Consider the following 72089-nt stretch of genomic DNA (forward strand, 5'->3'; position numbering starts at 1 on the left):
ATAGGAGTAAGAAATAAAGGAGAAAGGCACATCGCCTTAGTCGTCTGGAAAGGTTCAGATTCCAATCAGAAGTCAATGTCAGATATATTTTATAAATGAGATGCCAAACTGCTACATTTGAACTGTGTGAGTGACTATTCAGCCCTTGCCTATTCTAACACTGTATAAAATATATGTTTAGCAAGTAAAAGCCAACCACAAAAAGGAAGAAAAAAAGAGAGAGATGGGAATAAAGAGGGTGGAACAGAATTTGTCTTATGTGACTAAGAAAACCTTACATCCTAAATCGGCTCTTTTTTTTAACCTGGAAGAAAACAGTTGAGAAAATTCCTATAGGAGATTTTACCATGTGCCCTCCTGAACTTTCCTATTTGGGTGTTGCTGAACATTTGCCAAAAGATAGTGCTCATTTATGTTTGGCTCCTAAACTAGTTCCAGCAACTAATTTCCCTCGTTGTGTTGAATTCTGTTAGTTATTTTTTCAACAAAGTTAGCAATCAGTGTATCATGGGAGATGTGTCCCTAGGCAAACACACACGTACACACACACATGAAGTCTATTTTTGTCTGGGTTGCCATCTCTGTGACTGGTATGTAATAGTTCCTCTCTAGATGGCTCACAGTTCACTAAGGGGTTGCTCAATTTATTAGGAACCAATCATGCATTTATACATTCTTTTATCTGAAGTGCACTTTTAAATGTTAGACCATACACTAATCAAGTTGAACATGATAATGAGAGCACATTCACATTGTTAAGGTAAATGACCCAATGCACTTAGAGCGAAGACGTATTTGAACTACAATTTGCACTTTTCATCGCAATATTGAAGATTCCCAGCAAGGGTCAGGATGCTGTTGGCAACCGCCTTGGGAGGATTCGATTAGCTTCACAGATAGAACCAGACCCTCCTCACTTCACTGTCACTTTGTTTTACATTATCCTGTGAAAATACAGCAGGAAGAGGAGGCAGAATTGGGAACAAACAAGAGAATTTTGTGGAATTACAAAGAGTCAAGTCTTGATCATTTCTAATAGTGGAGAAGGGAACAGATGTATGGAGAGTCTCAAATGGTTGAGAGTCTGAAAATAATGCATAGTTACGTTTGGAACACATTTGGGTGTGTGGTTTTAAATTGGGTGAGATGGGCTTTAAAAAAATAATGAAGCTACACTGTAGAGACATCACCCAGGAGAAGCGAGAAGAGTGTCTTTGTCCACCATGTTGGCTCCCCTCCCCCTCATCTTCCGTTGCATGCTGGGATGGAACCGGTGGACTCTCAGGTCCAAGCAGAAGAGGAATTTGAACCAATCTGCCACAAAATATGGAAGGGGTATTTAAGGACTTGATTTTCTCTTCTGTTTTATAAACAACATGCTAGGCAAGTATTTTAGAGTAGGTAGGTAGTCTGTAAATCTGAAATAATGTGTCCTGGTGCCACAACCCCCCAGTTCAGGCAGAGCTGAATGCAGAGACACTCTGGGTCAAACAAGGTCCCACTGTCACATTGTCACTTGGCAGATGGATATACAGAAATCCGTAACGAGTGACATATGTGCTGAAGAGTGAGTGAGGGCACTGTGATTAAGCCTTGGAGAAAATAGATAAAGGCATTCCGAAGCCAGGTAAAGGCAATCCAGAAGAAGCCATGCCATGCCTCACTCTTTGCCAAGCATTCCACCCATATAAATATTCAGGTTTCTGACACTCTCTTCTGATGTTGCTCTAGAACAGAAAGATAGAATTTGCCCCCTCCCTTCACACCATTTTGCTTACTTGTTTGTAGTACGGACGAGCAATTAGACAACCTTACATGGAAGTGAATTTTAAAGATAAATTATATTGCAGGACATTCCAGTTTGAGAACAAGATGGGTTTGCCGCGTAAATGCTCATTGAGCCAGGCAAAGTAGACAAAGACTGTGTGTGTGTGTGTGTGTGTGTGTGTGTGTGTGTGTGAGTGCATGCATCTGTGTGCGTGCGTGCGTGTGTGTGAAAGAGAAAAGAGTGAGGGAGAACGGGATTCATTTTCACACTAGGGAGCTTCTGGAACTAGTCTCTTGCCTTGTCTCTATGCCGTCATGTAATTGCCATCACCAGGTAATACTTATTGAGCACCCTGGTGAGCTCAGCTCTGCTGACCATTTTGTACTTACTTAAAACATCCTAATCATTGCCCAGCAGAAGCTTTTGAGCTGATGAAGAACTTACAGTGAATCTCAATGAGCCAGGCCAAGCCACTGTGCAGTGGCAGGGGACACGCTTGATATAGGGACAGTGTCACTCCCCCAGCCCCCAGCTTGCCAAACTGACCCTGGGGTGGAAGGGCTCTTCCACTCTAACATTCTATTATTTTGGTTTCTTACCGTAGTTTTCATTTATGAATGAACCAAAACATTCTACAATTTATCAAGGATATCATCCTAAGTATGCCATTTTGAACGTAAGTTCCTTTCATGTACTATTTCGTCTCCATACCATCCCATAACTAACTGTTGGAATTCTTAGCCGGCTGATGAGAAAAATAATGGTGGGGCTGGGATCTTGTCTTGTGTTTGTCTGGCTCCCAAAACTGTGGACATGACTGCTGAGCTATACTGCCCTCCCCCCTGCCCCTCACAGTCAACATTGTCTTTGTGTGTTTTACAAACAGCAGACAGTTGTGCTCGCTTTGGCAGCACATATACAAACAGCAGACAGTTGAAATATCCCGTTTTGGAGGGCAGCTCTGTCTTAGAGCATGGGGACTTTGGAAAACATTTGGTCTTCTAATATCGCCTTTCACCGGCCATCAGCTCTAACTCAACAATGGCATTTGCACAATCCTTTTGATTCCAGAAAATTATCTAGGTCACTAACTATGTCAGCTGTAATAATGCAGCAGCTAGTTCTTCCCAAAACAGAAGACTTTATCGGAATTGCCACTGGCAGTAAATCTGACATAGACTATCCATCCTCTCTTAGTTGGAAACTCATCAGAAGGTAGGAAATGATTATGTTCTTTCCAAACTTTTGGCCCCCCATTGGGCTTGACTTCTACTTCTACATGTTGCACTGAAGTTGCTGCTTGGGGAAAAAACAGACCGTCCTTATTTGTTCTTGTTTCTCCATATCATCATCAACCCTTGGTATGGCCAGTCTTTAACATTTTAGCTATTCTTTTTTTTTTTTTTTAAGATTTTATTTACTTATTTGTCAGACAGAGATCACAAGTAGGCAGAGAGGCAGACGGAGTGGGGAGGAGCAGGCTCCCCGATGAGCAGAGAGCCTGATGTGGGGCTTGATCCCAGGACCCTAAGATCATGACCTGAGCCGAAGGCAGATGCTTAACCCCCTGAGCCACCCAGGCGCCCCCATTTTAGCTATTCTAATAGGTGTATAAAGACATCTCATTATGGTTTTAATTTGTATTTCCTAATGATTCGTCATGTTGAGCATCTTCTTGTGTGCCTCTCTGCCGCCGTACATCCTCTTCACTCATTTTCTTAAACCGAGTTCATTTTCTTATTATTGAGTTTGGAGAATTCTTAATATTTTCCAAATGCAAGTCCTTTACCAGATATATGAATGGCAACATTTTCTCCAAGTCCATGGCCTATCTTTTCATTCTCTTTAGTATCTTTTGTAGCACAGAAATTTTTCTTTTGGGTGAAGTCAATTTATTAACATTTTTAAGCACTCTTGGTGTCATATATAAGAAACCTTTTCCTCACCCAAAGTCATAAAGTCTTCCTATGATTTTTTTTCTAGAAGTTTTATTGTTTAGAATTTTATCTTTTGGGTCTATGATCCAATTTAAATTAATTTTTATATGGTGCAAGGTGTGCATCAAAGTTCTTCTCTCTTATTCATTAATTAATTTATTTTTATTTTTGCTTATGGTATTAAATTGTTCCAGCATCACTTGTTGAAAATACTATCTTTTCTTTATTTTACATCTTTGTAAAAATCAGTTGTCTGGGGGCACCTGGGTGGCTCAGTGGATTAAGGCCTCTGCTTTCGGCTCAGGTCATGATCTCAGGGTCCTGGGATGGAGCCCCACATTGGGCTCTCTGCTCAGTGGGGAGCCTGCTTCCTCCCCTCTCTCTGCCTACTTGTGATCTCTGTCTGTCAAGTAAATAAATAAAATCTTTGTGAAAAATCAGTTGTCTGTAAACGCATGGGTCTATTATTGTCATTTCTACTCTGTTATATTTGTCTGTCTTTATACCAATACCACACTGTCGTTATTACTGTTTCTTTATAATAAATTTTGAAATCAGGCAATGTTATTTGTTCAACTTTGTTCTTCTTTTTCAGAGTTGTTTTGACTATTCTGGGACCTTTGCAATTTATTCCATATGAACTTTATAATCAGCATGTCAAATTCTATTAAAATGCCTGCTGGGATTTTGACTGTGATTACTTTGAATCTTTAGATAAATTTGGGGGGAACTAACATTTTAATAATATTGAGTCTTCTGACCCATGAGCATGGTATTTGGCTCAATTTATTTAGGTCATTTAAAATATCCCTCAGCAGTGTTTTGCAATTTTTAGTGCACAAGTCTTTTGTATTTTTGATCCGATTTACTTCTCAGCTACTATAAATGCTGTACTTTAAAAAATTTTTTCAATTCCTAATTGTTCTTTGCTAATGTATAGAAGTACTGATTTTTACATATACTGATCTTGTATTCTGCAACCATACTAAACTCACTTTTTAATTCTACTAGTTGCCTTGTAAATTTAATTTCTTTATATGCAAAAACAGCCCTACTTTCATCTTTCTAATCTGGATGACTTTTGTTTCTTTTTCTTGCCATACTGCACGGGCTAGAATCTCCAACACACTGTTGGATAGAAGTAGTAAGGGTAGATATCCTTGTCTTGTTTCTGATCTTAGGAGGAAAGCATTCAGTCTTTTACTAATAAATATGATATTAGTTGTAGGTTCTTCACGGATGCCCTTAATCAGATCAAGGAAGTTCACTTTTGTTCCTAGTTTACTGAGAGTTTTCCTTAGTATTGGATGTTAGATTTTTGTCATATGTTTTGTCTATCTTATTGAGATGATCTTATGGTTTTCTTTTATAGTTTGTTTATATTGGGAATTACATTGGGAATTACATAAATCAATTACATTGATTTTTTATGACTGGGTCATAATATATCATATTTATATATTATTGAATTTGACTTGCTCAAATTCTGTTTAGAATTTTTATACCTATGTTAAAGAACTATTTGTCTATAGTTTTCTTGTAATAGTTTAGTCAGACTTTGGTATTAGAGTAATGCTGGTCTCATGGGATGTGTTTGGAAGTCTATCTTCTTTTTCAGTTATCTGGAAATTTGCATAGAATTGGTAGAATTCGCCAGGAAAGTAATTTGGGTCTAGCAAGTCTTCTTTGTTGGAAGATTTTAAACACCAGATTCTATGTCTTTAATAGATATCGGGCTCAGGTTATGTATTTCTTCTTGAGTGAGCTTTGGTTACTTGTGTCTTCCAAGGCATCTGTCCAATTCTGGATAGTTGAATTTATTCACATGAAATTATTCATAATATTCCTTTATTATCTTTTTAATAGGATCTATCATAAAGTCACCACTCTCATGTCTGACTTTGGTAATGTATGTCTTTATTCTTTTTTTTTTTTTTTTTTCCTGATCAGTCTGGCTAAAGGTTACTGATCTTTTCGAAAAAACAGCTTTTGTACATTGTTATTGTTTTTCTGTTTTCTGGGTTTTTGTTTTATTTTGTTTTCTGCTCTGATCTTTATTATTTATTTTCTTCTTCTTCTTTGGATTTACTTTGCTTTTCTTTTGTAGTTGTTGTTTACATGTAGGTAGCTTTTTTAATTTTAATTTTTTTGTTGAAGTAGATTTGACACATGATGTTACATTAGTTTCAGGTATACAACATAGTGATTCTACAAGTCTATACATTATGCTATGCTCATCACAAGTGTAATTACCATCTGTCACCATACAACACTATTATAATATCATTGTACTTTTTATTCCCATGACTTATTCATTCCATAACTGGAAGCCTCTATCTCCTACTCCCCTTCATCTATTTTGCCCATCCCTTCACCCCCACTTTCCTCTGTCAACCATCAGTTTGTTCTCTGTATTTATAGGTCTGATTTTGCTTTGTTCATTCATTTGTTTCATTTTTTCATTCCACATATGAGTGAAATCATATAGTATTTGTCTTTTTCAGTCTGACTTATTTCAGTCAGCATAATACCCATTAGATCCATCCGTGTTGTTGTAAATGGTAAGACCTCATCCTTTTGTGTAGCTGTGTATCCTTTCATAGTTCCTTAAGCCAAAGCTGTAATCATTAATTTGATGCCTCTTTTCTTTCCTAAAATTGGCATTTAGTTCTTACTTTATAAATCTTTGTAAATGTTCCATATATACCTGAAAAGAATGTGTATTCTGATGCTGTTGGGTGGAAAGTTCTCTAAATGTCACTTAGGTCAAGTTGGCTGATAATGTTCAATTAATCTATATCCTTTCTTATTTCCTATCTATTTGTTCTATCAATTTTTGAGAGAAAGCAGTTGAAATCTCTATAGTTGCAGATTGATGCATTTCTCTGAAAGTTCTTTCAGTTTTTATTTCATGTATTTTGCAGATATGTGACTAAGGGCATAAACATTTAGAATTATTATGTCCTTTTAATGAATCCTTTATCATTATGAAATATCCTTTTCTACCCTTGGTAATATTTCTTGCTCTGAAATCTACAATATTTGATATTTGAAATACAGCCACTTCCGCTTTAATTTGAATGGTGTTAGCATGATATATCTTTTCCACTCATTTGTCTTTTTATATTTAAAACGCATTTCCTATAGATAACATATAGTTGATTTTGGTCTTTCAATACATTCTGACAATCTCTGCCTTTTAATTGGAGAATTAAGACCATTTGCATTTCATGTGATTATTGTTAAGATTAGGTTCAAAACTATCATTATCTTGCTACTTGTATTCTAGTTAGTCCATGCGTTCTTTCCTCCTCCTTTCCTCTTTTTCTGCCTTGTGGATTGATTTCTATTTTTCATGATTACATTTTGTCACCATTGGTGGCTTAGACTCTCTAATTTTTTGCCTTTTAAATTTTAGTGTTTGCATTAGTGTTTATAGTATACACTTTAACCTATCATAGTCCTTCTTCAAATCACAATAAACCATTTCACACACAGGATAAATACCTTAACAATTGTGTACTTCTATTTCTCCCTTCCTGACCTTTGTCAGGATGTATATTGTATAATAATGTATATTGTTGGTATACATTTTACATGTGTTATATCTACCCCCAATACATTGTTATTATTCTCATCTAAACAGTCAGTTATCTTTCAAAGTCCTTTTAAAGAAATTTAAATATTAATAAAAATATTTTAAATACCTTATGTATTCTAGTTGCCATTTCTGGGGCTCTTCATTGCTTTCTGTAGGTGCATATTTCCACTTGGAATCATTTTCCTTTTACCCGAAGAAGTTTTTCTTTTTTTTAAGATCGTAATGTGAGTCTACTAGTAATGAATTGTTTTAGCTTTTGTATGTCCGAAAATGTCTTTATTTTGTTTCGCTTTTGAAAGATATTAACACAGCACACATGATATAAATTGACTGTCTTTTTCCTTCCATCACTTGACAGATCCTGTACTCTAGCTCCTTGTTTCCACTGCTTCTGCAGGAAATTGGATGTCCTCTCTGTCTTTGTTCCTCTGCATCTACCATGATTTTTTTTTAATTCCTTTAAGATTTTCTTTTTTAATTTTCTTTTAAATTCCTTTAAGATTTTGATTTTGAGCAATTTGATTATGATGTGACTTAATGTAGTTTTCTTCTTGTTTCTGTGAGTGCTTGCAGTTTGTTCAGTTTCTGGCACCTCTATTGCATAGTTTTCAGCAAACTTGAACAGTTTTTGGCCATTATTTCCTTAAACATTTTTGTACTTACATGTCTATCCTCTCCTTAGGGACTCCACAACTGCAAGTACATTGGGCTACTTGGAATTGTCCCATAGCTCACCAATGCTCTGTTCAGATTTTTCAAATTCCCTTTCACTCTGTTTTATTTATTTATTTATTTTAGTTGAGGTATAGTTGACACACTCTGGGTTTTATTGTGGAAAGTTTCTAGTGCTGTTTTCAAGGTCACTTTTCCTTTTTTCTGTAATGTGTAATCTGCCATTAATCTCTTACAATTTTTTTTTAAGATTTTGTTTATTTATTTGACAGAGAGAGAGATCACAAGTAGGCAGAGAGGCAGGCAGAGAGAGAGAGAGGAAGGGAAGCAGGCTCCCTGCTGAGCAGAGAGCCCAATGTGGGGCTCGATCCCAAGACCCTGGGATCATGACCCGAGCTGAAGGCAGGGGCTTTAACCCACTGAGCCACCCAGGGCCCTTACAATTTTTTTTTAAAATCTTAGACATTGTATATTTAATCCCCAAAAGCTTGATTGAGGCCCTTTTTTTTTTAGATCTTGCATGTCTTTATTAACTTTTTTGAACATACGGAACACAACTATAACGACTCTTTTAGTGTCCTTGCTACCAAATCTAACATCTGTGCCAGTTTTGGACCATTTTTAGTTGACTGATTTTTCTCCTCATTATGAGTAGTATTTTCTTTCTTCTTTGCATGCCTGGTGATTTTGATTGGATGCCAGATATTGTGGATTTTACCTACTATGTGCTGGATATTGTTGTATTCCTATAAATTTTATTGAGCTTTGTGACATAGTTAACTTGCTTGGGACAGTTTGATCAGTTCAGATCTTGCTTTTAAAGTTTATCAGGCAGAATTGGAGCAGTGCTCAATTTAGGGTTAATTATTCTCCATTATTGCAACAAAGCCACTTTGTATACACCATCCAAGGCCCTGTGAATCACGTTTTCCAGCCTATCTTATTTCAGCAGAAACAAGCACATTCCTAGCCCTGTTTGTGTGTCAGGCACTGTTCTCTCTAATCTTTTTGAGCGATTCTTTTCCTGGTTGCATGAAGCTTCCTCACATGCCAGCATTGATCAGTATTCAGGTGAAAAGTCAAGAGTGATCCTCTGCACGTTCCCAGAGTTCTCCTTCTGTGAAGCTTTCTCCATTCAGGCGCTCTTCCCTGCAGACTCTAGCCATCGTCGCATCCCTGTACTCTTTCTTCCATCTCTGCAACTAAGGAATCCACTGGCCCCTACCTGGGTTTGTCCTCCTTGAGTTGTGGTCCAGAAACTCGCGGCAGTAAGCTCAAATGGTAGTAGGTCCCCCTTTATTTATTTCCCATTTTTGGGAAATCACTCTTCTTTGTTAACTGATATATACTATCTTGAAGCTCACTGTTCATATATTTTGTTTATTTTTTGGTTGTTTCTGGCAGCAGGATAAATCTGGTTCCTATTATCCTTTTTCGGCCATAAGCAGAATTTCTCTCTTAATTTTTTCATAATCTGTTTTTTTTCACTTTAAAATATTTGAAGAATTTATTTTGACTTCAATAAATAACTTCCATAGTATTATTTTAAAAGGCCGCATAGTATTCCACCAGTTGGACAGACTAGAACTTTCTAAACCAGTCTTCTGCTATTGAATGTTTACATTGTTTCCAGTTTTCTTTCATTACAAAAAAAGTTAAGATAAACATTTCTGAAGCTACATATTTACAGACTTCCCTAATTTCTTAAGAGAAATTCTTAGAATTGGATATCATGGGTCAAAGTTATCCACAACTTTGATGGATTTTGTATATTTTGTCAAACAGCCCTCAAGAAAGTTTGTGTATTTTCGTTTGTTTTACTCCTTTCCTCACTCATTTGTTAATATATCTAGTTTTTTCTCTCTTTTCTTTCATTTAGTCTTTTCCTTGATTTTTTTTGTTGTTGTTCATGGCATTTTCTTACAAAATCTTGCGATTTGTGTTTTTTCAGAAAAGGAAGGGAAAGGCATGTAGATTGAAAATATGACTTTATTCTGCCTGCTTTCAAGACCCGCAGAACTGTAGCAAACTTGCTTCAAGATCCTGCTGTCCCCAGCTGGTGTTTGCTCACTGGTGTCTACTTTCCCACGGTTCTCTTTTCCAAGTTCAAGCTTTATGGCTCGGCTAATGAAAAGTGTCACCACTATGGGAAAACAGCAGGGTGACTGATAATTCTAGAGTAAGCAAGACACTCGCATAGGACAGAGACTGTATTTGGTGCTTCAGAAGCAGACTGGTTTGGAGTGATGGGTTTTTTCTGTGACTACTTCCTGTCTCTAAAATGTGCTACAACTAAACTTCATATTACAACTCTCTGAGTGAGACAGAGAAACCTGCGAGAGGGTCACACCTCCCTCCCAGCTGGGGGAAAGATGGAATTCTTAACAGCTGTTACAAAAAGAGGAGATCAAGAGTCACCAAGGGAAGAAACATGTGGCCCTAGAATGAAGGGTTGATGATGCGGCTTCACTCAGCGGCAATTCTGATTGAAACTGAATTTTGGTGTACACAAGCAAATGACAATGTGGCAATACAAGGCTAATTGATGCTTTCTTTTTCAAAATTACAAAAATATGCTATACTTATGGGAGATATTTTGTAAGATTTTAAACTGCTTTGGTGATTGTAATTAAAAGAAGGTGGGTCCTCATTTTGTTTACTTCTATGACAATTGTGGGAAAAACATCCAAAGTGTTTTCCTTCATCTTAATTGCCAGGCTTGTGTACCTTCTGGAACAATCGGTACAGGATGCAGTGGGGCTGCAGCATGGAGTGGGCTGGGAGTCAAGGAGGGCAGGTAAGAGTTGCCACATGTAGTTCTGAATCCTAGCTCTACCTGTAGAGCTGTGCGACCCGGCACAAGCTGCTTAACCTGTTTAAACCTCAGTTTCCTTATCTGTAACACAGACATAATAGTCCCATCACAGGTTGTTGTGAGGGGTAAGAGAGCTAATGCAGAGCATCAAAAGGGCAGAAACATAGATGATATTTTCTGGGGATTGAAGATGTCCTTGATGATATCATTTGCCCAAGATAATGGCCACACTGGAATCTGTGAGCACTTATCACTAGGCACAGAGCAAGACCTTGTTAAAATGCTACCTACTCTGCAAGTCAGGTGGCAAAAGTGATGCACTGACACTGTCTCCTTTTTAGTAATGGACGTAATTTATTTTGGGGGAGACCTCTGACAGAATTATCAGTGGGTCATTCACATGTTAATTTCAGAGAGGGGAAAGTGTGATGTAAACATCAACAGTGTGCTGGGAGGGTGAATGCCCCTCGTGGTCCTTGCTACTGATGGACAGTTAGCCCTTTTGTCTAATTTATTCTCATGATGGGTCTGGAGTTGAGTTCAAGGGTAGCACTAGAGAGAGCTGAAGTCCTCTTGATGATGAAGGACGAAGTGCCCTTGTGGGGAAGGGAGGGTGGTGGGAAGAAAGGGGGCAGGGTAGGGAGCAGAGGGGAGTCAGCACAGGGTGCCCAGCTCTGCCTTCTGTATGGTGGGGCAGCCTGTAGTAAATCCAGATAGCAAGTGGCCAAAAGGTGCTTTGAGAATGGAGGTACCTGGGGCACCTGAGTGGCTCAGTGAGTTAAAGCCTCTGCCTTCGGCTCACGTCATGATCCCAGGGTCCTGGGATGGAGCCCCACATGGGGCTCTCTGCTCAGCAGGGAGCCTGCTTCCCTTCCTCTCTCTTGCCTGCTTCTCTGCCTACTTGTGACCTCCATCAAATAAATAAATAAATAAATCTTAAAAAAAAAAAAAAAAAGAATGGAGGTACCTGACATCCCATGTCTAATTGTTGTATGGCTCCTCCATTACCCAACACCTTTCAGGAAATTCTGCCCTACGCACCGGTCTGTGACACGTCCCTGCTCCAAACCTTCCGTGGACTCCCATCTGAGCCCATCTCCACTCTGTCCCCTCCCGCTCAACTTCTCCTGTGTGTTCCTGGAACATGGCAAGCAAGCTGCCTGACAGCAAGCCTTTGCAGAGGCTGTTCCACCTGTCCGGATGCCCACAGAGCTCACCCCTCACTTGCTTCAGCTCTAGGTTCAAGACACTTTCTAAGAACTTCTTTGATTGCTCTATATAAAATAGCGACTACCTCCCTGCTCTACCTTCTCTCCATGGTGCCTTGGGGCTGGCTCATGTGAGTGTGTAAGAACTGGTTGCTCAGTTTTCAGAAATTTTGCAAACTGGTTATTAAACACAAGATTAATAAAAATTAAATTATACAATGAATTAATTTGTTTAATTATATGAAATTACACTAACAAATATGTCAAATAAATTATATTAAAAGCAATGGCAGTATATTCTCAAAATGCATCACTTCCTAATATTTTGTTATATTTCACTATTATCTATGCTTTTGAGGTACTTGGCCTTATTGACATTTTGGGCCAAATAATTCTTTGCTGTAGGATATTTAGTAGCCTCCCTGGCCTCCACCCACCAGATACAAGTAGTAACTCCTCCCCTTGTTGTGATCACCGAAAAGGTCCCCAGACGTTGCCAAAGGTCCCCTAGGGAACAAAATCGTCCCCTACTGAACACCACAAACCCATACCATGGTAACACCGTGTAACAGTGTGCTGCTGTGTCTCATTGCAATTCGGTGGTTAAAAAGCATCACATTGGTGGCTTCAAATTGGCCATGGTGGGAGCATTTACACCACAGAAATCTGCAAGTGCAAAAGAGAGTTTACTAGCCTAGATTTAGCATCAATAACACAGTTTAAACTTATAAGTATCAAAAAATAAAATAAAATAAAAAATAAATAAATAAACTTATAAGTATCATGTCTATAGCTATTACAACATTGTGGACAGTGCAAAAAGTCGTGAAAACAGTCTTCCAGTGTTCAAAGACTATTTTCTGATTCAGCAAAGAAGTCACTCACAACATTGATCAAAGGGTGAAGTTTTAATGTACATCTGTATTACTTTGTTTTTGTCATTTTCTTAATGAAAACAAAATTATCAGTCAGCATTCATGGTGGTACTGGATTCATTTGTCCATTGCAACTAGAGGGTAGCTATGGGGGCCAGAATTCAGCAAAAATCAGAGAACTGGTAGGTCAAGCAGAATTTATTATGAAAAAACTATATATTTTATTATTATTTACAAATATTTTGCTACAAATCCTTTACATAGTGGAATTTATAATAAATATAAAATACGTATTATATAATCATCCTATGTTATAGGATATATATTTAGATACAATGTGAGATTTTTGATGGGCATGTACACATGCATATGCCTTTACCCAGAGAGCCAATTGTTAGTACACCACCACTGTATGTCCTTTACCCTTTCATTCAACCAATAAACACTCATCCAACACCCTGTCCTAGACCTTATTCTAGGTGTTGCAAATAGGTCAAAACAAAACAAATGAAATTCCCTCCCCTAATGGAGCTGCCATCTTCATGCAATGCTCTGTCTCTGTCACAGGAATCACTCTTTGGCAGATCATGTATTTACTTGTTTTCTGTGTTGTTGCCCATCTTCCTTCATGAAAATGTAAGCTCCACGAGGACATGACCATTTTTATGAATGAATCGATCAACGTAGAAACACATGTCTATGGCATGTGTCAAGGAAAGGAGCTGGACTTCATACTCCAGGGACACAGTGCCCATGAAATGATAAAGCAAAGTATAAGCTGAATTAATTTAGTGGTAGCCTGAACTCACACACAGATCTGCATATGAGAATTTAAAGCCCTTTAGGATTTTCAGAAATTTCAAAAAGTGCTTGCCCTTTCTGCATGGGATTTGGACTAAGCTTTATATGGTAAGGGGCAGAGAGATTTCAGTTAACTGAGTTTAAGCCCGATGTCTATCCCAGGAGAGCCTGGACTCAGGGGCAGTATATGGGTGCATCTCAGCATAAACCACTCATCTTAGACCCAGTTCAGGGCGCTCATGATCCCAATGAGTGCCAAATTGTATGTGCATGATACAGGAAGCCATGAACAGACCAAGCACAGGCTGGTGTGTACCGTGGAAGTCCATCTACCGTGAGAAAGAAGTTGTGAAAACCTCTTTGAAACCAGCTTCACTGTGATTGAGGGCATATTTGAGACTGAAGATTTCAGATAAAAATCCAGACAGAAAACCAGGTGAAAAGGGACCGGAAGGTTAGTGGGCAAGACACCATCCATATACAGAACATTTATTTAAATATTGAACATTTTCTGGAAGGGAAATAGAGAATGTTAGCATATATGCTCAGTCTAATCAAAGATCCTCATCTCTCTTCCATTGCCCAGAGAGAATCTCCTAAAGACTAAGCTCATTCCGGACACCAGCAATTAGTCAACCACTGGAGTTCCTGTGGAGGCCAGAAGCCCGGAAAAACTGGTGCTCCCTCAGGACATGGTAGCCAGGGCCATGGAAGTATTGTTGTTGTAGGAGAGGGCACCCAAAGGAGGAAAAGTGATGTAAAGAGTACTTTAGAGGTAGTACATGGTCTCAAACACCATGGTCTTTGACCAACTATGTAACAAAACTAAGATGGGCTCTGAGTCATGAGTCCAACTTTTGACTGTGCCGCATCAGGAAGGAGCAAGTAGCATTGTGGTAAGAATTAGAAAGATTATTGGAAAGAGGAACAGAAAATTGGCCTTGAACAGGAGAAAGAATGCTCAGTTAATAAGGGATTCCCAGGTTGATGAGGAGGGAAATTACGCCTGAGAGACCTAGCCTGTGTGGGATTTATGGAGGAGCACTACATGCCCGCTGGTGGAATGGTTCATGCAGAAAAGGAAGGAAGAACAACTGGAGAGAAGGAAGCAATACCTACTCTCACGGAATACCCCAGAATGGCCATGGGAGGACAGAGATGGTGTGGGCCTGCCTCATGTGCCAGAGAGTGGGGTCAAGCAGGTCACCCCTCCTGCCATCACCTGCCTAGGAAATTGGTTAACAACTGTGCTCACTCAGTTGCTTCTGAAGTGGGGTCACCAGACAGACAGTCCCCACCCCCAAATTGTGCCTACTGCGAGAAAGCTCTGAGTTTGCTCTGAGATGGCCAGGCAGGCTTCCTGCTCTGGACAGGGTCCTGCCCAGCTCTGAAAGGGAATGATTATGGGGAGAGTTCATGGGAGACTCATGAGGAATACCTTTGGACTCCGTGACACAGGAAATCCACCCTTTTGTCTCTTGTGTATGGAAAAGACATTTTTTCTTGGCTGATGGCATCCATGCTGAGAATCTAACCCTGTTCATGAAAGAGCAAAGATTTGCCAAAAGGGGGAAGAAATGAGAACAGTGCAGAGGGGAATCGTCCTGACTTCCTGAAAAAATAATCCCAATTAGGAACCTTTCTCTCTTTGGCCTAAGACGGCACAGGGTCTGGCATTCTGTCTTCCTCCCCATCACAGTCCAGACATGACAGAGTCAGAGACAGAGGAGAGGCTGGAATTGGGAGACAACAGGCTGAGATTCTTATAAATAATATGTCCAGTCCCTTGTGTGGGTTTTGCTATGGTCACACAGCCCAAAGGTAACCTGGCTGGTTCAGGAAGAACAATCTCGGCCAGCTTTTCATGAACATTGTTTACTCTACTAAACAAGGGAGGGAAACTCAAGCCTGACTGAGACTTTCACATTCTGCCTTTGCACTCAGTTTTGTGGGGATGGGACTTCCATCCTAAGCCCAGCAAAGTCCCTTGGTCCCTTGCCTCCCCCAGCCTCAAAGTCCCTGGTGTTTGGGCTCCCATTCTGACTTAGTTTCCATCGGCCTCATCAAGTCCAGTTCTCCTTTCTCCAAAATTAGCAAAAGACCTACTCTCACTGGTTGGTCAAGGGGTGCTCCCATCTAGATCAAAGCCAGAACTGTGCTTCATCTAAATCAGCAGTGTTTTGAAAATTCACGGGGACAAATGAGTTGTTGATATGATAGCGAGGATGGGAGGTGGGGACACCAGTGACATTTAATGAGAGTGGAGGCCACGGCATTTGGCCCAACACAGTGAGAAATTGCTATACCTCCTGCTTGACTTTTAAATATCCCCCGCTGGACACTCACACAGACAAAAAGCATATTTATGATCAGCTGAGACTAGAATGTACACCTATTTTTAAAAAATACTCATTTATATATAAACATGAAGTACTGTGCATGGTTTTAATAATGTTCTCTTTTTCTGGAATATCATACAAATCAAGGGAAGGCTGCTTTCTTGTTTCAAGTGGAACTTGAGCACAATTTGCTCCTAGTTTTGGAAAATAGCACCCACAACCACCACACAGCTCACAATACAGAATGTGCTGACCCAACGACTCAGCCCTCTGGGTCTGCGTTTATAGCCTGCGCACTGAGGGACTCTGTGTGTGTAGTCGATCGCAGCTTTCAGACCTGAGTCTTTCTGTACTGAAGTACATCTGATGGTGTTCCACGTGACTTGGCTTTTATTATGCCTTTATATTATAGTTAGGGCATTTTATGGGCTTTAAAAAATTTCTGTGTCTAGGTAGGTTTTGCATTTTATTTCAAGATTATGAAGGGGGCATTAAAAGAGATCCCTCATAAGAAGGGTCAGTGGCATTGGTTTCATACTTTTGAGACGGACTGGTCTAGAAGTTCCAGAAGGCTCACAAGGGTTCCTTATGGCTGTCAGTGATTTGCATTACCAGTAAGAACAAGAGGATTAGAGAAGGCTTTTGCCCTTTCTTCTTGGTCTTTCTGTCTCCCCTCCCCTTTCCCCTCCTGCATCCAAAATTTTCATCACCAACCACTGTTGCAAACTGGGACCAGTGCTTTGGTGACTCTGTAAATGGTCTTGTGGGAATCAATGGACAAGCCCTGCTGATTTCCTGCCTCAGTCCCTCACAACAAGAAGCAATTTTTACGCTTTTCTAGTCTGTATTTCACCCCCTTGTGCTACGGCATCTGTGCGAGGTCAGACAGCTGGTGTGCAGCTGAGGGTACAAAGTTCACTCATTTTGAAAGAGGTAGAAAATCTATATATTTGACTCGTAAGCTACCTACCAGTGCTTCCAGATTTCCTGAGGCCTGAGGTGATGGTACATCATGGGACCTCTAAATTTTGCCTCTTATTTGGAACCTTTCGAACAAAACCATTGCTTCTTCTTAGTTTTAACCACCTCGCCAGATTTAAATTTTATCTCCGATTTACACTGGCATCCTACCTCATTTTGGCTGGTCATATGACAACGATTTTGTGCAGTGCAAAGGAAGTGCCTGGTGAGATAAATAGGAATGTATATCTACAATTTCAGTTTCAAAGAAATTGGTGCTTTTCTCAGGTTAAAACTATTGCCACAGTATTTACGCAGTTTTTCGATTATAATTCTGATCTTCAGGGTAGAATTTTAAATTGTGTAGCTGGGAAGGCAGTGCTACATCATCTCTCTTCATTTATGTCCATGTTGTATTATTTCAACATAATCACACTATAGTTAAATGATTTATGTTTATAGTATGCCATTTATATTTGAAAATGTGCATATAGATATTACAATAATTCTAATAACTGCATTTCACTCTATTTTCAGTGGCAGGAAAATGCAATATTCCACCACATTGAGTTACAAAAGCTACATAATGTAATCTTACTGGAACATTTATTCAGTGTCTAATCTGTGCACTGTCAAAGATTTTTCATTGTTATTGGAAAATTAAGACTATAACAAGCCTCACACTGGAATATATGCAACGGTTTTACATTTCCAGTAGTTAAAGCTAACAACAAAGAATTTATCTTTTTTTGTCTTTGTTAGAAGAATGATTAAAAGCAAATCTAGGAGATTTAAATTACTATTTGAGTTTTGCTAATTGCATAGACATGTATCTTTCAATAGAGCCTTAAACTATGTTTTTATATCTCTTTGAAGACTCAGAGTGCTGTAGTATAGCAGCTCCAACTGTCTATGTGGGATATTCCAAGTATTTGCTCTTTGGAGCAGACGAAGTTAATTATGCCGAGAGGGGGCACATTCTGGAGTTGGCAAGATAGATCTGTGATCTGACAAATTTTGCAGGATATCAGAAGATCTAATTATAGCTGAAAACCCCTCCCAATAGCTACACAACTGTTCTGGTTATTGTTGCTGAGGAACAAATTACCCCCATGATTTCCATAGGTCAGGAATTCAGGAAGGGCTCGATCAGGCAATTCTCTTCTGCAGTTGCAGTCCATGGCTGGACTTACCCGCTTCCAGCAGGGTGTCTGGAACAGCCAGGGTCTGGCCAGGCATTTCTCTTTCTCTTCTTGTGGTCTCAGGTTTCCTCATGGGCTCTCTCCCTCTGGACTAGCTGGGCTTCCTCGCAGCATTATCGCTTTGGGGCAGTTGAATGGCATCCCCAGTGGCTCAGGGCTCCCGTGTCAGTGTTACCAGAATGAGGCTGCAGCTGCCTGCCTTTTACAACCTAGCTTCAGAAATCATGCAATCACATTCACTTCATTCTTTCATTACGACCAAATCCAAAGCCTGTTTGAGTTCAAGGAGAGGGGACATAAACCATACTTCTCCAGGGAGCAGTGTCAGTGACATGCTGTACGAAAGGATGTGGAATGTGTGCTCCAGCATGCAGGATAATAACTCCGCTGAGCCGGGAAGCCTTTGGGCAGCCGTCTTCTCGGGGAGTCACATCCTTTTGGCTCCAGCTTATGTTCTGAACACATCCAAACATGAAAGCAAACTTCTGAAAAAGAAGCCCTCAGGCGAGCCCTTGGCAATGCAAGAACTCTGTGCCAAGGCAAGCCGTCACCAAGTACAGGATGTCCCACCACCTTTTAATGGGGTCGAAACATATTTCCAGTTATCTTCTAGGGCTAGAGAGGAGGAATGCTCGTGTTTTCGCCACAGATGTTTCACACAGCCCGCTTCCTCTCCCGCCCTACTAACCATCGTGGTTCGAAGTGTCTTTTTTCCTCTATGAATATTGACACCAATTTCATGGCTGTGGGGAGATGTCATTGTGTGGTATTGATCGGGCAGAAATGTACTAAAAAAAGCAGTATTTTTTAAACATGTGATATTTGGAAACAATGTCTGTCCTTTAGCACTTTCTCTTTGTCTGGCATCACTCCTTCATTTATTTATTCATCAAAGACATACATACATCTCCGTGCTGGCAGATCCCCAGGCTGAAGTGTTGGAGTTGTCAATCGTTGATGTTCTCTATGCTCCACGAATCCCACTGAGACTTTCAAAAATAATGTTTGTAATAATTCAGCCTCTTTCAACTGCAAGTGTCAGAATTATTTTGATTTCTGTAGCTTGGGAAATTAGAATGGCACAGCTAGACCCAGGAAACCAGATGAGCTCAAGGTTGTCAGCTCTCTCTCCACTCCCTCACATCTGTCTGTGGGTTGACCTCTTTCCCACCTGCCACAGATACAGTTCCCGAGGAATGAAGATGGTGGCCAACGACCAGCTCTGTGGCCTCTCCCATTCCAAACTAAAAGTTTGATTGGCTCTGCTTGTGTCCTCTACAAGTCACCCTGGAGCCAGTCCCCATGACCACTGGAAAGGGGATGGGACCATGTGTAAATGGAGGAGGGCGTGGCTGCACAGAGACCTGTACCATGCCCACCACAACGATGCTCACACCACCTCTCTCTACTCCAGCTGCCATGGCCTTGACATCGGGCTGGTCTTTCTGCATCTAACCTCTCTTAACTCTAGAACACTACACCCCATCAGCAGGTTCATATTGTCAGAACTTCTCTTCAACATGCCATTCCCCTTCTCAAAAACCTTCTAAGAGTCCCCCGTGTCCAGGATACAGTCACACCCACGAGGGATGGTGTCCTCACACTGCCCAGCCTGCCCCCCTGCTCAACCTCCTCTCCAACTTCTTCCTCCACAAACTCCCGACTCCCGTGTGGGTCTGCCCACTCCCCACAAAACCACATTTCAGCTCCATGCACTTGCTCCCACTGTTTCCCTGTCCTGAAAGGCCCAGCTTGCCTCCATTTCTGATTCCTACCCATCATTTAGAGACCCTCCCAAACTCTTTCTCTGGGAAGCCGCTCTGACCATCTCACCACAGAGAAAAAGGGTGGTTCTTAGAATAGTCCATTCAGATTTTTACCCTTTCTCCAAGATAAACTCTATATTCCAGAGACACTGTCTCATAGGACTCGTTTCTGCCTCCTCATCATCCTGTTTTCTTTTTTCTTATTCAAATAAGTATTATTACATTTGTATGTTAAAAGTCTAACAGAGGGGCACCTGGGTGGCTCAGTGGGTTAAAGCCTCTGCCTTCGGCTCAGGTCATGATCTCGGGGTCCTGGGATCAAGCCCCGCATCGGGCTCTCTGCTCGGCAGGAAGCCTGCTTCCCTTCCTCTCTCTCTCTCTGCCTGCCTCTCTACCCACTTGTGATCTTTGCCTGTCAAACAAATAAATAAAATCTTAAAAAAAAATAAAAGTCTAACAGAGTATCCATGAATGTGGCAGGAAAGGCACATAGTCCCAGGCCCTCAAAATTGTATGGACTTTGAACAGAGCAAGCTCACACCAGAGACCATCATGGCTTTAGTATGAACGTGAATTTATTCATTTAGTACGAACGTGAATTTATTCATGCCTGCTGCCCCTGGAAGCACTTTGGCAGCCCCTTCATGAAAAGAGGATCTGGGTTTTGTAGACAGCTCCGGCCGAGGGCAAGCCCAAGATACAGAACTAAGTAGCCTTTGGATCCGGAGGAGGCTAGCTCAATTTAACTGTAATTTCCTTTCAAAATGTGAAACAAGAAAAGGTCAGGAAGGACATTTGACAAATGAAAGGGAATATATTGTTAACAATTCTTCATTTAAGTTAGCAAACTTGGATAAGGGACGCTTTGATGGATTTAAGTACTCCTTTGGAACATTTTCTCCTGCTCTAATAATCCATTCCATTGTGTTATAAAATAATCATAATCACCACTCAGTGTCCCAAGTCAGAGCAGGAGAAAGGAAGTATTAAGAGCAAGAAGTACCAGAAATATCTTACATGCTGGTTTTCTGCTTTTTAAGAACTAGAAAGCACCGTCTCTTTGCACTGCTGTGATCGCTGCGGCAAATGCTTGCAGTGCTGGTGATAGGACTGTACTAGAAAGGTGTACCAGGAGAAGTGCCCTAAGACTGAAGAGTAAAGGGGCTCTGTGGAGGACCCATTTGGAGAAGGAAAGTGTCTCTCTGGCCAAGAGAGAATTAGCAATGGAGCAGAACAGAGAAACAAGCCTGGGGCCCCCTTTGAAAGCTTGGGTTCTTTTTTCTTGAGCAACACCGGGGAGGTGACCCAGGACTCTCACTCCTACTGCGTTCCTGCCTGCGGGAGAGAGCTTCCATAGACATGGAGGGTTTGAACCAGAGAACAAATTCTTGACTGATGGCACAATCTAGTGTATGAATGAAGGTCCCGGCAATGCTGGGGAAGAAACCGGAAGCTCGTGTACTCCAAGGCTCCACATCCATTCAGGAAAAGAGGACCAGCATCTGTGGAGGAGGGAGAAGTGAATGCACTTTGCAAGCTGAAATTGCCCAGAATTTGCCAGTTCCTATATTGTTGTGCTCAAGGGGAGTGTTTAGTCTAGGCATTTTCTCTTGCATAAACTACTTGCATAAATTTTCAGCATTTGTTCCATGTTATGGTAATTAATAAAGTTAATAATTGAAGGACTTCATAAAGGCTGGCATGGAAAATGGAGCACTGAGACCACCTGTTCTTTTTTTTTTTTTTTAATTTCTTTTTTAGCGATCACCTGTTCTAAGGCAGAAGCCGTCCTCCCAGGAACTAGCCCAGGCAACTCTAGGACATGCAAGTGAATTACACGGGAAGGTGGCCTGGACTCCCATCCCACGTACGTTGTTACACCCAAGTATTGCTCTCGACTCACAACGTGGGCTCTTGGGAACCCACTTTGGCCAAATGGAGGACAAGGAAAGAATTTAGGCCAGACTCACCAACCAGTTGGCATTGAACGTGTGCTGCCTGCCAGTGGACTTTTGCAGCGCTGTGGCCTCACTGAGCAATGGTTCTGAAGGACCGGTGGTGAGGGGAGAGCCCCACCGTGGGCAGAGCTCTGAGCAGCACACTCGGCTGTTCACTTCTCATGAGGGAAGCTTACAAAGGGAATCCTGGTCAGCAACGAATGACCCGACTGGGTGGCCAAGGGCTGGCCATGAACCAGACTGTGACATCGCGGACAGGGAGTATGCGGGAAAGGGCACGTGCCTGTATCTGTGGGGTCTTTGTGCTTCCTCATGACAGGGGGAGGATCTCAACAACCAGGTGGACAGTATGACTCTTCCTCTGAACATCAGCCAGGGCTGTTCTCAACGACCCCCGTGCCAGGGAGCACAGTAAGGTGCCAGGAAACTTGGAGTTGTGACTCCCTCTGGGTTACTATGGGCTCCTCAGACCAGTAGAACAGCAAGCAAAGAAAGGAACAAATGTACTGGAGGGAGCATTTGCCCCTGACCGACAAGCCCACCTCATCTCTGTCCCTGTGTACCCCTTAGCCACAGGCCAGGCCCAAGCTGAGAGATGGAAGGAAGCTTTGGAACAGATCTGATTGAGGTATACGAGTGGGTCTAGATAACTCATCCCTGAAAATTATTATGTCTAAAATATAACTAAAACCTAGGGGATTTGCTTGAGATGGCATTGAAGCCATCTAGTTGAGCTCTTTCAATAAACCATTTATAAGTGGATAATTCAGAAACGTGGAGGAAAATCCCAGAAACTGGAAGACAGGAGGTTGCCTGTAGTGAACATGGTTTGGAGTTGAAGAAAATATTTTTTTGCATTATGAGTTTTGCTCATACAATTTAAAAAATTATATATATATATGAAACTTTGATAAAAAATAAATTTTAATTTAATTTTAACAAAATTTTATTTAAAATTTAAAATTTTAATTGAAAGCAAAAATTCTTGTGTGGAAAGGAGTGGGAGGAAATGTGACATGGAGAACTTAGAAACATGAAATGGCCTTCAGATTATAGGATATCATTTTTGAACTAGAGAGCCCTTGGAAACTTCTCGTAAGCTTTCTTAATCAGGAATGCATGGATGAGGTTCAAGGGGGGGGGGGGGGTCCATGGATATCCTTAAATATTTTCTATTCAAAATATTGTGTCCCTATACAGTCTGTAGGGTACTTAGCTTTCACTGGGTTCTGAGAATTAAAAAAAAAAAAAAGAATTAAAAAGTACTGATCAGATACCATTTATATAACTGATAAGAACCTATACATTGGTAAAGAAACGTGCATGTTTGGTGATAGTGAGTGGAGTGACCCCCTGCACCAACCTGTTGACAGTAATCACCACTTGAGGGATCTGTGGGGCTGGGTGGGAGTCAATGAAGGCTTTCACTTTTTCCATATTGTTTGGATTTTTTAAATAATGAGAATATATTAGGCATTCTATGTTAAGTTTTGAAACTTCTGAACTATTGATTTAATTGATCCTTCTCATTTTAGAGTTGAGAAAATGAGCTGCAGAGCTATAGCCTAATAATCCAAGTCACACACATTTGCAGAGGTGGGACAAGAAGCAGGTGTCCTGCATTCCACCCTCCCACCCATTCTGGTGATCTGGCGGCATTCTGAGCTGGTTTAAAGGGATCTCTCATACCTTTAGGGTGGATCCCTCTGCCAGGCATGTTGTAAACTGTTGAGTACCATCGTGTTTGCACATGCACATGTACATGCACTTTTACAAGCCAGTTTTGCGAATATCATAATACCATCACCACCCGTTACCTATAATTAGAAGGAAGTAGTAAAAGTAAATTGATTTGCACAGGATTTCAGTGTCAGAGGCATCCAGAGTTTTTGATTTTTTGACTCTGCTTGTTCTATTAGATCACGCTGCCTGATCAGTATGAGTAGGAATTTCTAAGATCTACCTGATGGAGGGTCAGAAACTGCTAGTGGGCAACACATCCTGAATAATGAAGAGTGGGGACTCAAGTCAGACTACCAGGTTTGAATCCATTTTCCACTTTCCTGCTGTGTGACTTATGACATGCAGCCTTACCTCTCTGAGTCTCAGTTTTCTCATCTACAAAATGGGAATAATAACAATACCACCCCTTAGGGGTGTTGTAATAACACGTATAAAAAGTACTTAGCACTGTGTGTGGCATAATTCAATGTTAGCTGTTATTTTTTACCTGATGCTTCTCAGAAGGGGATCTCCTATTCAGGTGCAGAACAGTTTAGATAAAAACAGGAACCCTACTTGTAGAACTGGAGAGTCAGAGAACACCTACTCAAACCAGGTTTCTGGCTCTGTGTTCCCAAGAAGGGGCAAGAAGTCAAAGAGGGACATTTCAGAGTGAGGTCCCTCACCGCTCTCCTTTTCCCATTGTGGCCAGTTTCTCCTGTGGGTGGATTTCTTGTTCCTCACTTGCTTTGTGATTTCATGGGATGGAAGTAGGTAACACAAATGCTGAGCCCCCAAGGAGTAGCTGTGCGGAAGAGGGAAACTCAAAAGTCTCTTCTAGTCAAACTGACAATTCTACATTTGTTGGAGGACACATTCCAAAAATCTCTTCCAACACCATCAGGTTCTTCACGGCTGAAATGTGCCACCCGGGGTTCTTCCCACTCAGGGAGCCCTAGAGTGAGCAGGTGTGCCTGTGAAAATGGAGATTCCTGGGCCACGTAGCTTTGAAATTTTGGTTTAGTAATCCAGCATGGCTTTTGCTAGCTGGGCTTCCTAGTGTGCCTTCTGACCACCTGCTTCAGAATCACCTGTGGGTCTGTTTAAAAGTATAACTTCCTGGATAATCCTGATAGCCATTAAAGCATGCGAACCACTGGCAAAGACCTTTGCCAACTTGGCCTCTTCTGGGGCAGATCAAATAGGCACCGGGGTTATGAGGGATTCATCGTGTTGCCACCATCTGGGTGCAGAGTGATTATGGTGATGTCCCCATGCCCTTGAACAGTGGGGATCAACGCTCAGAAGGCTAAAATGCCTGTCTATTTTTCACTATTGGAGTCTAACTTAGCAAGTCAGAACTGGAATCTTCCTTTTCTTTTTGGACAATCAGGCCGTTGAGCAAGAGTTTCTTTATGGTGTTGATTTATCAAATAAGTCACATCAATCTAGATGCTCAGTCAAGAGTCGTGTGTTATTTATTGATAACTTTAGTTAAGAAGAGCTCATAAAAATTTCAATACTTGCCCACGCAAGTGGAGGGTAACATTTTTATGATGCAATAAACTCTCATTCTCCAGCATGGCAGATCAGGTTGCATGAATGCTAACAGATCCTTGCAGTGATCAAATTTGTACTGTTCAACATTTTGAATAAAATTACCATGGTGAAAACCTTTTTGCACAGGCTAATGAGACTTTAAGTGAGATCAACCAGGAGGCAGATCCAATCACTCATATAAGGGCTTTCTGGTTTAAAACAGACTGCTCAGTGAGAAAAAGACCAACAACCCAATAGAAAAATGGGTGTAGCACTTGAAAAACTGTTCAGCCTCACTCAGAATAAAAGGTGTGTAAACTCCAAGAGACCATGTTTCACCTCTTCAATTGGTAAAGATGAAGGAGTGTGACAGGCAGGAGTCCTGTATGTTGTTACAATATGTTTCAAAAAAGGGCGTTTTTGAAAGGAAGTTTGATTATGCCTATCAAAAATTTAAATGTGATGAGATAGTCCCAGCAATTTTACTTTTGGGAATTCTTTCCACTTTTACATGTATGTACAATGGACGGTCATTGTAGCACTTTTTTGGTAGCAAATGACTAGAAACAATCTAAACAGGCACCATTAGTTAAATATTATTAAATTTTTAGGCAGTTAACAGTTAAACAGTTAAATACTAGTGAAATACATTTTTTTGTATCCTTCAGTCCTTAGAAACAAAGAGCCACATCTACACAACTTAGAGAGAAGCTCCAAGATTGACAGTTAAGTGATAAAGCAAAAAAATTTACCATTTCTGTTGCAGGCACTGGTCTAGATCCTCCACATCTATTAATTAATCATTAAATCATATGAAGTAGGTACCATTAATGTCCCAGGTTCAGTAATGGGGAAATTAAGGCACAGAGAGGTTAAGTAATTTGCCCAAGGTCACACAACTGTCATATAGCAGTTCCAGGATTTAAACCCAGACTCCTGGGTCTAGAGTTTGTGGTGTTAATCATTACATTGAGTTGTGTATAGTATGCTGCCATTAGTGTAGGATACATTTATCTCTATGCATGCCCACACATTACATACTTATATATGCAGAGACTCTCTCTCAAATGATAAATGTGAAAACAGAAACTGGAATTGGCCTTTGCAGTGATGAACTAGTGCCTAGGGTTACTGGTATGGAGACACTTAAATGGCATTTCACTCTTCAAAATTTTTAGTTGCATATATATGAACTTGCTCCACCCACTGGACCTCCACTAAGAAACAAACATACAAACGAACAGATAGCAACAGAAAAAAAAAAAACAAAACAGATCACAACTTGTGCCCTGTAGGTCATGGAAATCAGAGAGCCTCTGAGGCAGGCCGAGTGAACAAGGGACTCTTCAGGGACTGGAGAATTGGGTATCAACACACTTCAAGTTCTGCTTTGTTTAAAGTAAGGAATTTTATAAAAGGAATTAAAATTGTGTTTGCATGGACAGTTTGAGGACTCTGATTTTATTTGCTTTTCTTTCCCTAGAGAGGGAAATCTTCCTGGAAACTTTTAATTTCCATGCATAGAAAATTTTCTCAATAGTCTTCCCCCTGTGGAGCCTAGATTCAGTGTGGAGATCCCAGAGGGTGATCTACTGCAAGTCCAAGGACATTTATGGCAGTGCGAGAAACCAGAGTGAGGTGGTTCTGAAAGTTCTGGTTCTTTCCAATGCCTGTTCCACCCATTTTAAGCTTTGATACTTGCAAAAACAGAAATGCTAGACAGCCAAGATGTCAGACAAAACAAGCCATTTATCTAAGCAACTTGTATAGAGTCTGTACAGCTCTTCAAAGGAAATTGTAGAGTGAACTGGATGATTCAATAGTCAAAAGAAGAACTACTTATATCAAAGCAGTTGAGCAGTGAGCAATGAAAGCTCTCTTTGGCCTCAGACACCAATACTAAAGCTGTCACCTTCCTCAAGAGTGTGTATGGCTCTCCAGGGTGTTTTCACTTCAGCTGCAAACTGGGAAGAGGCATGGCTTCAGGTGCTCTCCCCACAGGTCAGACACCGCCATCAACAGGGGTGGCCCCTCCCCTCATCCTGCAACTCAAGGCTCTGTCTGTAGTCTCTCGGCCCCCAGGGAAAAGAAAATCTGGAAGACCCATAGGAGGCCTGGACTGGATCTAAGTTTTATTCCAACAAAGAGAGAGTGAAGCATTCTGGGAGCTTCACTTCTCTACAAGATGCTCTACAAGACCTTTTCAGATAACTCTCACAGATAAGTAGAAACTTCACTGTGACTCTGGAACCTCTCAATCCCTTGAGGAGTCCCCTAAAGACAAAGGTCCACTGGGTTTGTCCTGTTGGAACCAACTCTGGAGAACTTGGACTATAAAGACCCAAGAGACCAGCCTTGCCCATTGGAATCTGCTCACCACCTGCCCACCTGTGTGCGAATCTGTGTATATTCACACTGGCAACCGACCAGCCATGTAGCATCTTCCATCAGTCCATTGCTCACCCAACCTTATGTCGACTTCTACCCCTCATTTCTGGCCTGGGTTCAATTTCTCTGGGGCATCCTTACCGCTTTGCTAGTAACTCCATTTGCAACTGACCATATCTGAAACTGCCAGGTAGCATCTGATGGTGAAAACAGAGTCTGGAGTCAGATGCCTGGATTTAAATGTTGGGCCTACCATGTATCAGCTGAGTGATGTAGGGCCAGTTTCTTCACTGCTCCCCGCCTCAGTTTCTTTAACTGTAAAATGGGGATGTAATTGTATGCATGCCATAGGATTGATTTAAGAGTATAAATGAGAGGGCACCTGGCTGGCTCAGTCCATGGAGCATGTGACCCTCGATCTCAGGGTCATGTGTTCAAGCCCCACATTGGGTGTGGAGATCACTTAAAAATAAAACCTTTTTTTAAAAAAAAGAACGTATATGAGATAATCTACGTAGCCGGTAGCACTCTTCCATTTTGGGTTTGCATGAAGAGGAAGTAAAACATAAGTAAAATATTTGAAATAGGAGGAGATTCTTGATGATAAGATTAATACAGGCTTGGGTTACTAAGAGAAGGCGTGGAATTAACTTGACAAAATGGAATCCTTCTCTTGAGATAATTTAGATGTTCTCCCTTGGTGACAGCCGATGGAGTGAATGACCTCTCACTATTCCTTCTAGAGTCTCCTCTAAGTGTTGCCACAGAGGCTGTATTATGGGTTAGAGGAAACCCAATGTCTCGCTTACTTGGCAGTGTGAAGCCAGAGGTTCTAAGAGCTAATCTCCCAAATGTGCCACTCCACTGTCGGCTAAAGGGTAGGTACAAGAAGACAGCTTGAGAACCCACCCCTCTGCCGCTCCATCCTTATGTTTCTGTTGCACAAATGCAGCAAAATGAGTAGCAATATTTTCATTGAAAATATGCCTCATGCAAATCAGTTTGGTAAATATGGAATTTAGCCTTTATAAAAGAGCACCTGTTCCCCCCTCCCATTCCTCCATTTAATTTTTGCATTCAGATGTGCTCTGCTCGTGCATGAGCCTGGTCCCATACACTATGGCAAGAACAGACTTGCCGGTTTTGAATCCAGCCAAACACACCCCCCTATTTTCCAAGAAAAATCTTCTCTAAAAAATTACAGGCACCTGCATGTTGGTTTTCTAGTGGGCCTTGAAGGATAGTCCCACAGAAGTGAAGTATGTTGACATTTTTGAAGCATGAGAACTCTCTGGAGTTGGCGTGGGCTCTGGAGGGTGAGGAGGGGGCGGCTGGGCAGAGGCAAGGGTCAGCCCGGTCGGCCCGTGGCCCCAGTGCGGGTGGCACGTGACGGCCCCTCTGCCGTGTGGCGTCGCTTGGGTTAACTGCTCTTCTCTGCCGAGGAGCTGGGATTTCAACTCAGTTGCGGTTTGGTCTGGGTGGTTTCCTTTTTCCCTCACCATCAGAGGGATATTTTAAAATCACAAACGGAACCTGGGGAGAGGAGGCCCAATTTGACACCTTTGAACCTTGCTGGGGCCACGTGAGAGGTTCGAATTTAGAGGGGTTGTTGGGTGGGGAGGCGCAACCCTGGGAGAGCCTTTCAGCGCCTTTCAGAGAGGGACACAGAATCCGAGTTTCCTCAAATGGTGTTTTTTTTGTGTGAGACCTGTCAATAGAAATATCAAACTGTGAATATACAATTGAACTTTATTATCCCTTTTGATTTTGTAACTACATAGGTATGACAGACAGAAGCCGATTTGAAAAGAAACTCACAATTGCTAGCGTGTCCCTTGTATGAATCCCACGGCTGGAAGTTTTTCTGTAAATCGGCATCCTCAGGTAGGGGCTGTGCAGGTGCCTCCCACTGACTCCTGAGATAGGTTTTAATTAAGGAACATGAAATCTCTCAACTTTCCGTGACAGAGTCGAAGTGCCCTTGCGCTCTGAAACATGGCTCCAGCGACGGCATTGTGGGGCTCCCTATTTACTCTCTGCTGAACTTTCATTTCAAAGATTCTTACTTTGTGAGCTGAAGGGCTTTTTCTTTTCTTTCTTTTCTCTTTTTTTTTTCTTTCTGCTTATCCCGGAAATGGACTAACCCTGGAATTCAAGAGTCCAGCTGTGCTTTCTGCCTCTGGCATCGTTAGAAAGCCGAAAGGTGGGAGCTGCTCTCCAAAGGGTTGGCCTCAAAATGAAAATCTCACTCCACAGAGGGAATCAGAGAGTTGGGGCCAAGGCCCCTCTCACCCATGGTGGTGGCAGTAGCCAAACCCAAGGACTATACTCTTCCTGGTGCTCTCAGTTGCTTAAAGTCACAGGAAGTGTAGCTCCTTACAAGCTCGACCTCCCCAGAGCCTTTCCTCCCCAAAGCTTACATCTTGGTAAAAGAGAGAATCACACAGATTCTTCAGGAATGAAATTGCTCCTGGGGTGGCCGGGCGGCTCATTCAGTTAAGCGTCTGCCTTTGGCTCAGGTCATAATCTCGGGGTCCTGGGATCGAGCCCCGTGTTGGGCTCCCTGCTTGGCGTGGTGTCTGCTTCTCCCTCTGCCCTTCCCCCCTGCTCAGGGTCTCTCTCACTCTCTTTCATAAATAGAGTCTGTCTCTTCCTCTCCCTTCTCCCCTGCTCATGCTCTCTCTCACTCGCCTGCTCTCTCTCTCATAAATAAATAAAATCTTTTTTTTTTAAATCGTTACAGGAATAAAGTTGCTCCTAAGGATGCTTTCAATTTCAATCATATACATGGAAGTTACTAGAAGTAAAACAGATTAAGTGAAGTGCACACTGGCTAAGAGTCACAAAAACCAAGGCCATGGTAATTAGTGTGACCTGACCAGGCATTTGATCTGTGTCTGTATCTGTACACGAAAGGCTGGACTAGATAATCTATAAAATATTCTTATGGTTCCAAGTTTCCCCAAGTGCACCCAGCAGCAGTTAGATCTTGAGAAATTAATGGAGACACAGAGAAGTTATAAAATATAGCCATTGCCAGGGATGCTATCCAAAATGATGACAGGATTTGCCTCTAGAAAGGAGCAGAGTAGGACTGAGAAGGCAGACAAAGGAAATTTTCGTCTTATCTACAATTTCTTTTTTATTTATTTACGAGAAGACTGCACTCATATTATTTAGGCAGTTAAAAATTAGTTTGAAATCCAGCAAACTCTAAAATAAAGTTAGAATGGAGGAAAACGCTGTTTCTCTCACCCTGCCCCCCGCAAAACAATGTGGTCACACTTACTATGATTCTATATATTTTATACAGGCATATAGATGTACAGAGAAAGTTGTGGAAGTCCACATACCAAGCTGATGGCAGTGGTTACCTCAGGGAGTGGGAGGTATGTGTTAGGTAATTAGAGTTAAAGATAATTTTAGGATTACCTGCAATGCTTTAAGGTTTTAATGGGAAGAATATAGTCATGCATTTCCCAACTAATGAAACCACACAACTTATGAACACGAGGTTTTAGGGCGAAGTGTGTGTATATACGTGTACATACACAGCAATATGCACACATGTCTATGTGCAAGTACACGCACACACACCTTCTGCCCAAAACATGAATTTGCAGTATTATTGGAGAAACTGCAAAGGTATGAACACTTAAGGACTGGAGAATGGTCCTTAAGCAAGCTGTCAGCAAGCTCAGCTCTACCCCTCTGGGGAAGCCTTCCCTAACTATTGTGTTCACACTCACCTGGCTCTTCTTGAATGCCTACCTTCAAAATCACCTCTGTCCTCCCCAAACCCCTTCTCCCTCCCTGTGCGTCTTTGGGTCCAGCCTTAGGGATCCCTGAAACAGACCCCATCCCAACATTTCATTCTAAGTTTCCACCTAGGAGGCACATGCCCAAGTGCCTTGTACCGTTTGCCCTTCCTCTACCCGCTCTGCTCACCCAACTCTTGGGGAATGCTTCTCCCACTTCTCTGCCATAGGAATGTCCCCAGGGATCCTGCTGATGTGCCAAGTCTGAGTCCAGAGACCAGCCCACAGATGCTGCCTCACAATCCCTAGGTGAGGGCACCAGACATCCGTATTGGTCGTGAGCACCCTTAGGGACGCTCAGCCCAGATCCAGTTGGCAAACGCTGCTCTGAGGTCCAACATGGCCCCCGCATTACACTGGGGAGAAAAAGAAAACACATTTCCCTCCCATGGGGGATGGACTAAAAATGGCTTTAGACTCTCCTACACGCAGAGATCCAGAAAGGAAAGCAATTTGGCATTATGCATCAAAAACCTTTAAAAAGCTCATAGCCTTTTATCCAGCAATGCTGCTTCTGGGCATCTGGATGAAAAGAATCAGAAATGAACATAGAGATTTATGTATAGATCTTCATCATGCAGTTGTTTATGGTTAAGTATGAAAATAGCTAAATGAAGCATGATTCTGCCACAGTGGTACTACATAACTATCCAAAAAGGGAAGGGGAACTTTTAAGTGCATGGTTATGCTTATGGCTACTTAATAAGGAAATAATCAGGAATTCAAATGATATCACCAATGTGATCTTTCTATGAAGAAAATGAAGAAAAGACAGAAAAAAAGGGAGGGGGGCTGGAAGAAGACTGAAGGGGAGATTAGCAAATAGAGGCGCTAAAGAGAGAGACCTGATAAGCCAGAGTTAGTGGACATAAACCAGCCCCCAGCCCTTGGCATTTTATCCCATCAGTACCAGTAATAAAGAAAAACTGAGCAGATAATTTGGTTGACGGTATGGGAGGCAGAATATCACACAGCTGCTTTACCCACAGCTGTATGGCTTTGCAGTGTTGACAGTTTGGGGAAAAAACAGAAAGACAAATAGGAAATAAAACCTTGTCTTGGGCTGGGAAGTAAGCAGATGGGCTGGGATGTGACCCACACAGGGAGCCTTGGTTTGATTAGTAGAAGTTACTGATTTAACTTGAATTTCAGACCTATAATTTCTATCTTTTAATGAAGTTTCCATTATTTGGAGTTTTTCTCCCCCCCCCCCCGAGCTTCTAAGTGTTTTTTTTCTAAAACCAATATTTATTTCTGTATGTTTTATTTCATGCTTTGAAAAATCCCCATAAACAAAATCACTATAATACACATTTTCCTTTGAAGATTCCACACTCCCTCCCAACCTCACCCCTCCCGCCACCTTCAGATGGTAAGTAAACTCTTTGTATTATTGAAAACCTAGACTGATAGACACAGGAAAAGTGAAGCGATGGATTAAGCAATTATTTAGGGAACTTCAGCTGGGTAGACAGTCTGCCTAGCTGATACCATAAGATGTTTCTTTCTTTTCTTTTCTTTTTTTTTCCTCACTAGCTGTCTTTTCTGTGACCAAAAATATGTGAATGACGGCTTCCACTCTTGCTTTCACTTTGGCCGAAATCATCTTGTTACCGCTACTTAGGTCAGATGTCAAGTAATTAAGAGAATGATATTAACACATCAATTCTGAGAATTCTCTGTTTTATGAAAGCATCTATTTTAGAACTCTTGCAGGTGGCTGTGGCTCACAAAGCCTGTCAGATGTACTGGATGCAAAAAGGTTCAAGGGCTGCTTGTGTTTTTCAAATGTTATCTAAGGAATCTTTTCACAAATCCCTGCTATTGTTCGACATAATTTTTGTGGCTCTTGGAGACTTAAATGCAACCGAACAATTTTAAAGAAACCAAAATATGACAAAAGAAATAATAGCCCCTATTATAAAGCATTCTCTTCTTTTTCTCTCCCTCCCTCCTACACCTTTCAACCAATGCCCTAAGCTGGCTGATGCAACTTATGTCTGAGAATGCTGGAAATTTTAGGGTTTTGACTGCACTGATTTAGCAGAATATCTGAAGCACTGTGCACATATTAGATTACCATAAATTAGGGAGCTTTTTTTCTCTTTCTTTCCTTTTTTTTTTTTTTTAAAGAACAAGAAGCCATTGAAAAGCAAGAGCAATGTATGGCTGCTGGGTCAAGCTCATTTGTTGGATTTAATACTAAGTTGATAGTAATTAGAATAATCAGAGAGGGAGATGCTCAGTGAATGTGATAGCACTCTATGCATGGCCAAGAAAAACTACTCTAAATAATTTCAATTTGCTTTTTGAAATTCACAAATAATTTCAACTTTTGAAATTATTTGTGAATTTCAAAAAGCAAGTAGAAATACATCCATTTCTTCCTTCTACTTCGTTGTTTTCCTCTTCTTAATCTCCCAAAGCCTCCCTGTTAACGTAAAAAAAAAAAAAAAATCTTTTTCAGGGGCACCTGGCTGGCCCAGTGGGTGGAACAGGCGACTCTGGACCTCAGGATCATGAGTCTGAGCCCCATGTTGGACGTAGAGATTACTTAAAAAAAAATCTTGCTCAGAGTTCTGTTCTATTTTCTTGTTCATCCTATACATAATAATAATGATGGGGATAGTTGATATTTATCAGGTAATTACTATATGCAGGGCATGGAACTAAGCACTTTACACATATTAATTCATTTAAAACTACAGTAGTCCTATGAGGTCAGCACTGCTATTATTTCCATTTCCCAGATGACACCATTTGCCCAAGGTCCGAAGCTAATAAGTGGCAGAGCCAGGTTCAGGACCCAGGTTTTATGAAGTCCTGACACCATGCTCTTAACCACTATAATGGCCCATAAATATATATTTTCCACCCTGGGAGATACTGATCTATTTTCATACTTAGACAAGCAGCAATTTATTTGCATAAAAGGAGAATTCGCTGCCAACACTCATTAGATTTAATTATGCTTTTGATTAATAAGATTTGACACAATAGACACCCAATATTGTTTATATATTTAACTCAACTATAGCTTTAATAGCACATTTCTATGCTTACTATAAAGTGCTTTTTCATTGGCTTATTGATTTATTTCTTTTGAATTCCTTGACTCGATTTGCCTCAAAGTTCTGCTCACTTCACAGTAGAAAGAGCCAATGAACACTCCTTTGTAAATTAAACCTAAGTATAGTGGACTTAGGAAATATCCATGGGGGTTAAAAAGGCAATTCTCCCAGCAGATAAAGCTCATCAGAGATGTTCCAAGGAGAATGACTGCACAAAACCAAGCACAGTGTTTTCCTCCAATATCCCCTCCTACCACGCCAATAACCACTACCACTAACATTCATGAATTGAGAAGAAAAAAGCTATCGATAGAAAGAGAAACGGAGGCTCTCTCCAGGCCTGGCAACTAGAGTATCAGGATAGGCAGGGAGTGAGTGAAGCCCAAACCAGCCACAGGCCAGTCTTGGAGGCTGGTGGAGATGAGGGTTTAATGCTAAAACTTGGCCTGCAGAGTAAAAAATGGACTTAGAAGCAGTCACGGCAAAAGCTCAGGTTTGTTGCATGGAGGATAAGAAATTAATACAGAGCAGAGGTTAAAGAGAGAAAGAGCATTTGTGTACAAGACCAAGAATAAAGACTGCAGGGGGTTGAGAGTAATTCTAGGTCAAGAAACGAAGATCAGGAAGTTTTGGCTTTTGGGTTGGGGTTTGTGTCTACTTTCTTCTAACCCAGGCCCAGAGTGTCCTGGAATGTCGGCCCATAGCCCCAAATTCTAGTACTCATGTCTCTCCCAACCCACTGAGTGCCTTAGAGGGACCCTGGGGTCACACATGGCTACATCATTCACAAATTCCAGTTCAAAATGAAAACGTTGTTAAAGATACTAAAATATAAAAAGCTTTTTCTTTTCCTCTATGGCCTTGTTCTCTTGACTGGTTATGATGTTTATTTGTTATTTAATTTCATTCTAAGGAAAGAAAAATTATAATTTCAGATTATTGGTATGAATTTTACTGTTCATCTTTATGTTGTGCAATTCTACTTTTAAATGCATTTATGAGAACATTTAACTTGTTTGTGGAACCACTGAAATGACACAATTTCTATTTCCTAACTCATACATATATATGTATTCCATTCTTAGCACAACAGTGAAGATGCTACACAAACTTTCTTCTACTCTTTTACTTCCTGTTCAATATATGCACATTTGACCAAAACTTTTTTCTTTAGCTGACGAGTATGAAAGGGCTGAAAAGAAAAAGAATTATGGGTTGCCCTAGCTTCTTCAATATCATCTTAGAAACATGCTTAAGAAAGAATATGATAGTGTTCCTTGGGACTTCTTAGAACACCATTTCCTACTTCCTGTAATGGAAGCAAGTTGTGGTTCAAACAGAAAAGAGTAGCTTCTCAGGGATGTCAGCACCCTCATTTACTCCAGTCATGGGTGTCATGCTCTTACCTCATACTCTCTTTTGAGTCTTCTAGAACTCCTCTGCATCCTGTGTCCACAGGAATTCCATGCTCATGGAACTCTGTGAATTCTATATGTGAGTGGGGCATCAAGGAACAGTGGACATGCATATGGCACCATCTTCTCTGCTCATATACATGCTCCATGGTCCCACTGGACGTCATTTACAAAATACAAAGCTTTAAGATAAAACTATTAAGAAATTTGAGGAGACGACAGCAGAGCACAAGCATAGGACCTTTCTGAGTTGGGGATCCCATTCAGCTGCACAGGTGGTACATTCATGAAGCTGACCCAGCCTGGGGTTCCTGCTATTGTGCAACTGAGAAATGATCCAGTGGTATCCTGAAATGGAGGGACTTACACTACTGTGACTAGAATGGTAATAGACAAAGACCTTATATATATAGGGATAGCAAAGCACCTACCCACACAAGGGACAGAATTCCCAGTGAGTGCTTCTGGGCTTAGTGCTGGGCGGGTCCGCTCACCTGACCAGTGCTCCAGGACACTTGCTCAGTATTCCCTCAGAAGTTCTTTCCTGGCCCATGAGCCCCAGCACATCCTAGATCATCTAACAACCCTAGAAATGATTCTAATATGACAAACAGGAGACCCCTCTCTTTCCCCTTCCTCCTTTCCTTTTCTCTCTTCTCATTTTCTCAACAGAGCTCGTGTTCTGCTGTCCCTTTCTACAAGAATGGAATAGAGCTCAGGAGCCTGCAGGAAGGGCTTTAAAATTAGAAACAGAAACCTGTTCACCTTCCTTAGCTGGATGAGGGGAGGAGAACACAGTGGGAAATACCTTCCATTCCTCCCCATGAATTTCTACCCCAAAGGCTGAGCTGGAGGTACTTTCTGCAAAATGGCGTCTTATATATAGGGAGATATTTTTGTCCTTACATTATTTAAAGACAGAATATTTGAAACAGAGGAATTGTGACTTACTAAAATTTAAATCACACTGATTCTCTGGAACAAATTCTGTGATTATATACCCATTTTTACATAAATCAAACCAAAACACAACCAATGATCTGAGGTACTTGGGCAACTTTTGACCCTGCCTTTTTCAGATCATCCTCTAAAGAATTAACCCAATATGCTCATCACTGAGTAGCAGCATTTATATACAAAAGTTGTTCATTGTACATATCTATATATTGATATATAACATTATTTATGTGAGAAATGGCCTTGTAGATATTATACATCTATACATCTATATATGTAGATTATCTATATCTGTTTATCTCTACATAGCTATATGAGAAATGGTCTTATAGTATCACCAGCAATTCTGATAGCTCAGAGAGCACCTTTGATTGGATAAGAAATCTCATGTAACCTGATTTAAGTTGCCAATTTCAATCAGAGTTTTCCTCCATGACTGAGACAGTCGTGTAAACTGATCTAGTTTAGCTGATAGGAACAGTTCCAGAAATCCAACACGGAGAGTGTTTTTTAATAAAAATGTATACAGGATTGGAATGTTGATAAGACATTTGCAAATGTATATAGAAATATGATAATTTATACTATTTTTTGATAAGACTCCTGGTTGGCATTAGTGATGTGTCATATGATTGCATTAATTGCAAAGAAGAAACTCAAAATGGCATAATTGTGCCTGATGTTCAAGTAATAGAAATGGAATTTAAAGTGTTGTTAGAAGATGGGAAATGTTACCGAGGTGAAAAGGTTTTAAAAACATGAATGCAAACCAAACCATTAGCACATGTAACCCTTTCAAGGTATCATGAAGTGTGCGGCAGTGCTCGACAATACCTGCTGACCCCAGCAAAAATAAAAGACAAGGGGGAGGGGACCGTCAGTCTCCAGTGGGTCATCTCTGAAAGTGCTTAGCAGGGGGTTGGGGGGTGTCATGTTGTGATACCCTTCCTCCCTTAGATCCTAAGTACTTATGTTGACTTCTCCGGCCACTGGCTGTGTTAGTGTGAGATGCAGCATCATACAGCGGTCTAGAGTGTGGACTCTGCACACCACACTGCCTGAGTTCAGATCTTGGCTCTACTGCCAACTAGCTGTGTGTCCTTGGGCTAACCACTCCACCTCTCTATGCTTTTAGTAGAGTTTGCAAATGCACAGTCATTCAGTGTATCTTTTTTCAGCCACCAGTTATAAGACTGAATGAATTAATATTTGTTGAGCTCTTGAGATAATACCTGTCAAATAATAAATAATCAGTAAATGTTTTTCAGGTAAAAATTTTTTAACTGATTATGAAATGTAAACGTGGTGTTTTCTTTATAGTCAATATGAGCTGTGGAAACTCTTCCTCTGAGAAGCCTCCTTAGTTACAGAGCACAGCATGAACCCCCTTCAGTCACAGCGATTGTGGCGGAGATGGGAGTTCTATCCTCGCCCAGCACACCCACAGCCTGGCTGACCATGGAAGCCCAGGTAGCCATGTTAACTGCTCTGACCAGGGCTGACTAGAGAGAAAATCCTCACTAAATCGGAACAAAAAGATTGTCCCTACAAGAAATTTGACATGGGAGAGCTGAAACATGGACTGGGCTAACTTTCAGGAGCTGAAGTGCAAAGTTATATAGAATCCAAGAGGAGTGAACCTCCTCACAAGACAAGACAAAGTCACGTACCAGCATCCATCACGGGGGTGCACAAATGAAGAGCTCCTCCCTATGTGGAAAGTCAGCCCATGAGATTCTCCTATGTCCATACAATAAACCCCCTTCTCACCGAAGCTAGCAGGAATGGGTTACTGGGCATGGCGACCCTAAGTGCTAGACCAGGAGCTGGAAGACAATGCCTGAGTATCTTCTGTTGTGCCCATCCCTGGGCCAGATGCTGGGTGTGAGGAAGGATTAGAATGAATTTCCATTTATTGAGGTGCTCGAGGTGGCAGGCAGTGCTGGGCATTTCAATCCGTCACTTCACTTACGCTCCCCGGTGATCATATTACGTTGGTCTTATTTCCCATGGGTGAAGACACTTATTTCATGGGTAAAGACACTGAGGCTCAAAGAAATCAAATGGGTTTTCCCGGGGAATGGCAGAGTTAGACTTTTATTTAAAATTTGTCAAACTCTACGTCCCAAGCTCCTACCAAAAACATTTTTTAAAAAAGATTTATTTATTTATTTGACAGACAGATCACAAGTAGGCAGAGAGGCAGGCAGAGAAAGAGAGGAGGAAGCAGGCTTCCCGTGGAGCAGAGAGCCTGACGCGGGGCTCGATCCCAGGACCCTGGGATCATGACCTGAGCCAAAGGCAGAGGCTTTAACGCACTGAGCCACCCAGGCGCCCCCAAAAAACATTTTTTAAAGGGTGTCTGTTCAAGGATACGCATGTGAAAATATGCACCTTGTAGCTCTAATTCTTTATATTATTTGAAATGCATTCGGTGACTGCAGTGAACAGCATGATAACAACAAAGCCCCAGAGAGCCAGCCTCTGCCCACTTCTATTCTAACTTGCAAACTAGGGCCAGTAAATGAAAGGTCTTAGGCTTTGATGCAGGAAGCGTATTTTAGGGCTAGGGGAAAGAATCAGTATAGAAGTGGGTTGACCCTGGGGGAGGAAATTGAGGCATTTCCCTTCTCTAATGATCAAAGTGAGAGGAAGGTGGCAGTTCATCTGGGCTCAATCTGACAACTTTCCTATTGTCGGGAGAGCCCAGGGGAAGCTGCATGTGGAAGTCATCTCTCCCTCCCCTCCGCTGCTGTGACACTAGGTTAGTAACGCGTTTCTGCATCTCCTAGCAGATATCTGTATTAGATGCACTCGGAAAACTCCCTTGCAGAATTGTGCAAGCCAGGACAGCATTCTGAAATGTTTGTAACTGATGTCCATGTAAACCGCTTATTCAGAAAGCTCAGCTCTTTGGCATTTGAGCATTAAAGAATTTTATTTTATAAGAATCGACACTAAGTCTACTCTATTCAAGACACACCTCCCTTTTACTGTGGGTAATGGTTCCCTTAATGACTATTTGACCAGACTGCATGTATTTTTAGCTATTTTTGCTTATTAAAACAATCTTCTTTCAGTCCTGTTCTTATAAAACTTCAAACCCAAATATGATTTCAGATCATCTCCTTCCTTGCCTGGCACAGGTAAAATTGTGTGGGGCAGGGGGAGTGCCAGCCTCAGGCCCCTCTTTCTCCCCTTTGAGATGCTAGCTCCTCAGGTGGGCTTGTGGGAGGGAGGGAAGGGGACCATGCAAAGGAGCAATGTCTCTTTTGACCGGTCAGCCTCTAGTCCTCTACTTGGTTGGCCTTCTGTCCCCACCCATCACCTTGGGGTAGGATGGCTAGGTGGCAGCTTCCACAAGGCCCTGCTGGCAATGGACTCATTCTCATGTAGCCAACTAGTCTGCATACCCATATTTAGCTGCATCTACCAGCTGACTCTGGGTTGGGGGTCTCAAGCTGCATTTTTCCGACGTGAGTGTCTCTTTGTCCTCCATGAAGCAGCAGGGCTGACAAAAACAAAGCTACAATTTATGGCAAATTCTCAGGCCCCCGGACAAGTGAGGGACCCATCTTCTGTTGTCATCTGGGACCCTGGCCACCGTTCACCAGTTCTCTTTGCCTCCGCTCTGGTATTACAGGGGCAGAGCAGCAAAACTGCCACCCAAGTCGTCAATCAACCAAGGTCTCAATAAGACTTTTTAGTGAGCCAGGGAAGGAAGTAGGGCTTCTTCTCCCACTGCTATACAAGAACAGAAAGCCCCAAACATTTCTCTCTCCAGATGGCCCTGCTGGCAGGTGACAAGCCCCCCACAGGAGTGGTGCCCGTCCTCAGGATAAACAAGAGGAAATGCCCATTGATACCCCGTTAACATGAATCAGTCACCAACATACCCAGCATACACTCCTGTTTATGTCAAATAGTAATAATGCTTATTTGTACAGTCTTAACCTCTTCAGGAAATTTTTGTAGAAGTTTGTTTTCATTAGTTGATATCTTTTGCTCAGGGGCAATCATTTAGGATATCTCCTCCTTAGGCCAGCCTCTCGGGGACCTACTGGGGAAAGAAAGGAGAGGGGAAGTGGAGGATTAAGTGTCTTGTGATGGGAGGGGTATAAATGGACATTCTGCCATGCTATCTCTAGACCAACACTACCATGCATGCACACACACACACACACACACACACTCACACACACACATACCTCCCACCTAAAGAGTGGGGGAAATGGTTTCTCCTGTAATATTCCTCATCAGCATTTCTTTTATTTAAACATGAGATATGAGTCTTGGCACTGATCATTAGGGGAGAACCAAGGAAACAAATCACGACGAAAAAGAGGAAAAGATGTGGAACTTCTTACAGTCAATATTTTGCTGTTTCACTTTATGGGAGAAATACAGGTTATTTTAAGATGTTATATGTGTTATTTGCTTTGAGTCTGAATTTAAAAATATTATACAGTGCTCTTAAAATAGTACAATAATTTGCTGGGTTTTAAAGTATTAAACATTAAATCTCCAAACAGTGAAATCTAATAATTGAATCTAATAATAATAAGAGGGAATGGTGGAGTGCAGAATGAACTTCAGACAATTTACGGTTATTACTTTTTAAGACTATTGTCTTAGACTGTCTGGGCGCCTATAACAACGATACCATAGACTGGGTGGCTTATAAACAACAAACATTAATTTCTCACACATCTGGAGGCTGAAAGTCCAAGATCATGGTGTCAACAGATTTGGTGTCTGTGAAAGCCCACTTCCTGTTTTCAGATCATCTCCTTCCTTGCCTGGCACAGAAGGAGATGTTTCACAGATAGTACCTTCTCACTATGTCCACAAATAGAAGGAGGAACGGGGCCTGGGGATCTCTTTTATAAGAACACTCATCTCATTCATGAGGGCCCTACCCTCATGACCTAATCACCTCCCGAAGGCCCTACCTCATAACATCACATTGAACATTAGGACTTCAACACATAAATTTAGGGGAACACAAACATTCAGACTGTAGCAGCTGTCATTTGTCTTCCTCTTCTTTTCCCTTTCTTCTTTTTCTTTGCTTTAAAAACTATTTGTTAGTGGATGGTACCTACTGTTATATTGTGGGGGGCACCACCAATAGGGCTGGGGCCAAAGAAGCATCAGGGCCTACAGGAGACTGGTGATACTCTTGAGGTCTTTAGGACCAGAGGGAAGTGGGTAGTCAGGAGATTGCTGTCATACAAGGAAAATAAGCAGATAAATAAAGATACGGACAGGTAATAGGAGCCAACTTTTCCACAGTTTAAAAAGCAGCTATAAATATGGAAAAGGTAAAGACTAAAATGGGCCCTGTAATAGAATAGACATTATTGGTGTGAATCCATAACTTTTAATAGATTTACCTAGATACATAAATAAATACAGATGTGTGTGTATGTGTGTGTGTATAAACATACATACATTTCTTAGCTCTGTCCACTGAGAGGTCTTAGGTGCAATGAGCCCACTCAGTGTCCAGATCTTGGTTTCTAAATACCATTCTCCACTCACAGAAATCAGGATTTTTTGGAGAAATGACCGAAGCAGCCAAAGCAGCAGATGAATCTAGAATATCTTCTTGTTCCAGAAAGTAAGGAATTCTCCAAAAATTAAAGGGACCTGCCAAAAATCATACAGAAATCAACTTGAAGGAGCTTCCACTAGCCAAATATGGGGTAATCTGAGCATCAAAATAAATTAACAATAGTAACGTATGTTATGGATTATGACCCATCGAATGAAATGGAAATCCATGGATCTTACTGATAGGAGTAAATAAGCAAATACATGAGGGAAGAAGGAAACACTTCCTTTCAGTAGAAGGACAACCAACAAAGGCAGAAGTAATGATGAAATTAGAAAAATCAAAATTTGGCAGCTATTGCAGTAAAATTTTATTCAGGCAAGAATCAAGCAAGGATGATAAAATAAGCAGAGTTTAGGTAAGATATTAACATGATTTTAAGGTAGTTCTCCATGAGACATTTGCTCATTACCAATGAAAAGCTATTAATAATTTACAGTGAAGAAATCTGGCAAACACCACCTCAGCCAGAGATCATAGTTAACATGGCCAGTGATAGGACATAATGACGTCATTTTCTTTCTACCAAGATATAATGAGAAGGACACAATATCATTTTGATGATATTCCTCTCAAAAATGCATAACCTAAATCTAATCAAGAAGAAACAAGCTCAAATTGAGGGACATTCTACAAAATAACTGAATGCTACAAAAATATCCAGGTTGCAAAGGATAAGAAAAGTCTAAGGAAGTGTTCCAGACTTAGGAGACTAGAGACATAGGAAAAAAATGAGGCAACTAAATGCAACATGTTATCCTGGATTGGATAATGGACCACAAAGAAAAATTTTTTTGCATGCTATACAGATAAGTAATGGGACAACTGGTGAAATTTAAATGAGGTCCTCGGATTAGATAAGTAATATTATATCACTATTAATTTCCTGATTTTGTTGGCTGTTCTTTGATTAGGTAGGAGAATGTCCTTGTCTTTTAGGAAATACACAGTAAATATTTAGGAGTTTTCAATTTACCTTCAATTGATTCAGATAGAAAAAAAAAAAGGAGGAGGAAGCAGGGAGGAGAAAAGAAAGGATGAGGACTGGGGAAGAAGGTGGAGGGGGGAGGACGAGGAAGAGAAAGAGGAGGAGGAGATGAAGAGGAAGAAGAAGGAGAAACACATTTTAGGACAAGAATAATAAAAAAGCAACCGTGGTAATAATCTTATCGACTGGAAATCTGGATAAAGGGTATACGTGAGATGGGCTCTTCTCCCATCTTTTCTCTGAGTTTAGAATTATTTTGAAGTAAAAAGTTAAAAGGGATAAAAGGAATCACTCTGGTTCATTTTACTTTCATTCTTCAAGGGCAAAGACTGCTTTATGCACCTGCTTTCCTTCGTCTGGCCCATTTCCAGGTACATAAGAGAAAGCCAAGGACTACTCGTTTGAATAATGGGTGATTAGACTTGTCTTATCTTCTTACTAAATTGTAAGCTACTAGAGGGCTTGAACCATGCCTTCTTTCTGAGAATTCCCTCAAGACCAGCTCCAAGTTCTATGCATAACTGACACCACCGGTTCTTTGTAGAACTGACTGGAATTATGTGGCCACTCAGATGTTATGATAATGATTAGGTTCTGACAAAGATCCCCTTTATGGGCCTGTGAAAACAACCACAGTACTTGAAACTAAAATGCTCCTCCTGGGCTATGAAAGCCAGGGTCCAGGTTAAGCAGCCCATGGTAGAGCTGCATTCTCTTGGAGCAGCATCTCACCCTCCACTGAGTCACCTCTGGCAGGCAGCCTTCCTCTTGGTCTGCGGTCATTACGCTAATGAAGTGCAGCTGGGGTTTCAAACAATGAACTTGCACTCAAGTGGCAGCCGCCCTTAAAAGAACAGTACCCTCACACACTGGAACAGCCCTCCCAGGCCAGAAATTGGCCCAGTGGTTTTACTTCAGGATGGGATGTCGACCCACGGGGAGCCAGAAAATGGCAGCTGCAAAGCACGCTATTGAGAGAGAAAAATTCGGTTTCAAGTTAAGTGGAAACCCTGCCCAGAGTGAGAAGCAAGACTTGCCATGTATTTCAAAAACCACTGCTGTATTAAAAAATATATGTATATGTTTGCAAAGGAATCTGACACAGATTTCACCTCTGGACAGCTGTCCTGTTCATTTTGTCCTGATTAGATGTAGGGTGAGCTGGAAGCCAGGCTTCAGGGCTCTGAATACAGAGTGGCTCCCCAGTAAGCTGTAGGATCCCCCAAAGAAAGCCTCCAGGAGATGGGCATTTTCCAAGTCTGTTTCTCTGATGAAAAGAACCTTTTCTATGTAAGCCTGTATAGGTCACTCATCGGATATAGAAATCAACATTTCCTAAGAAGACAGAAAAATAATGGCTGGTAATAACCCACATCAGTGAGTGCTTACTCCTTGACAATTGCTCCTTGGGGAGCTTGATGTGATCGCCTCATTTAATCCACCCAACTGCCCTGCGGGCTGCCCAGCTGGCCAAGAAGGCACCTGGGAAACCTGACCAAAGCCACAGTATCTGGTGAAACCACCATTCAGAGCCAGATACTCTGATGACAGAGTCAATAATTCAGGTCAGGTACTTCAATAGGATATTTGTTCAAGGAAACCTTGAACATGGAGATGTTACTGTGTTATGTGCACTGGAACTTGTTTTAATCACACACACACAGTGCTTTGAACACGGAGTACAACCGGCAAAATTCAGGATTACACGAAGTAGAATAATACAGGAGCGAGAGCAACGCTGACTGTTGGGACCCTGGCCAGAATCTGACACCACTGTTAGAAGAGCAGAATGTGACCAAGTTGAAGTCCTGCTGGTCCGAAGGGTTAAAAAGATTTCTTAGGCTGTGAACGTATCCTCTGGGTGGAGTTCTCATCTCAAATGCTGCCTCGCTGCATGGGGATACTAAAAGCCACTGGCTGCTATCAGACAGAGAGGGTCACTCGGGTAGAAAACTAACGGATGGGCCTCACCGCCCTTAGGAATGCAGCCTGGACAGGGGCAAAAATTCGGCTTCTGGAACAGGGGTGCACGCACCCATCAGCGGGCACAGTGAGGACAGGCAGGATGGCCGATGCCCAGCTGAAGAGAACAGGGGAGCATACTCGAGATAAGAAACAGGAAATGACATTCCTAACCAACGTGAAAGAGTTACACAATGAGTCAGGCAGGAAAGCGATCAATGTTTCCAAGGCAATAACACTGCCTCATTATATAAAGTTTTCTGCTCTGCCAGTCATTAAATATACAAGCGAGGAAGGCGAAAAATACATGTTTTTATGAATCAAGCAATCATCAGCTTCTATGAAGCATCTTTTCATAACCAGACTATGGGAGTAAGCTGTTGAGACAAGGACAATCACGCAAATGTAGAATGAAAATGGGCCGGCAGGGGATGCACGCAGCCGGGCTCTGGGGTACCCTGCCTGACAGCACCCTAGCTCGCTGTATCCAGAGCTCCAAGAACCCTCCCACAGCTACTCAGACAAGCTTTCAGAGAAGAGCAATGTGATCATGTCAATGCAGAACTGATGGATTCTTCACGACACTATTTTGCAGGATCGCTTTCCTCCCATTAGAAGAATAGCAGTAAAGAACATTTGAAGCGAGCACGCAGACCACATCACAGTGCATGGTTGCCTGCTCGGGTCAGACTCCAGTTAGGGCTCTTCCACTGGGATGGTTGGAAGCGGAAACCAGGGAAGGAGTTTCAGGGAAATGGGTAGAGATGGGGGTTTTTTGTTTGTTTTTTTTAAGAAGAGAACCCTAAATAAGATTATGGGATATGATATACATATCACCCGGCCATTCTGAGGAAACTGAATTATTATCTTAGAATACATGAACAGTTTACTGATTGGGGCTGGGGGAACTATACGTCTTAAAAGGAGAGCGGTTGCAATATGGGAATTTCAGAAACAATTTCCAGACCATGAGAATATTTTAACTTTGGAATGGGTCCCCTAAATATTCTTGTGATGCTTCTTGAGGGGGAAGTAAGGATAATGACAGGGATCGATCTATCCACATGCAAGAGTTTACTTTTTTTAAAGATTTTATTTATTTATTTGACAGTGAGAGAGAGAACATAACCAGGGAAGTGGGAGAGGGAGAAGCAGGCTCCCTGCTAGGAGGGAGCCCGATGCGGGGCTCGATCCGAGGACCCTGGGATCATGACCTGAGCCAAAGGGAGACGCTTAACCAACTGAGTCACCCGGGCACCCCCACCTGCAATAGTTTAAGTCAGTGTCTATCAAACTGAGGTATATAGGGCCTAGAAATTCTAGATCTTTTTTTTTTTTTTAATATTTTATTTATTTATTTGCTAGAGAGAGAGAGAGTGCATGAGTGAGGGAAGGAGCAGGAGAGGGAGAAGCAAACTCCTGGCTGAACAGGAAACTCCATGAGGGCTCAATCCCAGGACCCTGGGATCATGACTTGAGCCACCCAGGCGGCCCAGAAATTCTAGATCTTTAAAAGCTTATGTTTTCATTTTGGTGATCATCTAAAAATTATTTCGTGCCAGTCTGAATGTGGCTCAAATCTGGGAAACAACAGTTGAAGTTGCTAAATTCGCCTCTTTCACCCTGCTTCTATTTTACATTGTTCTAGTATAAACGTTTCTTAGAGTAACCAATCAGCACACAATAGGAGTAGAGTAGAGCACATATCCAGTGCTACCATTTGCTAAACAGGCAATCACATGTTAAAATTGCAGAAGATCAGAAAACATATTTACTTCCTATGAATTGGGCCATACAGTACTGTGGCATCAGTCATTGAAAATGGTAGGGTACAGACCCCACTAAAAGAAAAAAGAAAACCATGATTCTTTAGAAGGCAATATTGTAGCCCCTCAGATACTTTATTTGAAAAAGAGAGGAAATTTTATATATTTATTTGAGATAACATATATTCTCCATAGACAGGAGAAAAAAGTGAGCTCAAAAGAAAAGATTAACTATTCACGCAAAATCTTAAGTAATGGAAGGGTTAAAGAATTTGATTTACTGTTTGTTTACCTCATATATTATTACCTTCAAGTAATGATGAGCATGTATTTATCTACAAACCACTAATTTGCTACTACTTTGCCCATGATGCCTCATTACTTCTCAGTATCTGATTGGGAGAGGCTGACCAGAATTTTAAGAGATGCATTGGAGCAGTGCAATGGGTTTGATGCTGTGGGAACCTCGTTTCCCCCTAAGACTGCTACAAATGTGTCAGCATCCCATGAGGCAGTGTGTCGTGGACCCCAACAAAGATAATCATTCAAGTACAAATTCATTAAAATGCTGGCAAAGATGATATTTTAATTTAAAACTCCTCACCACTTTAGAAATATAAGTGTCAAGGATACACGTTCCAATTCAAACAACAACCATATTTTCCTTTTGTTTTTATTTCTCTTAAACCCACATATTTGGGTCCCATGCACCCCCAAATATAATGAAACAATTTACTAATTTAAAGGAATGTCACATGATATCACTAATGAAAAGCATTTCAAGTTAATAATACTTATCTTTAAAAAATAAAAAGATGGGGGCTCCTGGGTGGTGGAGTCAGTTACGTGGCCGGTTCTTGGTTTCAGCTCGGATGGTGATCTAAGTGTTGTGGGATCAGAGTCCCACCGTCGGGCACTGTGCTGAGTCTGGAGTCTGCTTGGGATTCTCTCTCCCTCTCCCTCTGCCCCTCCCACTGGTGTGGGCTCGCTCTCTCTCTCTCTCTCAAACAAATAAATTAATCTTAAAAAAATAAAAAATAAAAATAAATACAAAGAGGTTCTCCACTATTGTGAGCATTCAAGAATTTCTAAAAACAAAAAACAAAACACAAACAACTGGAGGTTTTAAAACTTTCCTACATTTTCCTTACAAATGAAGGAAGAATTGATGCAAGACACATTTCTGAAGTCTGAGTTTGTTTTAACTGTTGTTGGCATTACCTAATCCCCAAAAGGCAAGTTCCGTTAGCAACAGGATAGAGTACTTTGAGGAAGACGTTCCACAAAAGGGACGCAGTAAGCCTCTTCTGTACAAAGATTCTGAGAAATGTGCAGGATTACATGCAGATTTGAGAACTAAAGGAGATCTACATCCCCTAGCATCACACAGGGTAGTCGCTTTGTAAATTTCTGAAGCTATGTCCATGTGATCAGGTAGAGATAGATAGATAGATAGATATCATGTTGTTCAAAATTGTCATTTAAATACTTTGTGATTTTAGAAATAAGAGCATCACGTTTTCACCAGTAAGGTGAGCGACTGTTCGGATACACTTGGCACTGTCTGTAGGGCTACAGCTTCCAACTTGGTTAAGACCATTCCCAGAGTGAGAGCTGATTTGCCACGGTTATGAAGCTTTCAAGACATAAACTCTAAGAATGATACACTACAGCAGTTGAAAATGTGCCTTCAGCTGCTCAGCTGCAGCTCCCATTTATGTCTCTAGGAATAGAGAAATGAGGATCTAGGGACCAAATCTGGCCCAGTCAGTAACAGCATGGGTAACACATAAATATTAATGTTCATTGCAGTTAGTGTGGTATGCAGAAATATCAGAGTATAATTGTTAATTACCAATACATTTCATTCATGTTACAGAGGAATAAGTGAAAACCATTTTACTATAATTTTAAATGATTCCATCATAATAATTACAAAATATTCATTCCATTCCTTAGATTGTTAAAACTGAATTTTCTGAAAATGAAGCATTTATACTTCACCTTTATTGCCATTTGCTTTCTATATAGATGTTTCTACGTATCTGTTATTCCATTTAGTCAGTGAGATAGTCTCCGGATCTGTCAGCTTATTGGTGCTTCTACACTTAGCATTCCTTATACAAAATACAATGTTCAAATAATTAAAGGCATTCATGGCAGATTTCGTGGTATTTTAGGGGTGGTCATGGTGTCAGGGGGAGAAAGAGGTCCCTACTTTGCCCGGCGAAGCCACCTGTTGAATCCTTTTCTCTTCTGATTTATTATTTCTCCTTGGGTTATCCATATTCTTTCTCAGATCACTTCTGTTGCATTCCAACAGCAACAAATATTTAGCAAACATCTACTGTGTGCCAGACATCGTGCTTAGTATTTTAAATGTATTACATTTTTTTCATCCTAAAACAAACAAACAAACAAACAAACCCAAAAGCAAAACAACCAAAAAAAAAAAAAAAGCCACCCCAAAAAACAAAAAACAAACAAACATAAAGCTGGGGCGGGTGCCTGGGTGGCCCAGCATCTGCCTTTGGCTCAGATCATGGTCCAGGGTCCCGGGATCAAGCCTCACATTGAGCTCCCTGCTCAGCAGGAAGCCTGCTTCTCTCTCTCTCTCTCTCTCCCCCCCACTCCCTCTGCAGCACCCCCTGCTTGTGCTCTCCTGCATTCTCTATCTCAAATTAAGAAATTCTTTAAAAAAAAAAAAAACCTACCAGGTACTAATTTTAAATCTCTAGTAAATCTGTCTTTGCTTTCTCCTTTTTAAAAAACAGGACTGCAATTTTTCTTTGAGTAACTTCCCCTGACCCTTTCCATATGGCTCTGGAAGGACTCTCCCTTCCCCCTTCTTTCTGCTCAGGTGTTACCAGATGACTCAAGCCTGCCAGGAGTGACAGCGGGACGGAAAACAGGGTGGAGTCATGTTGGTATCAGAATGTTGGCCAAATATTTGTTTCTTCTGCTGTGAGGAGCCACGGAGTTGCCAGGTTTCTATCCTGTACAAGGCCTGACTGCTCAGCTTTCCCTTTGGTTCTGCGAGAGAATGAAGGCCATTTCAATAAATTTCCCTTTCTGGCATAAGGTAATCTGTTTCTGTTGCTTGCAACCAAAGAACTTGACTGATGTGTTCCCATTTTGCAGATGAGAAAAAGGAAATCAAAGCTCCGAGGGTTCAGTAACTTGCCCAAAGTGGCTGGTGGAACCAGGACACACACCTGTGCCAGCCAGACTCCCAAACCTAGGAACTGAGCTATTATGTTCTGCTGACTGTTAGAGCACAGGGAGCCAGGGAAGAAGTTCCCGGAGCAGGACCAAAAGCATACACCGACGTTCCTCTCTTCCAGCTTTCTGGTAGCCCATATGCTTCTCTTGGATGCGGGGCTACACACTCCAGGTTTAGTCACTCCAAGTAATGGGTCAAAATGGAGATACAGTGGAGCAAAATGACTTGTGGGCTTAATTACTCTTAAAAATATAACTTTACCATTGGCAGCTAAGCCCACTGCATCACTCATTAGGCCAATTGTTTTATATATTTTCTTGAGGTTTTTTTTTTTTTGTTGTTGTTGTTTTAGGTTTTTAGGTCCCAATACTGTGATGGATAGTATATGAACAGGTCTTGACAGCTATCCTGCAGGTGAAGAGGCATGACATGATGGAAGCAGATTTGGATAAGATTTGGAGCCAGAAGACGGGCTTCTGGTCATAGCTCTGCCCCTTCCTACATGTGTGACACTCGGAAAAATCGGTCTCTGTGGGTCTCAGTTCCCTCATCTGTAGAATGGGCCTGTGATGATTCTTCCTTTAGAGGCTTATTGTGGAGATGTAGTAAGGTCGGGCACCTCCTGAATGAACTCACTAGTGAGTTGACTATAAAGCTCTACAAACATTAGTGTCTTTAGTTTCGGGAGCTAAAGAACCGTCACATTCCATGACAATTTCAAGAGCCTGTTCTTTGTTGTAGAGCCCCTTTCACTGATGCTCAAGCCATAGTCTTCTTTCTCTTTTCCCATTTTGTATAAGACAAATGGCAGAGTCTTTATCATAAGATACATGTTCCGTGTGTCCAATCAGGGGGCATAAGGGTTTTCGGGACTCTGTCCTAAAGCTGTACTTTAAAAGGACAACCTAAAGTTGGCAACCTTGAGCTCCCTGAAGGAAATCAGATCTGCAGGGTTCTGAGTTGGAGGGGAGAGGACAAGTCCCGTGGGTCACGGGAGCCGCTCTAGTTCAAGCACAACACAAGCGTGCGTGGACCCTGGCCCCAGCATTCACCTGCTCGTTGAGGGTCAGAAGGAGCTCCCAAAGGGCTCTCCTGGCCCATTCTGATCTCTTCTGGTGGTGACTGATACATTTTAATACCTAGCATGGAAACCTGGTGCTTCTATTCCTTCCACTCCACTTTCTCTGGGGCTGTATACAGAAGATACCGCTTTTCATTCATTCACTTACTCACTCACTCATCAGCCTGGGTCTACTCCATGCAAAGCACTGGGTTTAAACTCTGGGGAAATTTTTAAAAATAGAAATCCGAAATAAACACTGCTATGAAGGAGCAAATAGCCCGGTAGAGGCTGGAAGACATAATCATAAATAATTTTAGTCAATGTAACAGAGATTTTTTTTTAATGTGTTAAAAGTCGGCAAATATATTTAAAGCGAAAACTATCTTTGGAAAAACTATTTGATAAGCTATTCCAGGGGTAAAGGGAAGACCCTGAAGCTGAAGTTCAGGAGACAAAGAACTGGCTAAAGGAATCTGGGGCAGGGGTGGGGTGGAAAAAGACAATCAAGGGGCAAGGCAAGTGGGGGAGAAAGGCAGAGAGGGGCAGGCCAGATGGCAGGGGCTTCACCACAGAGAAAAGCTCACTGAATGGTCCTGTGACAAGGTGACCAGGGCACTCTTCAGAGTAAGGCTATGTAAGATTTAATATTATGGCATTTAGGTTGTAGGAATATAAGCCTCCACCCATTGCTTCAGCTCTCTAGTAAACTTGCCATACCAGTGTCTCCTTCTCTGAGTGCTCTTCATACGGGAAATTATAAAAAAGGAAGGTGGGGTCAAGCCCCTTATCAGCTAAGAGAAGAGCGAGCCACAGAAGGTAAGACAAAGAGTTTAAAAATTCAGAGAGCAGGAACTTGGAGCCAGAAGAGCCCATGAGTTCGTAATTCTCCAGGACTTTCTGGATGGAGGGGTGGACAGTGCATTTCGCACAGGGTTGGTTTGAAATCTCAAGGACAGGTGATTTCCACTGTAATCTGGGGCCCCCAAGCAGAACAGAAGAGTGTTACAAGGAGAGACTCTAGGAAGGAGTTAGTGTGAGAGGCAGACCTTGGGAAGGCTTTCATGGGACCAGGACGGGAAAGAAGACAATCCAGGCAGAGGTAAAGGCTGAACCCGGCTGTGGACAAGTGTAGGACCAGTGCCAGCCACAGCTGGAGTAGTGAACTAGAAGGCAGTTTGGGCCATTGGGATATAGAAGGTTATTTCATTATTTGGGAGGCAACTGCGAGCCCACCTTTTTCAAAGTATTTTAGCATTTATGATCTATGTTGGTTTTTATCATGTAAAGAGATATATCTTCGAAGAGATATAAAACACATTATAATTCCCATTTTACAGATAGAGAAATTTAAAAATCAATGAATAAAGTTGTTCACAGTCAGCATTGTAACTGAAAAAAATATTCCCCCCAGATTTCAAATTCTCATCCAACAACCCTCTTGTGCTTCTAGTGCCCATAAATATCCTCTTTGCATAAACATGTCCAGGAGCTCCAGGAGATTCCCTGGGGAGTGGGGGAAGGGAGGGAGAATCAGGGGGCATGCTGTGACTGATTTTCTTGGGAGCAATTCTGGAGGAGAATTTCTGATGAATAAAATTCTCCACCTCATTACACAAGTAACTAATCTAATCAGCCAGGCCAGCAAGTGGGCTAATTTCTGGTGTGTGAACTTCTGCCTCAGCCCACCCACTCTGCCGGATGCCCTTTCCTTCTTCCCAAGTATCAGATGACTGTTAGCAGTTCATTCATTCAGCTGATACTCTAAACCGGGCTCGTGGAGTGTCGGGAAAATGGCCTTTTGGAAACAGCCATCTATTTTGTCCCAAATCAAAACCTTTATCTTTTCCCACAAGCAAGAATGAGTGTACTGCTCCATCCATCAGGCTGCCTACAACCCAAGAGGGTACAGAGCAAATACTCCATACAGAGCTGTTAAAACTTCTGTTTGCGCTGCCCACCCATATCCACTCCTTTTCCAAGTTCTGTATATTCTGACTTCCAGTCAGGAAGGAAGTCGTTCATACTGATTTTCCAAAACTCCATTCCTGATTCTTCCTGCTTCCAGACTGCTGCATCCATTTTCTTACCGTTTAGTCCCGATGGGATCACATTCTTGATCTAGAACAATCACTAGCTGCTCCCTGGCCAACGACGCCACTCCCAGGTATTTATCTCCCCCTGTTCCCCGAGGTGAGCATACATCCCCCAAAAGAGAAACTTCACAACTGCTTTGTTCACACTTGGTCATAAACCGGAAACAACCCAAATGTCCACAGACAGAAGCTTGGACACACAAAATGTGGTACTTTCATTCTATTTAGCAAGAAAAGAGGATGAACTACTGAAGCAAGCAACGACAGGAATGAATCTCAAGATAGTGTTATTTTGGGCAAAAGAAGGCAGACGCAAAAGAGCACATAGTGTGTTCTCCCGTTAACATGAAGTTTAAGAAGGTATGAAACTAATTTATGGTCATAGAAATCAGTCCAAAGGCTGCTTATGGAGTAGGATTAGCCAAAAGGGTCTACAAGAGAATTTTTTAGGGTGATGAAAATGTTCTGTATTGGGGGCAATTAGTAAGATAAGTGTATATATTTGTTAAAACTCACTGAACTTTACACTTAAGCTGTGTGCATTTCATTATGCGCCAGTTTTACCTCAATTTAGATAAGTGGGAGCTCCCTCCTCCTGATTTAGGTAGGTACAAATTCCTCTGCCCAATCCATACAGACAGAAGGTGATTAATGGCTGCCAGGGACTGGGGGAGGGAAGAATGAGAAGTGGCTGCTAAGAGGTGTAGGGTTTCTTTTTGGGGTCATAAAAAAGTTCTGAAATTAGATCATTTTTAGGGTTGCACAACTCTGTGAATATACTAAAACCTTGAATCACACGCTTTAAAAAGAATGAATTTTATGACGTGTGAATCTTATCTCAATAAAAAAAAAATTCACCTACCCAGCATTCCAGACAATCATGATATGGTTCTAAACTAGCTTTCTAGTTCAAACCCACTACTTGGTGGTCCCCAAACACCTTAACCTCTACACTGTTTCTCACTTTGTTCCTTCTTCCCAGAACCCCAACACACCCAACAAACATCTCCACCTGTGAGATTTTCCCCATCATTCAAAGCCCATCTCAGAAATGATAGCTTCCTAGTCCTCCCTGCAGAACATGGCTACTTTCTCCTCTGAACTTCAGACACTTGGTAGAGAGATCTCTCTCAGGAAGATCTCACCATTTTCTGCCTTGCATTCTATTGATTCATGCATTTGTCCGATCCTTCTTACTCAGTTATAAGATTAGTGAGGACAAGAACTGGGCCCCGCTCATCCTTGTGTCCCTGACAGTACATCACTGTTGTTCAATAAATGCTTGATGAATTGAATTAACCAAGATAAGTAGCTCCAACTTCAACCCAGGAAGAAAATGATGTCAACCCAGTGGCAGTTTTTGTGAGGCATAAATGTTTAGCCTGTGAGGTGACCACCCACTCCAGCAGGTTCTCCAACTTCTGTCCTAGGATCACTGGAGGGAGCTATTCCCAACCGATTCCCAACAGGAGTGAGGCCCAGAAGAATCCCAGGTGATCCACAGACCACATTTTGGGAAACCCTGCCTTTGAACTGGACGCTTACCAATGAATACAAAGAATGATTTTACCGAACTTATTTTCTTGAGCTGTTCTGCCAGCTAAATTCTTACCTTCTTACGGGAACATCCTGCTGGAGTTGAAGAGGGTTGCATTTTGTTGGAAGTTTTCGAAATAATTCCAAAAAAGTTTATGACTTGTGAGTAAGAACGCTATGGTGACTTCGTGACCATGCTAACGCCCTGTAACCAAATCTCATTAATACCTCAAACTCTGGGCCCAGTGGTGATTTCTGATTTCTCAGATTTCACAGTACCACACTGCTTCCAATTCAATGTTGGGTTTATTATTCCATAGGAGAATTCACTGAAGGGTGTGTGTGTGTGTGTGTGTGTGTGTGTGTGTGTGTACAGGTGAGTGTTGGCTGGTTTTTCACACTGGGCTCTGAATATAAGTTCTGAAAGTAGAAAATTTTCTTAGTATATGGGCAAAAAGGATAATTGTACCTCAAACCACTCAAATACCCATCTTGGAATAAAAATGGGCCTTTCCCAAAGCCAACCTATTCTAAAGATCTAATAAATATTATGTATGACTCGCTTAGATTTTAAGCCTAACAACCACAGACAAAAAGGTCCTCTCTCACAATAGTCCTATCAGCAAGAGGAGAGAAAATGTGCACTCCACAGCCCCTTGACCTAGACCGGAGGCTTGGTACCACTCCTGCTGGAGTGGAGAGCTCTGAAAGAATGCACAGACACTCGATCTGAAGCACAAAGAGCTGGAAGAGCAGGCAGCTACGTCTGGCCTGCGCACATTTCTTTTTCATTGTGTCCTTCAATTGATCCACGCACCAAGGATCTCCATTAGTGCCACCAGGACTCCCAGGAGCAGAGCAAAGGGATGACATTCCAGCAATGAATCATCTGGTTCCTGAGCAAGCCTCTGGTTTTCCTTGGATCTCCACGGCTGTAGGTCTCGGATCCTCCCATCCCTTTTTACCTGTACCTTCAGGCAGGGATTCATGTATAAAGCCCCAGCAAGAGAGAACTCTGAATTGAGTGCCCGGTGGGGAGTGAGCCAGGTTCAGGGGCTGGTTAAGGTCTGCTTTTGTTCTGAGATTAATTAGAGTTGCATTCTTCCCCCAGGTGTCACTGAAACGGTAGCACTGAGGGCATGGGAGCAGACCTCACCTAACTGTACATCTTTCTTTCCACTTCTTGTCCCAAGAACAGATTGCACTTGGATGTGTCCACTTGCTGGCATAAGCAGTGTTTGCTTGACCTGCAATTTTGATGCATGATGCATCAAATGCATGAGCAATGTTTGCTTGACCTGCAATTTTGAATGGCTTCTGTCCTAGTCATTCCAAGCAGAACTTCCTCCTCAAGAGGTCTAGGGTGGTGGGTCCCCAGACATCTTGTTGGATCAGAGTTATGAACAATGAGCGAGGTCAGCAGAAAAGAAGGAAAAGGCAATGAAGAAGCAGTTTCGTACCTGGCCTGGCTGTTTCTCCCCCTCCACCCTCTCTCCGATCACCCCTAACCAAGCCCTAGATGGATACTTCCAGAGTGCAGAGGCTGGGTGGGGCTGCTAGTGTCTGATGAGCACTACTGAGCCGAGTGTGTAAGAGCGGTGGCCCTCAGGAGCTCTCTAGGGACATTCTACGACTTAGGAAGCCCCAAGACCAGGACAAGGATACTTGAAGACTCAGGAAGTTTTGTCCCACTCAGGGATGACCTTGGACACACTCAGTGTATAGAATTGCTGACCTAGAGCCACCACTACTCTAGAAGAGACCTAACCAGAACCAGCCCATAGGGACAATGGCTTCATTCTCTGGGTGACTTTCATCATTCGGCAGCTCCTGCTGGAGGCCAGGGGCCTTTAGATAGGCTGAGAACCATCTCTCCAACTGTGTCCTAGCTGTCGGTCTTTAGGCAATGACCTAACCTTGCTGTGCTTCATCTGGAAAACGGAAACAACATCTCCCTGATGAAATAATGCATGTAAAAGCTTGAGCAACATGCCTAGTTCTGGGCAAGCACTCAGTCAGTGGTCACTATTCTTCTTGTTATTCATCTTTCACAATATCGGTATTATTTATTAAAACAGTCTGGCCCATCCCTACTTGTTCCATGCCCCTTTGGCACTGATGCAGGGTGGCTGGAGAAAGCCTGGCAGGGGAGGGAAGCCCGAACCTTAGGAACTGGGGACCCCTCCAGTGGTGTGACGTCAGAATCTTCTGGCCGTGGAAGAAGAGGTTTCCCCTCCAGGCTAACTTGGAATAGGAAAGAAGGGAGAGGTGAGGAACAAATCCGTTCACTTTCTCTTTGCTGTAGAGAAAATAAGGTTTACCGAGCAAGGACAGGGTTGTTTTCAGAACTTGGGTTTCCCAAGAATAGAGGCTTATGAATGAAGGCGATGGGACCACCTGTTCACATGCTTTCTTCCCAAACGTAGCCCCAGAATTTACCAAGACAAGCTTTTCTGTGCTCCTACAGAACAGTGCCAGGGACCCAGGACTCCCTTTGCCTGCCTCCCCAGCCTGTCATGCCCCCACTGATGGGCTGAGGACACAGTCATGGGACTCGGCCCCAAGAAATCAGGAAATAAGCCCATCTCTGACCCAGATCTGGCAATTCCAAGCTAAATTCTTTAAACATTTGTAAGGATTGTAGAGAAGGAAAACAGCTAGTAACTTTATTCTTTACTAGGACATTGGAAGGAAAATGTGAAGAATGTATAAACAAAGAAGGGTATTTGTGGACCTTCCGCTGGCATCACCCGAGTTCTAAAACTGAGAGTGAGGAGCCTGTGCTGCCCAGGATCCCTGACAGCCAGGCACCTCCAAAGGTAGAGCCCAAGCCCTTTAGCAGAATGCACAGAATGTTCCATCCAATGTTCCATCCAATGTTCCATCCAGTGCCGCCTGCCTCCTCTCCAGCCTTAGAGAGCCACATGGTAACTAAGAATGTCAGGGATAGGAGCCCTCACAGTATTAATAGATTCAAGTTCTCAGGGAAAATCTGGGCATGAAGAAGCTGGAGCCCAAGGGAAAGGGTAGGCGCACTGGTGCAGGCTGAAGCCTGGTCCTGGGGCTCAGCTCGTAGGCTCCGCAGGCTGATGCATGATGAGGCCTGCAGAAGAGCTGGAATCTTAGAATTGATTATTAACTAAAAGTTTCAAATTTACTGGAAGAAACCAGATCCTGAGTTTCCATTTCAATTCTATCACGTATTATCAGCATCAGCGTGGGTAAGTTACTTCCGATGCCCAAATCCTATTTTCTTCCCCAGTAATAATACCTGTCTAACCCACCTCATGTTTTTATGAGATTAAGTGCATTTTGTACGTGTAAAGCACTACACAAATACGAGTGATCGTTATTACTATCACCATAATTCTGGGGCTTCAGAATAAACAATGACAAGGTGATCAGTTATTTTCAAGGTCCTTAGAAAAAGAGGAGTAAACAAAAATAACTTTAAAAAATAAGTGGCTTCTGGATATATATACATAAAAATTAGCAGAACCAGGGTAGAAAGGGTTCATTGAAGACAGAGTTTCAGAGACCAGCTAAATTAATCAGGATACTCCAGAGAAACAAAACCAAAGTATATATATGTATCTATATCCTAGCCTTACAAAAAGTTTAAAGATAGAGACAGAGATAGTGATAGAGATAGAGAGAAATTTATTGAAGGGATTGGTTCAAGTGACTATGAGAACGGGAAAGTCTGAAATCTGAGGAGTGAGCCTGCAGCCTCGAGACCCAGGGAAGAGTTAATGTTGCTGCTCTAGTTCCAAGGCAGTCAGGAAGCAGAATTCCCTGTTTTTCAGGGGATCTGTCTTTTCTTTCAAGGGCTTCAACTGATTGGATGAGACCCATGCCCATTATGAAAGGTAATCTACTTTACTCAAAGTCTACTGATACAAATGCTAATTTCTTCACTGCTGGGGCTCCTGGGTGGCTCAGTTGGTTAAGCACCTGCCTTTGGCACAGAATCAAGTCCCACAGCCCGCCCCCTGCTCAGCCAGGAGTCTGCTTCTCCCTCACCCTTTCCCTCTGCCCCTGCTGGTGCGCGCTCATGCTCTCTCTCAAATAAATAAATAAAATGTTTAAAAAAAAAAAAAAAGACCATCACAGCAACATCTAAACTGGCATTTGACTAAATGTCTCCGTACTATGACCTAGCCAGGTTGACACATAAAATTAACCATCACAGCAAGTAATCTAGCACTGCCATTCAGGGAAGTTGTGCAGATTCTAAAAAGCTGTGTGGAGACCAAACAAATAACTTGGAAACAAGCTAAGTCATCTCGGGTCTTCAATGAGAGCTGAAGGGCAAATGGAAAAGCATTTAAAGATAGATAGAAGAAATTAGGCCAGATTGCTGAAGACGGCTATAAGGGTATGTAGGAATGGAAACCAGTACTATAGGAGTGGGTTAGACAGGCAGGAACAGGATGGGCGAAAGGAGGACGGCAGATGGGAAAGTGCAGGAACCACCCAGTCTCTGCCCAGAGACCAACCCCTTTTGTGGTTTAGCACAGTCTGATAAGCAGAAGATAGCGGGCCACCAGGACTAGCCCAACTTTGGAGCATGCCCACTTTCCTTAAACGTTGTCCCTCGTAGTCCTAAGGCTGTCCTAATATCATTATAATATCATTTGCACCGCGGTTTTCCCCCCACCCCCATCCTCACCCCGTGGGTTTCACTCAGGAGCTCATAAGAAGATGGCAGACACGAACATGTGCAAAAGGTTGCAGGGGAGGAGACCAGGGCGAATCAGAGGGTGCTGTGACGATGACAAGATGGGAGGGAGGATACCAGAGACTTGCAGAAGAAAACACAAGACAGAACTCATCAAGCTGCTCCCCACCCTCAGGTCAGCCTGCTCCTCCATCTCTGGAGTGTACTTTCACTTTGCTAAGTAAAAGCCTTTGCTGCTTTAACTGCTTTGCTCTCAGGTCTCTGGACTGAATTCTTTCCTTCGAGAAGCCAAGAACCAAGGAATTCCATGACCCACCCAGGTAACAAGAAAGGAGACTGAAGCCGGACAGGGATGGGGGAGATACCACACCAGACCAAACGCCCTTGGCACCCCGGGGCTACAGGGCTGTGAGCCTGGATTCCTGTGTCCAGCTCCCCAGGGTCCAAGTGTTACAGGAGCTGCCTCGGCTACAGCTGAGTCAGAACAGGACCAAGTGCTGGTGGAGGGGAAGCCCAAGAAAGCCTCCACTATAGGAAGGAATGCTGGAGGAGCAAAAGGCAGAAGGGGTCATTTGTCTCTTGGCTTTGTTTTTTAAATAAGAAGTGCAAACTCTAAACCAATCAAGACTCAGTGGTATTGGAAAAATTGAAACCGCATGAGACCAGAGGCCAAATAAGTTTACTGAGAATCTGAAAGCTGGGTGTATATAAGTGAGCCAGTTCCAATGACATGCAGATAGAACCTTCTAGCTCCCAGGATTTTTTTTTAAGACCAAAGAGGACTGAAGTTCCTTTTGAGTAGAAATGTAAGCAAATGGTGTACTCATTTCTTAAAAGATGGGGGCTGGGAGGTGAAGATGAATTAATATAGTAATTACAGACCAAATAGCACTGGTAACTAGAAAAATTTTATTAAATCTGTCGATTAATCTCTGCATCAAAGAACATAAAACACCAGGAAGCAACTATTAGGTTTTTTGAAATGCCTATGGAACAGAAGGTTTAAAGACAACTTTCCTTCCAAATTTGGGACATGCACCTAGTCACACCACCCCTTAACCCAGGACTCCCAGATTTATGTCATCCTCCAGCCCAAGCCTCTAGGAGGCTGAGACTGCAGACCCCAGGCTCTTTTTTTTTTAAAGATTTTATTTATTTATCTGACAGACAGAATTCCCAAGTAGGCAGAGAGGCAGGCAGAGAGAGAGAGAGAGAGGAGGAAGCAGGCTCCCTGCTGAGCAGAGAGCCCGATGAGGGACTCGATTCTAGGACCCTGGGATCATGACCCAAGCCGAAGGCAGAGGCTTTAACCCACTGAGCCACCCAGGCACCCCAGACCCCAGGCTCTTGCAGTCAAATGCTCTACCACTGAGCTATACCCCCTACCCCAGGCTCTTGATGTAAATATACTAGGAGCCGCGGTCTTTCTACATGCAGAAATGCAAATAATTGAATTGAATCCAATGCTCATTTCTTGAGTGTTTACTATATGCTTGTTGCTTCACCAGGAAGTGATTTTGAAAATAGAGAAATGCATAGGACTTGGTTTCTGTGCGCCCCCTCCCCCAAAGAGACTAAAGCACATATTAATAAGGGAAAAAGTTCGTTGTAGTTAAAACAGAAAAGGAGCATTTCAGACCTAAGCAATAACCCTTAATCATCAGGATGATAACATTGGAATTTCCTCTGGAGAGAGAACTGAGGAGTTTCTGTCTTAGATGTAAAACTGAGACTAAAAGCCAGCCTGTCTTGGGTGGTTAGACTTTCCCCTGCCCCAGAATAGAGCCCCGAGGCAGGTAATATGGGGCGGTCCCCTCCACTGTATAATTCTAAGACACTCTCATTTCAAAGTTGCTAAAAATAGAAGCATGGCGTCTGGTATGTAACAATATACACTATTGCAGCTGTGTCTTTATGATGAATAATAATACTTTGGAGTTATATGATGAGGCAATCACTTTGCAAGCGAAATCTCATTAACCCTCACAATATTCTGATTAGGTAGGCAGGTGGCAAGTGATCTGAACTCAGTTTGCAATTGAAGTAACCAAGACACAGGAGAAGCCCAGAAACTTCCCAGGGAAACCATATGGTTTCTGTGTCAGTGCTGGGAATGTCAGCCAGGTCTCCTTTCCTCAAATCTGGGGCTCTGAGTAGCGGTTCATACCACTTCTCAGGTGTAACCCCGGCCACCACACATTGGTGCTGCCCTGCATGCACCCTCTTGGAAAATACTACTGACTTCTCTTGAATAAACTCTAGTGTCACCCCAAGATACAAAGTTGTTTTTTTTTGTTTATCCTTTCTGTCTGGTAGCTAAACTCTTCTTGCCTGCAAAATCCAACCTGTCTTGAAACAAATCAAAGAAATTTTTAAACCACGCCCAAACCTCTTTATGACTTCTTTTCTTTCCTGTGGCTGTTAGTGTCCTCTGAGCTTTTGTTTGCGTTCTGGGTCCAATTTAACCAAAGGTCAGTTTTAAGAAAGTTTTAAGAAGTTACTATTGCAAAGCTTTTAAACACTAGGACAGGCACTCTGTCGAAACAGCTTTCTCCTTTCAGTCCTGATTTTGTTTCTTTGTTTAAAAAAAAAAAAAAGATCCTTTTGCTTTGCTAAACTCAGACTAGAGGAACAGGTTTGCTGGTGCTGATAGAAAGTCACAGGAAAATGACACCATTAACCAGGAAACGTTTGCCAGCCAAGAGCAAAGGAGCCTTCCCAGTCTCTGGGGAGACACTGACGTTTGTCTATATGGGAACCATGAGATTAATATGGGAACTGGGGTTTTGTGCTTTAGGGGTGGGCTTCCCTGGCTCCCTCTGAGACAATGACACGCGGCCACATCTTCAAATTGTTAATTATGTACTGCCCCCTAGGGATTTTTGTTTTGCTGGTGGCAAACTGCTTCAAATCCTATAGGAAATATTTATCAGCTGGCTTCAGCCAGCATTTGTCTCATAGAAAGCGGCACCTTTTGGCGACCTTGTTGTACGGAGCCCACCCTTTTCCCTAGCAAGTTGCATTCACACACTTTACTTTTCGGACTGTTGATTTCCCACCCCCCTCCTTTGTCTTTATTTTATTTCCCCAGGATGGCTACATTTGCATAATGTGTGGTAGACCTCGCCTCTGCTCTTTTCAAAGCTTTGCTTCCCGCACCTTCCACTACATTTATCCTGCCGTTTTGTAAACATCTTTGGATTTGGGGAAAAGAGGAAGAGCGAACTGTGAATTAGAGACACTTTACACATATGCACTTACATATTTATCTGTACTTACTGATGGAGGAGTTCTCCACACTCCAAAATGTTCTCTATGAAATCCCATTTAAATCAAAAACTTTTATCAGAAAAATGAAATTGCTTTATGATTGAATAGCACTTTGCTTCTAAGTACCAGCCATCGAGGCTGATGAAATGACCAAGATGACATTCTTCCCCAGAAAGATATCCTTGCCCTTTATCTTAAAGTTGGAGTAAAAAATTTGGGGGCTGTATTCCTTCATATGGCTTCTTTCATACATGGGAATGGTCTTTAGTTATAATTAATGGCATTTTGGCATCTGATAAGAATGTCGTGCACGTGCATGTTTTTAGTGTTCGCGTAGTTTTGTTTTTAATAACTCATAAGACAGACTTGGCAGGAATGCTTCCTTCTGCATTATATGTATTTTTAAAAACATAGGCACACACGCACACACAAATCCTGTACACAACAACTTTAGCAAATATATGCATGATCAAAACAGTTCAGAAATATAAGATCTGAAAATGAGAAAGGGCAGCAGGTTTTTGAATAGGCTTCATCAGCAGAGGGGAGAGGTCAGCCGTGGAGATTAGTTATAGGAGCTATTAAGTCTCCTCTGACACCCACAGTACAAGCTGCTTAACATAATCAGCCGCAATCAGCAAAACTGCTGTTTATTACAAAACGTTTTTCCCTTTTAATATTTCATATTGTTATGTAAAATGGTGCAGTGTAGGGACACACACATTTCACCAGGGACAAATTGTACAAATTGTCAGCAATAATAATTTGTGGCTCTTCTCGTGACATCTTTTGAAGTTAAAAACCGTTGAGCGATACCTCTCCAGAGCTATTTTCTCTAATGTGGTTAATGGTTTGCACCGGAGTTGACCAGCCACTCTCTGTACGATGCTGTCACCGTTTGCCGGCATGAGAAAATGTTTGTGTGACCGCACATCACTCAGTCAAGTCTGTAATTCGGGGCCCTGAAGCTTGGTTCTGCTCGCTCTCGCCCATGTGGTCAGGCCCTCTGTTACAGGTGTGTCTCACGTGTATTTCCTAGTCTGTGTGAATCACCGAAGTAATTCCTTGTCCCAAACATTTTCACTTCGCGGGCACTGATTATGAGGTGCTCCACGGTCGTCCGTGTCGAAGTCCCCTGAATTTCACACACGAGGTCTTGGGAATAAGAGAAATGTCCTCGCTGTCCTACTGGACAGACCGCAGTGGCCTAGATTGGAAGCCGTTTGGAGATGATGCCCACACTTCTCTAAGGGGAATGAGGAGGGATGGAGACAGGCACTGCTGGTTCCCATTCCAGCCCTCGGGGGGATCTCCTACAAGATGCCCCCCCCCCCCGAAGAGGGCAGCCATCGGGGAGGGACACAGGGATGGGATTTCATTTTTACAAACAAGCTAATACATAAAAGAGCAGGTCAACATTGCCTCTTGCAAAGCAGTCACTTTAGCAAGCTAAAGTTTTCGGGTCACATTTTTCTCACACTTCTCACATTTTCTCACATTTTCGGGTCATTGTGTTTGCCACATCAAGCAACCAGTTTCCTTACTTTACACTCAGGTTTCCTTTTGAATCTCAGCTTAATCATCTATATTATTCATCAGGACTGTCTCCAAACAAATGGACCTCCCTCAGACTTTATACAACCTCCTCTTAAAATAACTCTTTTGGATATTTATTTATGGATCTGTTTCTCCAGCATAATGAACTCCTGAAGGTCAGGAAATTCTCCTTTTCACCTGTCTTGAGCATCACCATCTCCCTGGGGCAGGCACACAGGCAGCACTCAAAGCATGTTTGCTCAATAACAACAGTGAATGGTGCCTGGAAATTAAATTCATTCCTAGAGGGAAAAGATGGGCTCCCGTGAGGGTTCTGGACTCCTAAGACTATTCTATCACAGTTTTCTTTCCTTGAACATTTCTTGAACAATGCAAACTTTCAGGAATTATGGGGATAGTGTGTCATTAAAATGTAAAAACTCTATTAGGATTCTTAAAACCCCAGCCATCAGACCTTCTAGACCAGTGATGCCCAAAGGAAATCTAATGCCATCCACTTAGGTAATAGAAATTTTCTAGAAGCCACATTTAAAAAGATGAAGCAGGTGAAATTACTTTTGACTGAATATTATTATTTTATTTAACTCCCTATATCTGAAATTTTATCGTTTCCACAGATAATCCACTTAAAAATCATTAACGAGTTATGTCACACTCTTTTTTTCTCGTTGCCTTAAGTCTTTAAATTTTGGTGCGGTTTTTACACTTGCAGTACATATCCGTTCCCACCAACTTCAATGCAAGGGTTCACGGCCACGTTTGGTAGCATCTGCTGTATCAGACCTTGCAACTCCAGACCTGCCTCCCTGACCTTTGACTTGGGCTTCCCAGGGACTGATACCTTTTCAGGTGGACTGCAGGGGGCAGTACCAGGCAATGACAGGATGTACCACGAGCAGTCACCACAAAATCTTACTTGCCTTTTCTCTCCAGTGGAAGCCAAGGCTAGCAATGGGATCTTGTTCAGATGAGAACTTCAAAAGCTCATGAAACACACCAGCTTTTCTGTGGTCCATACCGACCACATTTTTATCCCTTAGGCTAATTGTTCCCTGCTGCTTTTCCTTGTTTGCAGCCCAATCTAGCTCCTGAAGACAAGTGTGGCTTTGACTGGGGTAGCAGCAGTGGAATCCATGGACTTATTGATACCAGAGAGGAGAAAAAGAGAGGAGCCACGATGCTTGGGTGTTTTCTTTGCTCAACCATGTCAGATGGTGGGACTGACAAACCATGTCAGATGGTGGGACTGACACAAGCCCCTAGGGAGGTGAGTGTGGCTAGAGAAGCAAGTATTACTAATTGCAGAGCCTTGGGATATCCCACCACTGCAGGCAGGGAAGAGTAGAGGGAGCCAACAAGAGGGGCCGAGAGGAGGAGCTGCCTTCAAGTTAGAGATCAACCATGGGTAAGGGGGGTGTTCTAGGGGTGTGTGGGAAGGTGGGGACACGTGGTCCCAGAAACGTGGAGAAGAAACTATCTCCAAAAGGCAGACATACAGCTCCTGGAGGTCAAGTTAAGACTTTTGTGGATGCAAAAATGTGAAACACACTAAGTGGATTGAGAAGACAGACTTGGGCAGCGAGCAGAGCAGAATCAGGATGGTCTGAGGGACAGGGTGGCAGATCACATTGATCCAATAGGCCAGGACAAGCACAAGTGCTGGGTCAAGGGAGAACTGACGTTAAAACCCAATTAAGCCAGTGCTGGAACATGGGGAAAAAAAGCAAAGCTACATATAAGCCTTAAGGGCCTCTATGTCCCTCATTAGCCCGGGAAAAGCTATCCCTCCACTGCATTTTCCTTATACACAGAGAAGGGCCAGTAACAGTTCCAACCCCCGAGGGTCCTGTAAAATTGAAGTGTGCAGTGGTTTGAGCCAATCGAGTTTTAGCATAACCTAAGGCCTTGATTTCTCGTGGTCAGTCTGACTTAGGAGGTTTATTTATAGAAATTCTTGCTAATATAATTGACCTAAATGTTCTTTAGTAGAGAACTGGCTAAATAAATTATGAAACATTCAAATAATGCAATAGCAAGCACTCATTAAAAAGAACAAGTGAGAGCTGTACATAGTGACCTATAAGCATATGCAAGATTCATTTTTAAGTGGAGAAAGCAAGGTTCGTAACAGTGTATAAAGTATACTGACTTTTGTGGTTAGGAAAAGAGGATTATAGGGACACCTGGGTGGCTCAGTCAGTTAAGTGTCCAACTCTTGATTTCAGTTCAAGTCATGATCTCAGGGTTGTGAGATTGAGCCCCACGGAGGGCCCCACACTGGGTATGCAGTCTGCTTGATATTCTCTCTCTCCCTCTGCCCCTCCATCTCCTCCCCACCCCCTTCCCCTACTCATGCACATGTGCATACCCTCTGTCTCTCTCAAAAAAAAGATATATACATATGATGTACCTACATAAATGCACCTTGTGTATGTACAGGAATTTTCTGGAAGAATAAGAAGCTATTAAAAGTAATTGCCTCTGGAGGAGAAACTAGAAGGGAATTTAGGATGAAAAGGACATAGAATCTTTAGTACTACTCAATTTCTTTTGGCCAGGGGCAGGAATTATTATTTTTTTAAGATCAGAATAACAGTTTAAAGTGTTTTGAGCAATATTTTACTTATACTGTTTATATTAAACACTCTAAAATCTCTTGGAGAAACGACTATGTTTCTTCATGACCAGTGCACCATAGTCATTCAACCACTCTTCCAAATTTCAAATTTGGTGGCACTGGAAGACTGCAGTGATTAGGGATCCCTTTCTTCAATATCCAATCTTCTTTTAGCAACTGGACTTGGTGTTTAGAAATCAAGTTCAGAGCTGGCTGACATTGAGGCATTGCTGTAGCGCTGGACTTCAGGGAATCTAAAAAGCCCAAAAAGCTGGGCAAATGTGAAAGGCAAGACTTGGACCAGTCACAGACTCACCTCTAGTGTCTCCCATCAGTTTCTCAGCACCACCTGCATGCCACGCTTACCCGGAGGTGGCACATACAATTAGCCCCAGGGAGATGCCAGGAGGCTGTCTATCCTATCTATCCCAAAAGAGACAATGCTTATTGCTCTGTAACTCCTAATTAAACAGATGTAGAGAGGTACGGCATCAGGCACAATGAAGGATAATAGGATTACAGTGTCCCTTGGAGAGATGAGAGAAACTGCTACAGGCAAGACTCTCGAGGCCCTGTTTGAGAGCTGTCTGCTGCAGGAGTTCAGAGGTGGTAGAAATCACATCTCACCTGTACAATTAGCAAAGGTGGAATCTGAATGGGGTCTTAATGCATATGAAGTAAATTATTAATTGAAAGTGTTACCCCAGGTATTTTTAGTCCTCCAACTCTTGCTGCTTTGCAATCCTACATCCCCTGGAGCTGAAGTAATTTTTCTTTTAGAGAAGGGCAGAACCTTGTCCCCAAAGGAAGGACAGTATTTCTTGCTTTCTATTTCAGATCCCAAAGTCATGAGGCTTTTATCTGTGAGAGCCTACCTTTGTTGAAGGAAGGAAGGATGGGTGGATTTCAGGGACCTAAAGTTAGAGGAGCAGAGTTTTAATAATTAGCCACAGGGGACATGGGGAAAGTTCCTGGAAGCCTGGCAGGAGAAAAGCCGATCTAAGAGGACAGGGAGGGGGGACGTCTGGGGAGACAGCTGTGGAGATGAAAAAGGCATTTGGTGGAGACAGGCCTGGAGTTGAAGCACTAATTACACATGTGAGAAAGGACCTGTGTCTTAGGTCACTGAAGGGCGCATGGGGCTTTCTGTTGAAATTTAGGGAAGAGGCCATTTTGTGGGTCCCCAAACCAACAAACACTGCTACAGGAGAATATGGCAGTAAGATGTGCTTTACTGGACAGGGTCCGAGATGGAGTCCCCCAGATCCTCACAGGCTGCATGTGGAGATACGAGAGTCCCCTGGTAATGTCCTGGGGAGTGTGGGAGGCCTGTGAAACCAGATGGACCCGAGAGGTCTGGGAGTTAAAATGAAAAGCTGGCAGATCTTGCTAACAGAGGCTTCAGCAGCGACCTCATAAATAGGCCGAGGATGCCACTGAACGCTTCCCAGCAAGGAGTAACATGGTGAGTGGAGCGCCCTAGGCCTGCTGGTCTTGTATCTGGGTTAGCTCCAGGAGGCGAAGACTCAAAAAGCTGAGTGTTCACACAAAACGACAGCAGCCACAGCCAGGAGGCTGTCTTTAACAGAATTACAAGATGGGGCTTCTCCAAGGGAAATCAGAAATTTTCTTGTAGGGAACTGTATTTTCAGTGCTTTTGTTCATATGTTTGCTTTCACCTAGAATCAAGGAGAGAGAACAGCAATGGCTCTCTGCATCTGGGAGCTGTTCTGTGACCGCTGCAGGTCTCCGTCCTGCCTGCTTGGGGGCACTTGCCTTTGGTGATGACTACCCAGCTCCCTGGAGTTGCTCAGAGCCCACGGTCACTCGTAACTAACGAGCATGTATGTCTGTAACATTTCTCAGCCTGAAATGCATGTGTCTTTCTCATGGTACGGTCCAATACGTCCGGAATGCAAAACAAAAACCAGAAATACAGTGACTAAACCTAGGGGAGATGGCTATTGCTCTTTGTTCCTAAATTTGTTGAACTGGAAATACAGTGTGAACTGAACTCTTCCAATAAATGATAAATCCAGTTTGCTGGTGAGGGAGGGCAAATTCTTTCAAGTAGACTCCACTGTGAACTTCTTTTAACTCATTCTGAGTCTCTTTTCCTTTGGCCTCCATTTCTAGGTCCTGGCTAGAAATCCTACTCAGTAGAGAGCCTCATGTACTCATCTCTCCCATTTCTTATGAGACGAATATGTTCTGATAGCCAAGCTAAGAAAATAGAACAGAGTGTTTCATCCCTGCTTCCTCCAACATTAGGATCGTATTGTCTCTATCTAAAAAGATCATCCAACCATGAAGATGCAAATGAAAACGAGCAATGCCAATCTAGATGCTTTTCAACTCTGTATTAAGTGTTCACCAATACACATGCATCTCATGCTTCTTATAAGTTTCATTTATTGAGAAGAAACACACCATTATACATTATGCATTGTATCTCTGATGGACAGTAAAGAAGATTATAATAGATTTACTGCCCTTGGTGTATTTTTTTCCCTCTCTCATTGGCTAGGAGCTCAGATAGCCAAATTGGGCCAGCAAGAGGCAGCCACATCAGCTCATGCAATTTTAAAAGCGTTTTGGCTGAACAGTAAGTCAAAATCCCCTTCTAATGAATTTCTGTCCTAAAAATTATCTTCCATGTCAAGAAAGATACCACAAGGAACAAACATCTACTTTCCCTGATTTGCATTGTGGAAAGAAAAGGAAAATAGCACAGATGCATTCGGTATTGTACAAAGAGCATATATGGGCATTTCAATCCCTAATATCACACTAGTTTCTGATGCTAATGTAAAATATGTTCTTTTTGCATTTATAATCATGATGAGCAGATGGCGAAGACGGTTTAAAGTAATACAGTATGTCTATTAAAATAATGTATGCTGTTAGTGAGTCTTCCCTAAAACTGGAGTTTAATTGCTTATAAACACATACGTTAGAAAGAATCACAATTCTAAGAGCCATGTGCTTTGCTAGGACAATAGTTAGACAGAGTTCTCTATAACAGGCTTTGGCCGCAAGACTTTTTGTGGCAGCAGATGCTTTCCTATGCGCGCTCTCTCTCTGTCTCTTAAAGAAGCTTAATTGAAAAAAACGTTGGGCTTGGCACAAAGGACCTTGGTTTCTTAAAACAAAGGGATCCTTCTTAAAGTTAAACTAAAATAGAGAAATTAAGGGAAATGTTGGCTGGGGGAGAACAGGTAAGGGGAAAATGAGGTAATAAGCTTCCTCTTTCTTTTTTCTTTTCCTCTTTCTTTCTCTCTCTCTCTCTTTCTCTTTTCACCACCTTGCCTCAAGCAAACCATCAATAATAGCATTTTGTCATTTTTCAGTGATGAATATTGATTGCACCCTTGCTGTGCTTTCTGGAAGGAAAAACCGTCAGACAGGAGAGCTTCCCCTGCTTTAGTTCAAGGGACCCGCCATGCTGCTCAGCGGGAGAAGGGCGTGAAGCCTTCTGCAGAAATCATGGAGCCTCCCTGGGAAGGGAGTGCTCCCAAGGAAGGACGTGCGATCAGGCAAGCAGACGACAAAGTCGGGAGGATCACAATCCACCCCGAACACCAGTGAAAGGAAACGGATACTGTTTGCAAACAGGAGGAGGAGAAAGGGAGGAGGCAGCAATAGAGAAAGGCAGGCGTAGAGCCAAGGGCCCTGAAAAGGCAGCAAGTTTTAGAAAACATTCATTTGACTAATTTGCCCAATATAATAAAGAAAGGATGGTTTGATTTTCAAATACAGAAGTGGTGATTGATTAGGTGGGCATTATATTTGGAGCATGTGGAATGAATAATGGTTGTGAATGGATATGGAAAATCTCTCACCAAGAAGGAAAAAAAAAATCCATAAGTCATACAAGGCAGAGCACAAAAATACCAACATACCAACATTCAGAGAGAGTTTAAATAATAACAGACTGAATCTTGGAAGCACTCCAAAGAAACAGGGAACAGAAAGAGAGCTACACGCAGCATAATGGTTTCTAGACAATAGGCAATGAGAGAGGGTCTGCAAATGCTTGTGAATGTAGTATTAGTTCTTTAATTACTGTAATTACCTAAGTTTAAGGTCAAATCACCTGTGTATTGCTGATAAAATGAATGATTTCTTCTAAAATAGTAGAAGTAGCACTTAAATTACCTAGGATGTTATAGGAATAGGTAATTCATGTGGGTGAGCTATTGCAGAATTGTCCCCATTTTGTAGAACAACATCTCTGATAAAGAATGGCACGGAATCCCACCACATCTGCAATAATCTGACTTAGACCCCTGGGAATCCATTCTAAAGCATGAGCTCCCTCTTTGGTTGAAAATGGCCCCTCCTGCTACTTCAGAGATGCCTTCTGGCAGTTTAAAGAACTTACCCTGGAACAGGGTTTACCTCAGGTAAGATGAAGTAAGATTTGGAAACTTGATCTTAAGTTTTGCAAGCTTAAGTCAGTCATCAAATTGCAGCCTTAATCAAAAAAAAAAAAAAAAAGGACTGGATGTCGAAGATTTGCAAAACCCTTGTACTTTGAATGTTTCTGAATGACAAAATTCCACAAACTGTGATTTAAGTGGTGAGATGAAAGATTTTACTTTTTCTTGTCAGAAATAACTAAAAAATGCACAATTTAATTTTTCATCAGCATGAATTCCAAATAGTTGAGAACAAATACTTGAAGTGATTGATCCAAAAACTCCAGGAAAAATACTCTCCTGTTGTCCTTCATGCAGAACTAGCTAGATCTCAAGCACTATGGGTGTAGCCCACACATCTACATTTTGCAAATACTGCATGGGTGATTGTGCTGTACATCAGGCTTCAGAACCATTGCTGTAGGCAGGGGGCAGTCTTTAAATGGTTTAAGACCTTGTCAGATCTGTATTTTTTCAATAGAT

This window comes from Martes martes (assembly GCF_963455335.1).
Source record: "Martes martes genome assembly, chromosome: 3".
Taxonomy (NCBI): domain Eukaryota; kingdom Metazoa; phylum Chordata; class Mammalia; order Carnivora; family Mustelidae; genus Martes; species Martes martes.